Raw genomic sequence first — 72,089 nt, forward strand, 5'->3', positions numbered from 1 at the left:
GATGTGAGCAACCCATTTGTGCTTCCGTACTAACTCTAACCTGCCAACCAGTCTGTGAAATATGTTGATTATTTTGATCTCCCATATAATAATATCTTTCAGGTTTAGTTTTCTTGTTTTTAAGGAGGAACAGAGCCAACTCATCAGTATCAAGAATATTAACATTTTGTCAGGGTTTTTATGGCCAAATGAGACCCAATGCCCTACATTCTGGTGTTAGGTTACAATAGCCATCAAGCAAAAAATTGACGGAATGACCAAGGGGTTGTACCCATGCTTTCGCGCCATCTGGTGAAGCAGGCATGATCCTCTCTTCCATACTGTGTCTGTATTCACCCCTAAATGTCTCTCATTGAAATTAGCAGTTATGTTGGGTACAGGCCAACAAGAGAATAATGAAGGATATTGGGAACGGTTTCAAAAGATCAGTTTTCAGCTAAAGAGCTCTGTGCAAAATGAGACATTCCTGGGCTGTCCTAACAGCCTTTTGGTGTAGGTCAGTGGGGATAACAAGCAGCCCTTGCCATGAGTCATTTCTGATCCAGTATTCAGGACTGGATCAAGGAGCCTGATGCAGGAAGCCAAAATATAATCAAAAGGGTGTTTAGTCCTTGTGCTCTTGGCAGACGAGCAATACCTGTGTGTTGCTGATGGCTTCAATCCACAATTGAGCTGTGTATGGATTTTGTTTATTGCCACTGAAGATGGCAGAAGAGTAAATGCTGTCTTTGTATGTTGTTTGTTGTCTTAAATTGGTGGCTTTCAAGGCGATCATTCTGGCTTGCTCTGCTTATTTTGGTGGGATGAAACTGAGGGTTATGACCATAACTTTCATAAAAATGATTTTGTGTTAAAGTGTCGTAATTGAAAGGATCAGAGTATATCCAAAAGCAACATTAAACAGATTGTGCTAAATATGATGTGTTATCTTAATCAAATATGTCGTTTGAAGGGTAACCAAATACGGTCATAGCTTTATTGTCACTACATGGTCATTACTAGAAGCCACTAAACTAGGCACTGCTTGATAAAATCTGAGTGACCTTTTCAAGGCTGAGTAGAGTGCTAAGTATATTAAATGAGTCACGTTTCCTTATCTGGCATGACAGATGTTTGATTTTGTTGACATTTGCAGGAATGCACAAACAATTACGACTTGAATTGTTTATTCATCAGAGAATGTGAAGTTACCTGATGGTGCATATATACTTGGGAGTTTTGTACAATAAATCTTGCTGTTGTTGTTGGTCTCACGTAAGATTATCAGCATTTAAAAAGACATAAGCAACGATTGTTTTCTTCATGGAAAGGTCGTTTCTTTCTGACAGGTGATGCTTTAGACACTAGCAGTATCTCGGGGAAGCCTGAGACATTTAACAAATTATTTCCAGACATTACAAAGAAATCAAGCATTCGAACAAAACTACATGAAAAGGCATCTAATTTAGGTACTCTTGAATTTTATGAGGCTCACCAAATGAAGGAGTACTCTGCTCTTTTGGATGCTCTTTGAATGGATGGGTAGTATCTGCTGGATGGCTACTGGGAATTCTTCCCCTTTTCCTTGGCAGCAGTCCAGAACATCTAATTTTTTGGCAAACATTTGAGCATGTATTTCAATTTTCTTTCACTTGTAATACTTATTATAGCAACACAGCAATGTAAAAACACTGCATGTTGAGAAAATGAGGTATGGGAATGATTGCAGTCCTTTGGACTTTTATACGATACCACTTGAACTGAGCAAAGAAATTAAGTAAGAATTAGACAATATTTATTCAGATATTGCAGTGCTATGTAAGTAATCATTCTGTGCAAAGAATGCAGTTTTAGGGAAGTTAGGTTTTATGGCTAAGCGCTACAGAATAGGCGGAAAAGTAATGGGAATGCTTTATGAACGGTTTTAATTTCTTCATTCTGTACATATTCATTCCCAAGTAACAAATACTTTTTTTCAGTGTAACAGAGAGAAACTCTAATCATTCAGACACTTCTGTAAAATCTTGTTACCTGTGCACCACCATATACGTACATAAAAAAGGAAGAAAATCTATATCTAGGAAAAGATGTGTCAAATAGAGCTAAATAAAATGGTGGCACAAAAATCTGACATGATTTTTCACATAATTTTGGTTTTTTACCGCTTGTACAGAAGTTTTACAGTCCATTTGAAATCCAAAGGAATTTCATAACTAGCTGGACTTTGAATATATGCAATGTTATTTTATAGCTTCCCTGGCAAAACAAAACCTACAGCACTTTTGCCAGGACTTCTCTATTTTTTAAAAAAATATGCCCGTATTTCAAGAAATGCAAATACCTTCTCCAAGGTCTGAAAACACTCAGTAAAGAAAACCTGAACTTTCCAAAGTCGCTTAACTACTTCTGCTCTAAAAGTCTTCTTTATGTGACATTAGCAGTGTCATCCTTGCTAGCTTAAAACCACACTTGCATTATGGCATGACAATACCATAGTGCTTTGGCTTTTTTGGGTGTTTTGAATGCTTTCTAAATTTACTGCCTTTTTAAGATAAAAGTAGCTAAATGTGACAGAAGAACCTGCAGAAGAATATGATGGAGAGGGAGGGAACAGGGAATTTTTAATATCCTGCAAGAGTAACAGAGACATTATGAGGCCAGATGGTGCATTGCCTCCTAAAGTACTTCTGCATTTACAAGAAGACTGGAAAAGTTTAAGCTCTCAGCAGTTGAATGGGATTGTCAAATAGGTAGCTAATCATCAGCACCAAACGCAATGAATGTTGAAGTTTCATAGGATAGTTATTGCTAGAAATGGAGAAACTGTAGTTTTCCAGAATGGTTAGTGAGATGATACAAATTTTTGAGAAGGAAAATGGGGTTAAGGGTAAGCAACAACATATCTTTTTAAATATACAGGCTGAAATTTTTCTAAATTATTTTTAATTTTATGATTTCTAATTTTGGGGAGTATGACTTCCTGAACTCTGCGTTGATCTGGTGTTCATAAAGTGGGTTGGCAGGCATTTTCTGAAAAATTGCCCTGACTGAATCATTTGATATTGGGTATTCAGAACCAAGTACCTTGGATCACAGACATAGAAAATATGAGCCAGAATAAGGAGATCCATTGCTGCTGTTTTATTTTAAAGTCCTCCTGTAATTATAGATGGCTTAATTCAGTAACAGTTAACACAGCATCTAAACTGTAGATAGGAATCCCGATTTCTGTTTCTTTAGGAAAATAAAAAATGTTCTGTTCTTTGGCACGTAGCTACCAAAACCTGTTCATCCATTCATGTGTGTGTTCAGTGTACATTTTGGTGCTAAAATCATGAGCCTGCTCTCTGCCCTGCAGGCAGTGGCAGGCTGTAGTTTGCATCTATACTGTGCAACTCAGTACCCCCACCACCCCCCAAAACCAGATCCATCCATGCTGCCCTTGGACCTGCTGGCTGTACCAGTACAAACCAACCGATGGTTATTCACATAAAGACTGAGGCAGTGAGAAGAAATACCTGGGGAAAAATTAGGTCCCAATTTTTCTCTGGTTTTTTTTTTTCACCTGGCAGGTGGACAAACACCCTTCGATGGGCAGGTTTTCTTAAATGTGATTTGTTGCAGATGTGAGACATTTTAACCTTGACTTAGTATCTCTCATCCAGCAGTGCCCTCCACTATTTCATCTTTAGTGAGATGGTTGGAATTCTTGGGTTTTTTCTCTTTTGTCAATAGACTCACCTTGAATTGTCTTCTGTTTGGTCACTAATTTTTCACAGGTCATTGATTTCTGAAGGGATACCAAAGGTTTCATTTCATAATCTTACCTGAAAATTGCTAGGGGGGCTTAAGAAATGAATGTTTTCAGTCCTTGATGACATATTGTACTTTCCCTCTCCTATAATTTAAAAAAAAACTTTTTAAAGTATGTATCTGACAGTAATGCTGTTTTCAATAGCAGAACCTGCAGTTATTTTCTCTCCTGCATGACCTGATTTAGTGGGTGTTCGCATAGCTACTGGTATCTAAATTTAGCTGGAGAAAGAAGTAGTATGTGGTCACTTCACACCCAGGGGAGCTTTTGTGCAGAATATGAGACCCAGGTTCAGCTTCAGGTGATCTCTGGTGGCTTCCCAAGAGCGTGCTTTAATCCACACAGTTTCAGGTACACTGAGGAGAGTGTGCTCTCATTACCAGCCATCGGAGCTATTCCACTTTTCAAGTGTTGTTTAAGTATCTGTTGCATAGGCATTTTACTAGGAGAGATGAGACCTGAGTTTGTGTTCTAATAAACAAAAAATATTAATTATATATGACTGCATTTAAACACTCACTGGAGCAATTGCTGGAATTCAAGTGTTCCTTCACATAAAATCAGGTTGACTATCAGTTTATGGACTTTCTATAATGAAATGAAAACTGAACCACTAAAAACCTTAGGACATGGCCCCTACCTTGGGCATGGTTCCTCCCTTGAGACCACAAGTGAGGCACCTAATGCCCCAGAGAAATGGGAGCATCTGAGTGCTATCCTTGTGCTTGGTACTGTACTGCTGCTGATGCTCTACTTGGCTTTCTGGGGTTTGCACATCCCATTCTTAGGATCGCCTACATAGCAAACCTCAGGAAAATTACTCTGAATTAACTTCTTAAAAAATGAACTATCTAAAGTGGTATTAGTTAAGTTTTTGCTGACCTACTTAGAATTAGATTAACTGGCAATTTTTTTTACATAAATTGATTTCAGAGGTAAATTTAAATTGAACTGATACAGGACTACTTTAACTGGAAAGCAGTGTCAAACTGAGAATTAAATAAAGTTTAAGTAATTTCGGAGTCACGCATTCAGCTAGTTAATTGTCCTGCAGATAAGCTAGCTGTCAGGTGCTCGTACTCTCCTTTTGCATTATGTACTGCACAGAGGCACTTAAGTGTGCATAAGAAGTTAAATGATGCAGTATCTAAAACCTTTTGCAGAATACCTCCCCCTTTGTGCTGCTACTTCAGAATATGAAAAGGAAGACCTTATTTAGGGGTTGCCAGCCTTTCTCCTGCCCTCTCAAAAAAACCCCCAGCTCCCCCCCCGCCTCCCCCAGCTTTGTAAAGCTAGCACTAAAATACTCCCAACTGGGCTATAAAGACGCATTTATAGCTCCTGACAGTGGGTTGAGATAATAGTGAGTTAACAGCTTAACTGCTGCTGTTTGGTTGAAAACAATTTTCTGCAATATTGGATTCACAGGACAGCAGCACGTCTGGAAAAACAAACACGAAAGAGAAGTGACAGCGGTGGGGTGAGGGCGGGGGGAGCTGATGCACAGCCTCCGTGGTTTTGGAGCACAGTGATGTGCACGTTTCCAGAAAAGTTTCCAATTAGCTGTCCCTAAATCTGAAGTAGCAATGCTTCAGGCTGTCAGAAAAAAACTCCGTAAGACAAGGTCTTAAAGAGATGGATCTTCTTTAGAGAGGCACATCTTTAGCTTTCACTTTCAATTACCTGGATGGCTCATGAACACATGCAAGAAGAATTGCTCATTCATATTAATGACCTGTATATATATGTTTACTTTTTTTCCCCCAACAGCCCATCCTGCCACTGTTTCAGGCAACAGGTAATAGCTTTGGTTAACTGCAAAGCCCTATTTTGTCAAGTATCTGTCCTGACTGATGCAGCAGGCTAGTGGCTACCAGGTTTTCCCTTCCTCAAGGATGAGATCCTTCTTCTTGTCTTTACAAAACTACATTTAGTCCAGAATTATGGAGCACTTTTCTCTGCTACACTTACTCTAAAGAACCCTCAAGCAATTCTGAATTCTAACGGTGCAATCAAAATTTTAGAAAAAAAGAAACAAAACCTCAGACCACACTCTTTCCTCTCAGCTCTTTCCTTCCACCACCTGTCATAATTTTTACATGCACTGTTTTTTCACCAGCAAGGTACATTTCCAAATTTTGTTGCTAGTTCGGCTTAGTTAGGTTCTTAGCAACACTATTTATACGCTGACATTTTTCAAAGAGCTGCATGCTCTACATAGCTAATGGAAAAGGTGGCACAACCACAGGAAAGAACTTAATGTTATTCATGGAATACTGAAAGAGAAAATGGAACAGTGGATCACATTAATTCCAGCAAATACTATTATTTTAAACTCATTTAAATGCAAGTGAAACTTACTGAGCATATCATCCTAGAGAGCAACTAACATTTATCTTCTTGCTATAATCAGAGCAAACAAAAGCTGGTTAGTGAGTCAGTCAGAGGTTGGAGTTCACAGTTCACAGGAACAGGCCATTAGCACAGCTGCCTCTGATAAAACCTATGGATATGGCAGAGGAGGGGCAATTCTACCTTTATGTTTTATTCAATTGGAACAACAATTAATTGCATGCATTCCCATCTATACAGAGGGGTTTACGGTTGCTGTCTTTTCATCTGCCATAAACAAGTCAATGCTATTTCAAAGTTGTGTTTCCAGTACCATACACCCTAAACTTAGAGCATTCTTCCCATTTTTCTACCTGTGTCTTTTTGTGATAATTGAAGACATAATTACAATACCTGTAACAATAAATTAACGTGTTACTGTATTCCTCTGATACCCATTACAATTTCCAGTTAAACAATCCAGAGACTTAATCTATTTTTCTCCACCACACATAACTTCATGTGTGAAAATAATGATTACACATACTTCTTACAGCTTTTTAACGTACCCCACTGAGGTGAGAACAAGCAGGAATATTTTTGTAGCACTGGACAGAGCTGCATCCCAGCTCTGCTATGACTTAGTGGGTGTATCATCTGACCTTTCTGTAACTTTATTTTCTTGTTCATGAAATTGAGAAAAATCAATTTCTTTTACATGGAGGCAGCAAAGTTAGTGACTTCTTTCTTTCTATTCTTTTCTTTCTTTTTTTTCTTTCTTTCTTCCCCTAACAATTCTATTTAATTTTTTAAATAATACCCACTGATATCACTACACTGAGATACTGGAAATCAGCCAAGGTAATGAAATGCAATGTATATATGACCCTTAAAGCATAAAAATAATTTTCATGTGTTAGCCTGTGCAATACTGTCCAAGCTCTCATCCATTGCTTTTGTTCAACAAGAACGGCTGCTAATTTGGTTGTCATGACAACATCTCTACTTTCATATTTCTTCCTCAAGCCCAATTTGTTTATAAATCTCTAAATTGTTTCACGTTCCTATGTTAACCTCAAACAGAAATAAAAATCTCAGGCCAGCAAAAACCACAAAAAGCAAAAGAGTAGCTGACAACGTGTACTAGAAAAGATTTTGAATTTTATTCTACTATTTAATTAGTAGTAAAAAGATTGTAATGTAATTTTCATAAGTAACTCATACTCTAATTATTGTATAGGGCAACATATCACTTCAAATGGTCATCAAGAATTTAAAGCAAGAAAAAACTTAGCCCAGGTTTCTCTTGTACTAATATGCAATCTATTAGGTAAGGGTTGCCCACAATGGTTCAGAAGTGTGGTTCATCAGATCCAGTATCCTATCTCCAACGTGCATTAATACCAAATGCTTCAAGGCACAACTGAACAAAACCTGCAATTTCTGTTCTTTTGGAAAAAAAAATCTAATGCTCATTGCTTTCTGAAAACTGGATCTGAAAAGGATACATTGTTAATTAATTGCTGATCAGAAATTCCAGAAACATTTCATTTGAAAAATAATATTTTTCATCAAATCTAAGTATATACCCCATTTAATGTAATGGAACACAAGTCCTTCATTCCCCCCTCCCATTCGATACTAAATTTCATTCCTGTATGCATGTTAGAATATTACTTAGTGAAGGAGCAATTCAAAGTTGACGCTCCATTTTCCCCCCTTTAAAAACAAGCAAACTAACTAGCAAACAAACTAATCCTCTTCAGCCCCCTAACCCACTGCAGCAGTCACAACAGTGAATTCTTGTCATTGGGACTAGTAATATTTTTCAGATGTGAATGATTTTGAGAGGCTAGCTTTTTCCTCTCATTCTTTTCTAAACTAGTGTTCTAATAGTTTCTCTCTTCATGTTGAAACCTTTCCATGTCTGAAACTATTACATTTTTTTTCATGTCCTTCAGTAATCTGGGTAGAATAAGAAAATTCCATGTGGTGTTCAAGGAATGGCACACCATTTGTATGTATACAATGGCACTGTGATTTCTGCAGTTATGGTTTCCATCCCTTTCTGTAGAAGAGGTTAACATCCTCCTTGTCTTTTTGATTGCCACTGTACACTGAGCAGATGTTTTTGTTCAGCAGTCCACAATGGCATCTTCTGCTAGAGTGATCACAAATCATTCAGGATACCTCACCTCCATGAGAGTTTAAATTGCCACACTACTACCTTGCAGTCGTCAGCACTGGATTTTATCTATCATGTTGATTAAGAACTTGCTACCTCTGTACGTCTCTGAGATACATAATATAAACACATACAGGAAACACGTGAAGTGTTGCTTTGCCATCCTATTTGTGTCAAACATTCACCATTTGTTATTTCCAAAAATTTTTAACCTCTGATACACTGCCTCTTCCTCTCTCCATCAAAATACTTCATTTGATATCTTCAGAGCACTTTGTAAAGATTTTGTGAATGCCCAGCTGTGTTTATGAAATGAGAAAAAGTAATGTTCCAGACTAAGACAGAATGATCCCCAAACTGGAAACATTCCAAAAATTAAAACATAAGGACATCTAAATCATGTCTGATTAGATTTAACTGAGAAACTGCTTGAAGACTACCGATATCTAAAATAATTAAAATGCTGAAGTGTGATCCTCTCTGGAAACAAAGTGAAACTATTTTGAGTTTGAGCCAAAACAGAATTTGTGAAGGGGAAAATTATAAGAAAAAAAATGGATAAAAATCAGGGACCATAAAAGATGATCCTTAAAATTGGCATCTAGCAAGCAAAAAATATTATCATTCACACAGAAGTGTTATTTCCCAGATGTCCTTTAACCACCGTCTTGTTTCCTTCATACAATTTTTAATGATAGAGAAGCACAACTTACATATCGCTTTTTGCCTATAACTTCAAGCCTGTGTTTTGTTTTTCTACCTCTTGTTTTTTCAATTGATTTATCTTCTACCAAGTCAAGGTGCCCTAAAGGGAACCCAAAAGGCTATTTTAAAAATAAATATTTCATTGGGTACTCAGACTATTATACAGCTGTGATGGAACATACTGTCATGTTTTAACAACTTAATTCTACAACCCCTGTTTTTTAATGAATGTGATCTAATCCCACTTATTACCATTAAATATCAGTTGGCTCTTACATATGTATAGCAATACTTCCATCTCTGGAATCACTCAGGGCTGGGTATTTCCATGTTAGTATCTCTGGTGGGAATGTGTTTAGAGAAGTCATTCTCAGATGAGAACCTGGTTCCTTTGAGGACAACAAACACTTGGTATTTAATAGGGTCACAAAATCAGCTAACCTATCCCCTACCTTGTGCTGGGGGATGACAGGGTAGGGCTTGTCAGGCTGTAGAGCTGGGCTAGTCCCATTATGTGAAGTAAACAGAAGACTCAATGGCTCAGCACCTCTTGAAGTCATGCATTGATATTTCAAATTGGACAATTTTTGAAATTATTTTATCCACAGCATTGCTCCCTGAGACCAGCACAATGTTTCCCACCAGAGATCATTTGGCCTGCCCTTGCATTTTGCTGCCATGGATAGCTTTTCCACCCTGTGGAGCTAGGCATGAAAGAAAAGATTAAGACCGATATAACTTGGGGAGTAGCAGTAAAATAAATAAATAAATTTAAAAAATTGTTGAGGAGGGAAGGTGCTCTAGGCTCTGACATATGCTCTGAAAACCAAGCTTGGCTATAAGCAGTGATCTTCTCGTAACAGCAGAGAAATAAATAGAATCTGGAGTTGTGCCTCTGTGAAATTAAACATGGTCAAACATTTGATATTAATGATACGAGCCACATATCTCTCAATGACAACCAGTATTTTCCAGCCAAGCAACCAAATGAAGAATTTTAGACTTTGCTTTATTGAGTAGTGATGAGATTAGATAATCTAGTAGTAAAAAATGCTTTTGGGTACAACGCAGACTGTCCCAGCTTGCATTAATAGAAAGATAGATGAAAACACATCTGCTAATGTGTTTCTATTATGGAAGTGAAAGTTTTGAAAACCTAAGGGAACCAATTACTTATGCCAGACAGAGAACTTACGGACTTGATTACTGATGGGGCTTGAAAATTACTGTAAACTGCCCAAGAAAGTCATGCAGAGAAATAGTCCAATTCTAAAGGGACTAATTACAGCTTTGGCAGCACGTAACTCTAACACAGAGTTTGCAATGAATGGAGAATACAGCTACTCATTTTGAAACTTACAGTGTGCAAGTGTTACATTAAAAATACAAGCTAAAAACTGGAGAGCTGCACAGATCAATATCAGCAAGTGTACTTAACCTATACTCAAGAAATCTTGAAAGAACTAACTAAGCAGATTAGATTAAAAGGGCTACAAATGGTACTAAACTTTCTTTTTCAAGGAAAGATGAATTAATAATGGGACACCATGAACATGGGTTTATGGAATGATAGTTTATGACTAACAAGACACATTTAGTCAGCTAACTTATCCAAAGCAGGGCTGATGTGGTTTAATTTTTCTGTGACTTGTACTGGCACAAAAAGAGTGGGAGCATACAGTAGGTAACAGCTAGAAGACAACCATCAGCACAGTAGAGATTCAGATCATCCCCCAGAGTATGTCTTACAGTTGCAGCAATAGAAATTAAGTAAACCAGCACGAGATGAAAGGTTATGGGTGTTGTGATTCATATCAATAATTTTTATAAGTTGGTGGCAGGCTTGGAAACAGGGTCATAATTTGAAAACTTCCTATAACTAGTAGCCCCCAGAACCTCTCTGCTCCTAAATGACTATTATCCATCAGTGTAACGACACTGTGAAAAAAGATGATTACAGGTTTAGAATACATCATGAGAGAAGAAAGTCTCTAACATTTAATCTAAAAATAACTGTTTTAAGTTTAACCACCCATGCTCAAAAATATATTAGAAAAAGTACAGACAAGGGGATGATATTCACAAAGACCTTATTTTACACAGACTAAAGGAACTGGTTTGCCTAGCCCACAAGATGAACCTTCAGAGATGATGCTTGCTCTTTTCAAATACATCAAGGACTTGGGAGTAAGGGGGAAAATTAACCAACACAATAAACCAAGTTAAACTTAAGAACAAACACAGTGAGATAGGTACAAATAAATACACGGTGGAAGTTACATTTTTGATCCATAAGAGAAATGTGATTCTGTAGCAGGCTTCTATTCGGATTTGCCTTGTGCAACAGACATTTTGACTTGCTCATCTGCTACAGGAGGCAAATGAGACTTCATCACCTAAGAGCTCCCATTTTGATTTTTGCATAAGAAGGGCAGAAATTCTTTTATAGGACCCAAGATCTTCCAGGAAATCCCAAGACCTAGACCAAGAAATTGTCACCTTTTCTGGATTCCCTAGCTGTCTCAGCACATTGCTTTCGTATCACCTACAGCACACACGTGTAGTTTGTTTGCTCTGAGGCACAGGGAGACACGCTGTTTATCTCTGTGGAGAGTCATTACTCTGCAGACAGAAAGTACATTAAGAAACAAATTAGACCATATAATTATACCTCAATTATAGCCATAAAGCATTATTACAATCTGAACCCACTATACTTTGGGATCTCTCCTCTGAGTCTTCCTTTCTTCATTGCCACTTTTCTGCAGCCTTTGCTGGTCCTTTGATCAAAATCACCATGCTTCATTAAGCTTCCTTTTAGCTCTACTGAGGAAGTTGGAGCAACAGACAGTATTACTCTGTTTTGTTCCGAGCTCAGGCTCTTCAAACACTAGTCATGAGCATTTTAAAGCCACCCTAAAAAAAGAAATGTGGCACCCAAAAGCTATTCTGTTACAAACAGTATTTTATTGCTCTTATACACACTTGTGCTGATGCTGTTTGATAACTAGTATTTGTATAGATTTGAACTATACCAACAGAACCTGAACTTCTGTGAAACAACCATTCAGTTCGTTGATTGACAGATGTTGCAAGCTACCTTAAATGCACCATGCTACAGAAGGGTGTGTTTTAGGTGAAAAAAGTAAACCAGAAAACCTCACTGATGGAAAGCAACTCAATACTTGCCACCTAACAGCATTATCTGCAAGGGTGAAGAAACCATTACAGGGTTATGCCAGCACTTTTCATACCCCATGTCTTCAGCCAATGAGGTGGTCACAAGAAAACCAGACATGAAAACGACTTCCTACTCATGCTGTCAACAGGGCCACTAATTTAAACAGCAGTCATATTCAAGTTGGTAGAAGTATCCCGAGAGCATTCTTCACAGCTCCTAGACTACCTTTAATTATACGGGCCCCAACATTAGGCATGACCCTCTGCTAAAGCTACAGCTAAAAACTGAAAGCTATCAATTCTTTCCAAACAGCTACAAATTTGCAGCAATATCAGAGTTTTGATAAGTTATAGAATATTAACAATTCTTTTTCTGGTCAGAGTTGTAGTTATTGCTGCTGTACCCTTTTTCCAGGCTACCTCATCATCGGAGCCTGAAGCCTAATGAAATCTGCAGGGCAATGCCTATGTTCTCCTTAGAGCAACAATAATGTAGCACACTACAGAGACCTAGTAACAGCAGCAATTTAGCTGAGTGTGGAAGCAAAGCTAAATAAAATGTTCTCAGCTGATCACCCCAAAATACTGAAGATAATTCCGCAGCATGGATCATGGTGACAGCATACCCACTGTGATTCTCATTGGTTATAATCTATCCTAGCTCATATTCTGTGAGTAGTCTAAAGTGTTTGAGAAGACCGCATAGCTTAGTAAAGCTATTTAAACATCTATCCAGATAAAAATATTAAGCCCAACTTCAGTTTTCACATGCGATTTTTCCAACCCTCTATTTTTATACGTAAAGACAATAGTGTTTAATTTAATATCAATACACTGCAATTTGAAGGAGTTCTCAGTATATACCAGTTGTCAAAAGCATTTCAGGAGTTTCACAAAATGCGCACAGCCCAAGACCTTCAGATTTAAGATTTTATTTAGTCACATCCAGCATGGTACACAATTACAGCTATCCCTTTGCCATTGAAAGAAGATCTGTAGAAGACTTCAACTCTGCAAGGAAAAAAAAAAAAAAAAAAAGCATTAACATATTTAAGAACTCTTACCTTTGCATCTAGAAAAGCTGTAAATATATGCTTTAACTAGAGTTTTGATGGGCTTTGCTTCATCCACCACATGCTTTTGTAGCAGAGGCCCTGACTGATGTGAAACCATACAGTTCTAAATGCTCACGTTCAATACAAGTCTGCTGTTTTTTTTTCTCTTTAGTCTAGGGAGCCAAAAACATCTGACTGGCAAAGGAATTACATAAATTATTTCAATGTGTTCCAATTATGAGATTCCAGTGAGGATTGTTATTTCCTTCCAAGAACTACCTGGGTCATTCCAGCTGCTGAAAAAGATTTATTGTTTCTCATATTATAGAACTGACAATACCAGGTACTTCCAAAGTGGAAACAGATTAAGATAAACTGAAGCAGCCTTTCAACTGGAAATGGCAATGCTTGCACAGTCTGAGGCTTGCCTTGCCTGTTAAGATCATCAGCAAACATCAATTAAAATAATTTCTGCCCTTAATGACTTAATATTAAGTGGACTTTATTCTATAAATTGTCAGGAACGTTGCATGTAGAGGGTGTGATTGTTTTGACAGGGTTGAACACGCAAGAAATCTTGTTTTCCACTAAGTTTTAACTGGCACATCAGAAAGCGTTTACAGTATCACAGCTTCTCATACTCTTTTGTTCACATCACACATGCCAGTTATTCCTATAGATTACGTGAAGTGTAGCTCTATGTTTACTCAAAGAAGAAGGTAGACGTGGTTTTGGTTATAGTTATTATCCATATCAAATCAGTAGCACTCTTCTGTCAGTTAGCCCAGCTGTAGACTATCAAAAAGCTGCAGTCAGAAAGGCATGGCCTTTGGGGAGCCTAAGTTCACAAGTCAATGAGAGTGCAGCAGCCCTGTGAAGCAAACTTAAACCTATTCGTTATTTGAGTTTTGATGCAACTGCAGACCACAACTCTAAGCACCTGGACTGTGAAAGGCTGAAAATTGTAAGAATGGTTTTAGATGTGTTTAGACTCTTTAAAGCTCAGTTTTGACCAGATTCCACTATGCTATGAAACCTAACAAAATCAGTTACCCAGTTAGCACAGCTACAGCCTGTCCTCTTCATTTCTTAAGAAGCTGGTGTCTGACAATAACGAAAGGGGCGATAAATCCACTTCCAAAGAATCCACACATTAGTGCGAGTAATCGCCATTTGTTATCCACAGAAAATGGAAGGTTCTAGAAGAGAAAAATGAACTTTAGTTTTGCAATCAATACAGCAAGTACTTCCTCATCAACTTAAAAATGGTGAGAAGCTCTGAGCACTAACAGATGAAGTCAAACTGACAAAATAAATATTCAGTTGCAAAACAATTTCCCTTCCTCTCAAGGAAGGAAACACAGTAATTAGAATAATAGCTTGGACGTGAGCTCTGGAGGTAGTTTTGTCCACTCTTCCCTGCTCCCCCCAGTTCAAAGCAGGGCCAGTGTGCTGAAGGCCTCATCCAGTCAAGTATAAATGTCCCTGCAGATACAGGCCCCATAGCATCTCTAAGCAGTCTGTTCTGATATTTAACCACCTCCATCGTGAAGCTTTTCCTCACCTTCATTAGGTATGTAAAACTAGTTTTGAAATGTAGGACTTAAGAGAACATGTTAAGCACAAGGTACATCAGAAAGCGTTTACAGTATCATTGTTGCGCCTCATACTGCAATGCTCATCATCTGTACCCCTGAAGCAGAAGGTTGCAGGGAAGGACACTGAAGTCCTTCGCACCACAGTTCGCTTTGCTGAGGCTGCAATAGCGGTACCACGAGACCCCAAAGCCCACCCAACCCCAGCTAGAGCACCGGCAACAGGGCAGTCGTCACTCCGCTCGTCACAACGCCATCGAGTTCGCTGGGGCCTCAGAAGCCCTCACGGGGGCTCACCGAGCGAGGAGCTCCCCTTGAGCATGCCCGAGGCAGGGCGGGCCTGCGCCTCACCCTCGGCGCCTACGGCGAGCCAGGGCAGGCCCGCGCTGCGGCTTCAACAACACCCTCACGGTGACCCCTCTCTGCAGCCATCATCTCCCGATCTTCCCCCGGTCCCTCACCCGGGAGCCGCGGCGGGGCTCGCCGCCGAGCTAGGCCTGCCGCAGGCTGCCCGCGGGCCGGGCGACCGCTGCCAGCGCAGCGTCCTTCAGGAACACGTTTCTGCCCACAGAACCGCTGCCCTCCCCCGTGGCGAACCGTCACCCTCCCTCCCTCTCCACCCCGAGGCGGGCCCCAGCGCCATCTTCCCCCCGAGCCCGGCCGCAGGCCCCCTTCCTGCGACCTTCAGGCCACAGCCGCGGCGGGCCGGGACCTCCTCCCACACCTTACCTTTCCGGGGCCCTCCTCATAGTGGCTCCTGCGGAGGGCGGAGGTGGTAAACCTGCGGACACCGGCAGCCAGCATGGTACCGACAGGGCAGTCCGGCGACCCTCTCCCCTACGCGACCTTCCCGCGGCTCACCCGGCGCCTTCTGGCAGCGGTAAGCGGAACCGGAAGCGGGGGGAAGGGAAAGAGAGACACGGTTCCCTCCGCGGGGCATGATGGGAGTTGTAGTGCCGCGCCGTCACGTGGTCCCGAGCCGCGGCCTGCGGTTGGACGCGCTCTGCGCCTCAGAGGCGGGAGCCTCCCGCCGGTCTCCACCCCCGCCCGCCATTTTGTCGGCTGCCCGGCGTTTCCTCGGGCCTGGGGCGGGCGGGGCGGTTCAGTTCAGTCAGGTGCGGTCGGGGAAACGGCAAGGTGCTGTGTAGCAGGCGGTGGAGCAGTTTAGACGTGAGAAAAGGAAGCGACAGCAGTTACGGCAGTGGGAGTGAGAAGCAAATGACCACCCTTGTGTTACCTCGGGCTAATCTGGCGAATAGCACAGGTCAGCTTGTAAAGTAGAGGTCCTGAATCTTCGCTTCTCTGTAGGGTGGCAAAGCGGCGGAGGCGTGAGTCGAAATCCGCGCTTGATTTCTACAGTGCTACAGAAATAGAGGTCACTGCCCGACGATTTAGCTGACTGCCGTAGTTTCAAAAACTGTAAGAGTCCAGTGAATGTGGGCAAGACAAATGCTGAAGACTAATGTGGTAGTGCCAGCTGTAATGTGTATATTCTGGCGTTGTTTTCTTACAAAGTTACACTTCAAAGAAACTTTGACAATAAGGAGAAAAAAAACCCACACCACCCTTCATGTTTGGAAAAGGAATAATCAGAAACATCACGAAGTTACTGCTAAAATTATGGTATTAATTAGTTTCCTTAAGTACCATATTTTAAACAAAAGCTCTGCATTTTATTTCAGTAAGAGAGGAGTTTGATGCTGCCATGTCTGTTGCAGGAAAACAATTTTTAAGTAGCCTTTCTTCAGAATTACTTAGTATCTAAGGGAGTATTTTTTTTTTTTTTTTTTTACGCTCACCAGCTTAACACATTAATCAAGGCACGTTGAAAGAACTGCGAATTTGAGCTGTGAGACATAATTAGATTAATTTTTATTTAGAAAATCTATTTTGGAAAATAGAGTAATTAGGAACAGTAAGGAGGTTTTGTTACAGATTGTTTTGAGAGGCAAAGGCTATTCAAGCAGAAGACAAAAGCCACATGAAACATCAAAGTGTTTTTTTAATATTTAAAGTGTATCAAATAAAAGTATTCCCATAAAGTGGAATTAAGTGCAAAGATTAATTTTCATGACAAAATTCTTTTACAAATTGCAAAACTATATAAAAGAAATGAATTTGCACTAGCTGAACTTTTAAACACTTTCAGTTATGGGAGTAACCAGTAGATTTGGATTGGAGTGCTTTCCTACACCTGAGTTTTAATGTAAGTAAATTAAGCTGCTGCAGCAATAGCTTTTTATACTTCTGAGTTCAGCACTTCCTGAAGCTGGAGAGCAATCTCAATTAGTTCAGGTGTGATTTTCTGGGACATTCTCTGTGTTTCATGGAATAATGTAACGCTTGAATTGTTCTAGATTCAGAGCATAATTTAGCTCCATAATTCTAATTGAATGGCTTGTAAAAACAGGAATTCTCAGCAATTTTTTTGACCCAAAGTGTTTTTTTTCTGTGGTATTTTGTTGACTGTACAGGGACAAGCCAACTGGAATTTTGAGTCAGATAATCCTCATCCACATGTGTATTGATGTCTTCATCAGAACTTCAAGAGAATTGTAATGCTGTCCTTCTCATTATGGAAGCAAAATCAACACCCCCACTCTGGTTGTATTTATTCATATATCTGCTTGTTCTAGCATTGTTATAACATCTTCTAAAATGTCCTGCATAGATTACAGTTTCACAAACCTGTAGTTCTCCTTGGAAACTGTGGGAATAAATGGGTATCATATTTACCATGCAAGGAAATTTTAAGTGGGAGCTTAGCCTAATCTTTAGTAATTCTGCTATTCATCATAGCTTTTTCTTAGAGGTTTTATGTGAGTGTCATTTGGTCCTGGTTATTTCTTACTGCTTATTTTGACCATAGATACACCATAGCCTGTTCATACTGATCCTGTCCTGTCCCCTTCACAAAAAAAAGGCTGTGACATGCAACCTAGCTAGGTTTCTTCCAGTGAATATCAGTGCAAAGAATCCATTTAAGCATGTCTGCAGATGACCTTGTTGTTTCTGAGTATTTATTCCTTGACCATTAATAGGTAATATAGACAGGTAATATAGGACATCTGTTGCCCCTGTTTGTAGATTTAGTTGTGATTCCTTTGGCTAGTTAGTTTTCAGATTTTTTTTTTCCCTCTGTCTAGTTATATTTTTAATTTTATTTGTCAGAGGTTACAATTCTTTTTCTTTCTTCATAAAGTCTATTGGAGGATGCTTTCCTGTGTCTGTTAACTTCCCTTGCTGTTTAGGCATCCAGGCCTCCTTTTTTCCCCCCCTTTCTCAAGCTTTTCGTAGTTGGAATTATAGCGCTATGGTGCTCTACTTCCTGTATGGTAGTCTGCTTCATCATCTTTTTAACAAGTGTTCTCATTTTAATATAGCTCTTCTCTTCCTGTAGTGGATTTTATGGTGCTTGTTGCTGCTGAAGAGATGCTGAATATAGGTATAAAGATCCATGTTACACAATGGCACTTCAGTGGTGAGATTTTATACCAGGTGAAGATCTTTCATGTTATTGAGCACTAAGTAAACGGTTAATTTTCTTCTTGTGCTCTCCTAGCCAGCTGATTCACAAAGCAACCATCTATATGGTTTAAAAACTTATTCTCTGCTTAACATCTCAAGGTAATTTTTGCTCAGTCTACTCAGGCATGATTTTAGTTACTGAGTGGAATTGCAGTTCTTGTCCTAATGCTATTGTAAATTTTTCCAGCATACCACAGCTGGTGTTGCCCTCCTGGTGGGGAGAGTAGTGTCACAGTACTACATTGCTGCTACTGGACTTGGACCTGCCACCCATACAGGTCTTGTGTTACGCGGTAACGCTGTTTATTACAAAGACAGGTACTAGGCAGTGTGTAGTAGAGAATATTACCCCAACAGTGTCAGAGTTTACTCACTGTCTTTCCTATGTACATTGAATCCTGGTACTACAGTGTTTTGTTGCTTGGCTTCATTCCGGTAACCTTCTGATACACTGATACGTCATTGTTTCATTTTAGGGCTGTGTTGCATATTTCCACACAGATTAATGTTAGAAAGGACAAAAGCAGTAGATTCGATATCTTGACTTCCAGGTAATCCAGAAATCTTCTAGATTGACTCCTACAGTGATATAGTTACAGGCTTTCATTAGCAATAGTAGTTTACTCCTTGAACTGATGGTTTGCAGATGTTTTCCTTCTAGACAGAAATAGAGATCTGTAGGTAGGTAAGATACAGAGTGATAGATCTTCAGGAGAAGGAGTTACCAGTTTTACAGCTGGTGAAGAAATTTTTATGAACACTCATATCTCTTCTCCTTCAAAGTATAAACTAGGAAATGAAGTATGCCAATCCAGGTGTTTGAGAAAACCATGCAGGAAGAGTGTAGAGAAACAGGCTCCGTTGCCATTGATTGGAATTTTGGCAAAGAAATGAAAGATAACAGCTTCCAAATAATTAGAAAGATGATGTACAGTAATTATAATGAGGACAATCAGGTAGCAAGGCAAATTATTACAGGAGATGGTAAATGCTCCACTGGGTGCTTTTGTAAAAAGTCTGTCTAACTCACGTAAAAATTGTGGGGCTTACAAAAGGAATTACTGGATGACATTCTCTGGCCTGTGTTATGCAGGGGTCAGAACAGATGGTTATAATGGTACCTTCTGGCTTTTAAATCTATGAATCTTTGAATCTAGGCTTTTAATTTACATGTAGCTTTTTATATCTACAATTCTTTCTTCCTTTAAAAAACCTGTTACTATAATTGCTTGTATTTGCCACGTTATCTTCTTCATCTTCAGTAATATATTACATTTTGCTGCTTGTGAATATGATTTGGTGATGAATTCTTTCAGGTACTGCTTTCTTACTGCTACTTACTTTTCCCCACAAAGAGCATTCCCCTTCTTGAACAGGCAAAAATGTAAATAAGGAAAAACCCAGGTAACTAAAGAAAATAATGTTTAATATCTATATTTTGTGATCTTGATGAAAGAAAGAAGCATAGAAAGCTTAGTGGACATTTTAGCAAAATACACAGGGCAATACAGGGCTATGCGTTTCCAAGCTGATCATGCCAATCACTGAGCTATAATGATAGAATGAAGATACAAGTCATACTGACTTTTTCAGTCCTGTTTATGAGTGAAGGAAACAGCTGTTTTTAAATACTGAATTTATATGTGGTTAAGTTCAGATGTATGTACTTCATGAAAACTTTCCAATAGCACAAACTCCCTAAATTTTTTAGTAGTGTCATGGACAGAGGTCTCGGGAGACAAAACAACTATCATATATGACATGAAAATATTGTTTTTCTGCAGAAATTATCCTGTATATTTGTTGGCAAGACAAATTATTTTGTGGAACAGTTAAAATTAGGAGTTAACCTCTCTCTGGTCATAAGGTCAGGTATTAACCACAAGATTAAGCAGTTGTTAAATGCTAATTAATGGAGGGGAAAGGCTGAATAGAAGCTGTAAGAGGCATTATATAGTAGATATTAGTTATATATTTTTAGCAAAACTGTGGGTTAACAGAAATATCTCTAATAGAAATAATTTGTCAGTGTCTTACTCTAATTTCACAATTGTAGAAGTATGTCTTTCATAAAAGTAATTTAGCTTGCCTTGTATATGACAGGTCTAAACAGAGAACAGTATTAAAAATAACATGGGGATCATCAACCAAAAAAAGAAGTGTTAGTATGTGAAGCATCTGTATTTAACATGATGAAAGGCTGAAAACCTTGAAATGAAAGAATACAGAGAATGTTATTTTAAAAGAATTCTTACTTTAAGAAGGTACTTTCTTTGCTTCCAAAGAGCCCACATGAGTCGCTGGAAAGTAAAATAGAGTAGTAAGAGGAATTGTCCTGTGGAAATGCTGTTGTAGACTTGGATAGTATAAGGATGCTTGTGGGAGAAGGTTGTTAGGACAAGTGTTGTCTTTAGTTATTTTATTATGAATATAGTTGTTAAAACCAGCCAAGCTTCCAAATGTGCAAGCCTTCCTTAAGGTGTGAAATTGATGAAGTTACTTTCAAAGGTAAATACAAACTGAAAATAATTTTTCTAAGGCATAGTTCAAAGGACACATTTTTTTCCCCCAGGTGTTTTTTTGAGTGGATCAGTTCACAGACCCAGTTCATTATGTAGTTGCAGAAAAACTTAATGCTGGCCGACAGAAAGGTGTGGAGCAGCTGTAGCAATAAAAAGGTGGAAATAGAGGCATAGAATTAGTGGTTTTCTTGGCAGCAACATCAGTTTATGTTGGCAAAAAGAGCTTGTCCAACTACAGCTTTAGTGCTGAATACATACATGTTATTTGGGATTAGAGCATGAGAAAATTATTACATGAGACAAATCAAATTCTTTCCCAAGTCCCAGACTTCTAATGTCTAGTGCATTTATGAATTTTAGTTCCAGGATCATCCCTGATGATGTTCAAGATAAGATGTTACTGTGGTAGGTTTTACAATGCTTTGCAATTTTATAAGGAGATTTCAATTTATCATGATATGTTATGAAGTAGAGGATGAAATCATTGGAGGTTTCTTTTTGTACTGTAGTATTTTTATGTCTAAAGGTCTTCCTGACACTCCACTGTGTCTTTCTTTTTTGTCTTTTTGTCAACCACTGCACCACAAATGCAACTTACCTTTTCTTTAAAACTGTGTAATTAACATTATTAACATTTTACAGTTAACATGTTAACAAATTAACGTATTAACAATTAACTTATGCAGTTAGACTTGCTTTTCTCAACCTGAATTGAAAGACTATGATTTTTGCATCGTGTTTGAAACCTAAAAGAGGGCCTGTGTGTCCAAATTTGGCCTGTTAGCTCCGGTTATATCATTTGATTTACTATTAGAATTGTAGGGGGAAGTAATACATTACCTATGTAATTCATACTTTTAAACCATCATGACTACAAAAGTGCTATAGGAACTTCTTTGTGGCATTCCTGCTTATTAGACAAGACAGTCACTTTTAAGTACTGTAGTGTCAATTTGTTGTGAAAAACACAGGTAATATGAAAAGTTGGGTGTATAATTATAGATTGAACGTTACTCATGAAAGCAGGTTGAGCACAGCTGTAGCTGGATGTGCGCAGTGAAAAATTACAATTTTGGTAATATAGCTAGAAAAATTTATTTTCACCTTATGTAGAATATTTCACAAATTGCTCCTTCATAGAAATGATTCCTTAGGGATGTGAAGTCTCATTTGTATGTACAAAAACACGTTTCACAAGCTGAAATGAGTGTCTGACAATAATATTTTACCCTGACAGATTTTTTTTTCATTAATCTCAAAACACTTTGCAGCATTAATTAAATCTCACAAAAGTCCATATAAAGTAGGTAATAGAAGGTTTATTATATGGAATCTATTTTAGAAGCTTCACAAGAATACAGCACTTGCACGAGAATTGCATAGTGAGTAAGAGCTACTTTGCATTATTCATTTTGTCTTGACATCTTTCTCTAAAATGGAGTATGTAAAGCTCCTTATTTATTATCATAGACACCAAGACACATTTGGTTTATAATTACAGTGAGCAGCGTTATAATTACTTGCATTTTGAACTATCTCATTGTAACAGTCATTGCTTGGTTGCTAAAACTTGTGTTTGAAGGAGCTTTTTTGTGTATAGGAATGTCTAGAAGCCCTGGAATCACCATATTCACTCTAAACTTACTTGCAGGTGCAATACTCAATTTACATAGGTAAAAAAACAAAAAATGCCCTTGATTTTTCTGCCCTATTTGTGCTTATTTTTTGTATAGTTTAACAAAGTTTTTTTTTATAAAATTCCTTTTTTATTTTTTATCAGAGAGCTTTGAAGTCTTCTTATTGATTTCTCCAGCATCAGGACAGTATGTGGTTGAAAATATGCAAGGGGGCAAAAAAGACCCTCAAAATACAGTCATTCTAATGCACCTGTGACATATATGATTTGCATACTTGTCAGATCATTTTCTGCCAGTTTCCTTCTTTACAACTCTTCAGTTATGCATGAGCATTTTTAATATAATTGTATTTCTGATTTTTTTTTTAAATTAGTTTAGCTGAATTAAGCCATTATGATTGCCTTTCCCACTGTAGAAGGAACTCCTTTGTGTAAATGTATTGTGCAAATGGGAGGTTAGCCCTCTTACTGTTTCATTTTTTTCACATTTGCAAAAATTTCCATTGATACTTCATTTCTAGCTGTGTAAGTTCACAGCAATACACATTGACTGTCACCCTGACTAAGGAAAGTACTGAAAAAAAGACTCACATGTGTCTTTGTTTAAAAAAAAAAAAACAAACCCAAAAAACTGAGCATGTGTTTTTTGTCTCTTAATCTTGGAAAGAAATGCTGAGGGGTAGAACTCATTTTAATTAGATCAGTAGTATCAACAGGGAATTAGTTGCTTCCAAAGCCATGATGGGTATTGGGAACATTTTCTAGAGAAATATATTCTTTACAGAAGGCTAAATTTGTGATATATTGGACTAACCGAAGAGCCCGTTGGAGTCCATTAGTGCTACTGAGTTTTGAAGGAGCTGTTTAACCTACCTAGGAAATTTTTTTTCTATGAATAGTTAAAAGACCAAATTGCGTTCAGACTACCAAGTCACGTGGTTGATGTACAATGAATTGAAAAGGGCTTGTTTGTGTACACAATCTGTCTTACATGATACATGGTAAAGTGGTATCACATACATAGCATGAATGTAACTATTATTGACAGGAAGAGGTGCTGTACATCAATGTAGGCATTCCTGTAGAGCATGTTGAATTATGTCAACAGTCTGTTTCACTTCCCTGCTTGTATACTTGTGTGCAGGTTACAGCTTGTTCTAGTACAAATATTTTAATTTAAAAAAAACCCACACTTTTAAGCAAATTAGTGATACCCATTTGGATAGTACGTCTAAGATAAGCATTAGAAAATCTGAATAAGAGATGAGAAAGAAAAATAGGTTAAACTCCAAACATTTGGAGGTCCTAGCTTAAAAGTAGCTACTTTTGTGCTTGCTGGTGAAGTATTGTACCAGGAGGGAGCTAGTCATAAGGCTAACCTTCAAAATTTTACTCAGCTTCTTGGTTTTTTCACATTACACAGGGTTGTTCTTTGTCTTGGCTAGCAATCTAAGTGAGGCCAATGTTATTGGGCTCTCTGTGCATGTTTGTATGCCTCCTTTGATAAGATTTGAACCTTCTGATGACTTTCAAATATATTTGACAAAGGATACTAAGACACTAAGTTTCCGTGATTTCCACGAGAAGAGATGACCACGCATAGGAAAGAAAAATTCAGGAGCATTTGCCTAGTGTGATAAGTGTTGGGTTTTTTCAGTCATGGTAGCCATGTGCTCTGGGTGATTACCTGGGGACTTTATTGGGCCAATGAACATTAGCCTTTCAGGGGTGTGTGAGGAAACGCAATTGGACTTAGCAGGGTGATCCCTTTGAGCCTAGCAAGGGGGATGGATCTTGCCCAAGGCACAAGGGGGTACAAAAGCAGTAGCTGAAGCAAGTGAAATAGTTTGCAGTGAGAGTGTGTGTTGACAGACATATGAAAAGTATCATGTTAGTGTGGACTGTTTGTCCTAAGGGCTTTGGGGTTTTTGGTTTTGGTTTGGGTTTTTTTCCCCTCTCCTTTGTTTTTTCTTTTTCTATTTTCAGTTGGTCTAATAAAGATAAAGTAGGAAAAAAGGAAATGCTAAACTGTTGTAAGCTTTGAAAATGTGTGTGGTTTTCTTGTTACTCAGAATCTTGCTGGCCACTGAGTTTATTCCACAGAATGTGATGTGAATTATCAGCTGCCAAAGCAGAATACATTTGTTCACCTTATGTGAAAGTAAAGGGATTTAAAACAGCGTGAAGAAATGGAGAAGCTCATAGGTGAAGCTAGAAAGGATATTATAGTATCCACCCTCATTGTGAAAACCCTTATACTGTGAGGAGGATGTAAGCCTTATGGAAGGAGCGTGGCCTGCCGAGAAGAAATGGTCTAATCCTTTAGACGTTACACATCCTCCAGCCAATGCCAATATGCTCATGCACTTAAGAGTGGTTCTGCAGCAGGATTGCTCAAGGATAGAGGAAGCAGGTGGTCAGCATTGGAAACTCTGTTAGGCAGGTAGCTGAGAGGACTGGGACTGCCTGGAAACTTGGCTGCTACAAAGGTACCAGACTTCATGAGATGTCTAGGTTGCTTAGGTATGGAGAAGGAGCTTGGCAGTCATGCACCACGTTGGTGCTAATGACACAGGAAAGATGAATGCCTGGGAGACTAAACTTAGGCTGCTAGTCGGGAGTCTGACTGACCAGGATCTTCACGACAGTGTTTGAAACGGTGCTCGTGCTGTGTCTGGGTTCTGGGAGGCAAACAGAGCTCTGGAGTTGTAATGCATAGGTGAGATAATAGTGTAGAGAGGAGACATTAAGGCTGTTGTTTGTCATAGAGAGACTGCAGCGTAGACATAACCTAGAGGTGGGATATCTAGGGAGTGACATGGCAACTGAAGTGCCATTTGCTTAAACCTCCATTCACCTCTAAATCTAGACCGATATTACTGCATGATGTTTCAGGGAATAAGGGTAAAGAGAGCTGCAATTAATTTGAATGGGAAGTCTGAAAACATCAGTTGCTTGCAGGTGCATTGTGATTGTCACTTGCTATTGATCAGTCAGTATTTCTGTGAGAAGACTGCTTTTCAAAAGAAATACAGCAGTTAAAGGGAAATGAAGGTGGAAGGAGGGGGGGGTTGTACTTTTAATGAAAAAAATTATCTTCAGCTATTAAAGGTCAAATTGCATTTCTCTATAACTTATTGGACCAATGCAATTACACCTCTATTTACTATTGTTTTGAAGTTTCACGGTACACTTTCTAAACTGACATTTTCAGAAACTTGTAGTTATTCATAAGCAATAGCTCTCTGTATTATTAACTTTCTCTCTCTAATAACACTAGATTGTTCAGCTGTTAAGCAAGTATTGCTCTCATTTTTCTTGTTTATTTGTTGTCAGACTATAAATTCACTTGTGACAGTCCATGCACAACAGCTTTTAACTGTATCTTTTACAACAAGGATGCCTGCCAGTGGAATTACTTCTGACTTACCTTGATTAAAGAACTGTAGCTGGCTTTTCTAAAACCCATTCTGAAATACCTTAAGCAGACACACCAGTGTTGACAGGAGGTAAAATTATGTAATTTTAATTTTGACATCATTGAGGATGTAAAACCAATTTAATATCTTAGTTATTGTAGCTCAAAGCTGGAGCTTCCATCAGAGGCTACTTCTACTAACAGATGCCTTCTTGATCTGCAACATATTTTTGAGGAAGGTGGTTAGTCTATCTACTGGCAGTCTCAAGGAGAAGTAGTGAGCTGGCCTGCTCTGCTTATGGGCAAGTGAAACTTCTGAATTATTGAAATATGCTTTGGTTCTGCGGTAGGAATGATACTGGTCGGACTGTGTGCTTATGGTTACCCTCTGTACTGAGGGGCCTTAAGGGCACATCTGTTACTTGATGAAGGCCTTATATTTAAATATTTACATATAGAGCAATATAGAAAATATACATATTTGTATGCATATATATAGCTTAAAGAGAAGCAGTCTTTACAGTTATACTGCACCCTTTAATATGATGGAAGTCCCAAGAGCCTCCTTTTTGTTTTCCAGGGGTAGTATTTCTCCCCCCTGTAAATATATCACCTTAAACTATGCACATTTCTTATCACATTTTGAGTCATTAATAACATCCCAGTTCAGTTAAGCTATTTTATTTACTAGTGAGCCTTTCAGTCTCTCCATTGACCTGTTCACTGATCTCTCCTCTAAACTTAGTTTTTCAAGAATGTTTTTGTAATGTGCTGGTTAAATTGAATGTGCCATCTACCAATGATCATTATCATGAAATATTAACTGTTCAAAATATTGAACATGAAATATGCTGGTGGCCTCTAATTTCTATTCATTGTGCATCAACATTATCACCTTTGTTTATGAGGTCAACAAAATGCTAACATCTGCCAAAGCACAGATATTTTTTGTTTAAGAACTGTCTGTGTTTTGTCAGCAGTCAGGCATGCTGAAGGGACAGTGAGTTTAGTCTTGGACTTGCTTATGAATTTGCTATGTAATTCAGCAGTACTGACTCATTAACTTTAAATATGAACTTAAAGTGAGAATGACGATTCACATCATCTTCCTCACAAGCACTAACAAGATCATTGTGCTAGAAAGTCTGGAGTGAGACTTACCAGTCAAATGAATAAGATGGGTAGGAGGAAGTATTTCAGTGATATACTTTTCATAGTGAGATAAGCAGAAGGTGCTGCACTTTATTTAGTAGAATGCTATTTTCAAAATGTTTTCACCTATTGCCTAACCATAGGTTCCTAAGTTTCCACAACAAAGTTTGCGTGAAGCTGCAAACTGCAAATGTAGCCCAAGAGCTAAATAACTGATTTTTTTTCCTGTTGGGAATCTGAAGCTAGTCATTTGTCACACCTTTTGGCAGTGAATCTGTTTCTGTGACATATTCAAACCTTTTCCTGGAATGTAAGCTAGATTTTGATACTGTGCAGGTTCCTACTCTGGAATGTACTGTGCATATTCTCCTGCCCCTAAAAACAAGATGTCTTTTTACTAGATGCCACTGTTTGCTTTCTTCACTCGAAGGCACAATAGGAAAATTGCATGCTGTGTTAGGTTTATGTGGCAGGGTTTATGTGTTTATTTTGGTAGTGGGGGCTGCAGGACAAGGTGCTGAAATAGCCAACTTGTGCTATGAAAATTAAATTCGCCCTCCTTACCTCGGAATACTTGAACTTGACTCTGTGCACTCTGGCCCTTCTTGAGTCACCTGACAGAAGGTCCAGGAATGTTCTCCAGAAGAGAAAAAATTGTTTGCACTCCTGAGACTGTGGGTTTAGTAACAGAATGCTACATCTGGGAGAGATGGGGCAGCTTGACAGTGAGACGGGGTGCAAGTCCAGTAGGAAAAGGCAATGAGGGTGCAAAGTATGTTTTGGTTTCCTTTGACGAATCTGGCCTGGCTGCAGGTAGGAGCAGGATTATGGTTCTAGCCAGCAAGTCTCTCTCCCCTTTACCTTCCCTGAATTGGAAGTCCATCAGTTCTCCCAGTCAAGCCTGTGAACCAGCACACAGACAAAGTATGAATTTCAGTGCAAGTAGAAACTGAAGCCTGAGCTTTCATGACTGTGTATAAATACTGATGTTGGAGTATCAGGCACTAAGGATGCATCCAACACTTTGCATGCAGTCTGTGTAGAAGCTGGAACTCCAAAATCCTTATTCAGAGGTGTGCTTGAGCAGTTTTTAAAATCTTGTTTATCAGCTTAATATTTGTTCCTGAGATTAAAAAAATCTTCTTAAATGTCTGAAGAAATACACTCTGGAATTCATCTTGGTGGGCTTATTGTAATTTTTAATCCTCTGTGGCTGCAAACTTTATCAAATGCTTGATTTATTTATCAAATGCCATGAACAATTTCTATTGCTCAAAAGGTATCTTTTTTTTTTCATTTCTCATCTTTGTCTTATTCTGTGTCTTGAAGAGATGTGTGTAAAGCTTCTCTGAAGAATTTGATAGCTTCAGGAGCTTGTCACTGGGGCCCAGCTCTCTCCTTTAAAATAGTTCATTTTGTAAATGGCGATTCGGTACATTTTATATAAGGAAATCATTACCAACTAGACATGGGGATAGCAGTGGATTTTTTTTTTTTTCTACTGCACATACTCAATTGCTTCATGGAATTTCATTTCACAGCTGGAAACTTGACTCCTGACTAGAGTTGTATGATACTGCCAATTTTTGCTTTGACTATTCAAGTGTAAAAATGGCTACCTTTGCAAGAATACAGCATATTTAATCCAGCTCAAGGGTGTCACGTTACTGTGGAGCAAGTGATTCTTGTCTGTGAAAATAACCAGACTGAAATACTGGAAACCTGAAACAGAAAAACCTCATTGTCCTATAGGTACTGAGGTTGAATCAAAGATTATGTATTGCCTGTCTTGATCAGAATGTGAGGTTCTCAATGTTTCGTTCTTACTTAAAATTACAAAAACTGGAGCAGATTGATGGTCCATTATACTCAACTGTTTCCTACTATTCTGGTAGCACGTAGCACAGTTACATCTAGCTAAATGGGTTCTCTTGTGGTTCCTCAGAGTGGGGTGCAGGGCCTGGATAGATGAGGCATGAATTTTTGCAGCAGATGTTTTGCTAGCTTTTGCTTTGGCAGGGCAAGCACATGGCTGGGTAGCTATTACTGAATCTTGCTTGAATACTGTTAAGCTTTTCAGGTAAATATGATGCATGGGTGGAAATGTACTTCAAGCTGCAATTCTGTGGGTGAGAATTCAAGGCCGGTATGTCTGCATGTAGAAGTATGGGGCAGAGATACAAAGTTTCTGTAAGAAGTTCAGTTTCCCACAGTTTTTATGTACGAGCCTAACATCATACATCAACTTAACTTCTCATACAAAACATTTCTATCACCAATAGCACTTTCTCCTAGATTATGCCTAAAGTGTGAGAATTCTGCATGTAGAACGAGAATGTAGAAACTTCTTGTCTCTTGAGATTGAGGGTGCGTGCCACAGCTTCATCCCAGTTCTTGTGTCTGCTCTGCATTTCTGGGATTTCTTAACTTTGGAAACTACTTGCAAGTCATATGAACAGAGTCAAAAGATGTTCTGGAGTTTATTCTTTTTCCCCAAATCCAAAGCCTCTTTCTAATCCTGTCCTGGCAGACCGCTCAGGGCCATTTCATCTTTTGGTGTTTTCCAGGAGTGACTTAAACTGCAGTACTCCATTTCCTGTCTTTAGTACTTGATCCATGGACAGTGATTTTTGGGAGAAAGCAGGAAGGAAGCAGAGAGCTAGAGCTGGAGGCAAATACATCAAGGAAAGATATTTGGAAAAAGATGAGAAAGGGACTAGTGAAAGAAATTACAGGGATTGGATGGTGCGTATCCATGAGGTCAAAAGCATTGGCTTGTGTTCTGTGCAACCATTCAAACTTGGATTATGCAAGGCTCTTTGGGGTACAAATGCATGGTACTCAAATATATGCTGAAGGGCTTCCCAAACTGTGATTGGCCTTATGAGTGAGCCCATGTTTGCATCAGATGCTTCTGATCTGGTGTCTAAAAGGAAGGTAGTAATACATTGTTCTGTCATCATAGTCTCCGAAGGGCATGTGAATGTTATAAGGAAATATCTATTAAATCTCCTGGAATTACAAGTGACAATATAATAAACACTTCCAGTTTGTATTTACTGTGCTTTGTGTGGTGTTTATTCTTTTGCCTCCTACTGATACTAATATACTTGTTGAGAGTATAAATATTTTTTCACATCTGTCACTCTCTTCTTTTAGTAAAGCATTTAAACAGTAAGCTGATGTCCTGGATGTTGTGCGGAGGCATACTTGTGTTGGTGATACATGTGATTATGATAATGTATACTTATGATGGTTTGTAGTTCTTAAATTTTTTTTAACAGAATATTTTTGTGTAAGTCTTTATTCTCTTGAAATCTTGGTCTACTAACTGTTCTTAACATTTCTACCATTCTCTGCAATTCTACCTTCCTCATTTTTCATGGCTTTAGTTTGTGGACAGTCTCATAGCATTTTCTGACAATTCAGCATTTTCTTTCAGATGCTTGAGCTAAGATTACACAACTGTACTCTCAGAACTAGGCCTGGATTAAAGTCAGCTGGTCACCAAAGAAGATTACATAGTCCTGTACTTTAAAGGAAATTTTAAGTCCCTTTCTTAGGAGTCCCATAGTGGCCGCAGCCTTATGGGGCTTTCCTTGAGAGGCATCCTCATTCCACATAAAGCACAAATATGGGGCAGTTTTCAGTTTATGTTTGAATTTATGGCAAGCAAAGAAAGATGAATTCATAAGACACAGTCTGGATCTGAATTTAGTCTGTGATTTAGATTTGAAGGGGTCAGCAGCGGCTGCTGTCTATATGAATTTATACTCTTTGATCAACCAGACAAATGAGCTTGTTTTTCTTAGTCTTATGCCTGTAACTGTATGATCTTTGGAGTGGGTCTTGTGAAGTCTCAGACTGAGTGGCGCAGATATTTTTGGGGACTTGGCCACAAGACTGCTACAGAAAACACAGGTGCAGAGAATGTTCTGCTGATGTTCTGTGCCTTTCTGTGTCCTTCCTACTATCTATTATTCCTTTGCCTGAGTAAAAACTGCCCTCAGCAATGTATTCTAATGATTCTCTTTTTTCAAATTGTAAATAAATAAATTAAAAAAAATAAATAATCCCATGACAGTTTTTCTAAGCAATATCTAACGGCTTCTGACTAGAATTCAGTTTGCCTACAGACATTTTACAACCTTAAATTAACTGAGGAGACTTAAATGATAGTATATCAGAAGATAATGAATTGTTCTTGCTTCTAGTCACAAGATCTCATTCTAGAGGAGCACAAAAAGTCAATCCTTTGTCTGTGTGCATGTAAACAAACAGTGAACCCATATGTGCTATTTGGTATGGTGCAAGGGCTCTATTAACATGCTTTTGATGATCGTGGTACTCTGATAGCAAAGCTACATCCTGGTTATTTAGTGTATGCACCTTACCATCAGGACTTCCAAAGGTACAGGTAATTTATGAGGAAGGCCATGCGTGATAGTGGTTGACGTGAGACTGTAGTTACCATGAGTTCTGCTGTGTAGGGCTTGGGTTCACACTGTCATGGCACACAAAATGAATGAAGCAATATGTAACAAATAAATTGCTTTTTTCTTAACACAGAATAACACAGAATATTTTGTTTTTATAGTCGTCTTGTCTCAGAACTTTGTGCTACAGTAAAATGTGTTGAGTACTGGGAAGTAAAGTCTTTATGCAATGCTGTATAGAGAGTTAGAGCTCACAGAACTAATCTAAAACTTAAAAATATCACAAACAATTTTGCATTGATTTCAGTAGGACCAAGATTGTTCTGAAATTTGTCTTGTCAGTCAGTTCGGGACTCTAGGTTTTCCTTGGTAGTTAGATTACATTCTCCAAGACTCTACTTTCAGTTTCAGCCCTGGAACTGACCATCCTTTATATTTAGAGACTAATACATTGGAGTAAGCCTGGCCAGATGAGGAGTAACCTGTAAACTTTTTTTCCAAACTCACAGCATGTGAGGAAGCTTTACCAGCTGGTCACTGCTCGATGTAATGCTTGGCTGTAACTACAGTTTTCAGTTTGTTATTGCTCTTTCTGTGAGTTTGCTCCAAGTGCTTTTCTTTTTGCATAGGTCAGTAATCTCTGTGCCCGCTACAGAGTGCATTCTTCTCTCACCCTGTAGCAAAACGAATGGTTTCATTTCCTGCTTCCCTGATACTGGTGTCGAGCCTATCTCATTTGGCTTGAGCCTCAGTTTTGGGCTAGTAGGGTGGTTGTCCACATCTGTCTGGAATGGTTAGGGGTGTGGGAATGTTACAAATAAATCCAAAAGATAGATCAAGCAGTATGAGGAGACAGAAAGAACATCTTATGTGTGGGGGAATGATAAATGAAGTATACTGGTGGATGTGTATATAAATCTGTATATATACTGTATGATTGCATATGGCTGTAAAAAACATAACCAGCCAGGAAATCAACTTGAATATTTCCTGTCAGAATCTTTCTTTGTAAGAAAGTATTCCTTTGCTGAAACTGGAGCTAGAGAAATTTCCTGGGAAAATATTTGAAATATCTCACTAATACTTTCCTACTGGTAAGTTTTTTTTATTGTTTGAGATGAAATTGTTCATCAATATTTTAGATAGCAGAGAATCTCAAAATGAAGACTTTGTGCCCTCTCTTTACCTTTCTAGGGAAGAAATGAAAAATGAATGTTACATGACAGGAACTCCTTTAGTTTGGCTTAGTTCCATTTTAATTCAAGATGACTTATTTTTAAGGTCTGTAAAAATGCCTCTGCTTTACAGCCATGTCAGCCAGAAGAGAAAAGACTTCCACCAGGACCTAAAGTGCCTACAGGGATGTGTGTAGAAAGATCCTTGTGGTTATAACCTCAGAGCTACACTGAGAGTAGCAGCTTATGGCAGAGCACTTTGACAGCTGTACTTCCCTGTGAAGTAGTGCTAAGTGTCTTTCAACTTTAAGAGTCACAGGGTTTGGTTTGTTGTTTTTTTTTCTTTTAAATCAAACACCAAAATTTTAAGGATGGTGCAAAGGGTTTAAAGAGAAACGTCTTATACAATGGGTAACAGATTTAAATTTAAGCCTGAAAGGGTAAAAGTAAATAACTGTAAAATTGCAGTTCTGGGGCTAAACTGTATACATTATTGTTTCTGTTTAAAAAGCGGGGCAGAATGCTGTCTACTTACATTTCTGGAAAAATGAGAATTCCTAGGTAGCAGGAAGAGTAAGACAGTGTATTTTCCTCCTATTCCTGTGGATGTTAGATAAAAGTGGATGAAATCTAATATTTAGAAAAGATGTTAATTAAAAGTTGGGGAAAAAAAAGTTACTCTGGGCCTCAACTGAATAAAATAATTGTTTGAAGAAAGATAAAAATACAGAACCGTAATACAGAATAGGAGGAAAAATAGTGTAAAGCATTGACCTATGAAAATTCATAGAATACTTGATAGCAAACTCAGAGAGAGATTCTAGAGCTTTTAAGATGAGAAGCCTGTCTGTTGCCTTGTATCTTACTTTGACAGTTTTACCCAAGGAAAGCAGATACAAAAACCTGACCTACACTCACTGCAGGTAGATAAAAATGACTAGGAAATGTGAGAAGCAGTGCATGTTTATTTGAAAGTTCCCATACCAATGACTTAATATTAAGATGGAAGAGAAATTCAGAAGGAATTTTCAGAGCCTTCCAATATTTCCATTTTCATCTTAATATTTGACTGGGAGTTAAGATAATCAGAAAGAGATACAGGCATATGTTGTCTCTTAAAAAAAAAAAAAGTATTTTCTTCCTTTCTCCCACAAAAGATGGGCAATGTGGTGATTGTTTTTTCTCTGCGAAGTGCTTATATCTTATCTTCTTACCACTGAAGAAATCTGAGGAGTTCATTTCATCTGTCTCTGGGGAGATGAGTTTGAAACACTACCCATACTAAAAATGAACAGTTGTTACTGGACTTATCTTTAGTCAGCATTGTTTTCTGTGGGTTTTGCTCCTAAACCAGCTGCAAATAAGAACAGGGTAAGAGCCACAGATTAATACGTATTGTGTTAATGATTTTATTTGCACCAAGCCAAATTCTGTTAAGTCTCTTCGCTTTCATAGGCTATATATTTATTTGGTAAACAAACAGGAGATGTCACGTCTGTATGTGCAGCTCTTTTCTCAAGTCACTTTCTCATAGAAAAGGAAAAAAAGTTAATCTTTATGTAGCAATGTCTATTAATATATGAAGGAATTGGTATATGGTCTCTTCTACAGAGAAACCTGTCAGAATCCCCTGTGTTAGGCTGAATTACTTAGGGGAGGAGTTTATAATAGATACCAAGTGTGATGGGATAGCTCATGTTCAGAGCTGCTTCCACTTGCATATTCCCAGTGTTCACTCAGCCTGAGAAGCTGTTGCATTGCTGTGGTGCTGAGCCAGAGCTGATGCTGCAGTACAGGCAGAAAGCCTTGACACTTGTGACCATCAGCTGGAGCAGAGAACACAAATGAGTTTAAAGAGAGGCAAAGTGGGAGGTGAGGAATGAGCAAGGTGAATGTTAAAAATTTATGTAAGAGATGTCAGCTAACTCAGTTGGACTGGAAGAAGTTAGGAGATGCTGACACAAAAGGGATGCTAGAAAGTAGGTGATCATAATGAGAAAATGGGGGAGGTAATCTCTCCAGCTGCTACAGCAGCAGCCAGAAAAAAACCCATACTGAAGGACCTCTGAAGGTCACTAATCCATCAAGAGCTAACTAGTTTATAAATGGTGCTAACATTTCTATTGTATGTGCAGATGTCGAAAATGTCAACTACTACAATGAGCAGTGCAATTTACTTGTGCAAACTGATAAAACACAATAGGGAATATCCAGTTAATATAATGATTTCATTCAGCAATCTAATGAAAAGAAATTTTTCCGCACAAGATTAGGAGTTGGATTAGATGCTTTCTTATACAGCAACAAAACAATAATACTAAGTGCTATAAGAATGGCTTTCTTAGGTGAAGTGTAATTTGAATTGTAGTAGTTGTAGGTTTCCTTTAAATATTTTAGTACCTAATAAATATTCCAACAACAACGTAGATGAATTTTAACAGAGTGTCTTGCTGGTACTACTCATGCTAATTTACAAGATTTACAGCAATTACCATTCCTGAAAGCTAAAAAATAGTGAGTTATTTCATGAACACATAAAACAAGGCCTTTGAAAAGATTTAACAGGACTCTTAAAATGAAATATTTGGCTTAGATATAATTTGAGCTGGATACAAAATTAAAGTGCACTGTCATTCCTGACATTCATAAAAATAAATTATTGTGTATTGTTTCCTTCGCTTTATTTCTGAATACAGATCAGTTTGAAAGAAACTAGATACTTCCATTCCCTTGTTTCTGAGGGTGTTGGGAGGTTGTTGTGTCCACATCCAAATAACCAATTAACCCTGGAACAAAAGAAGCCTGTCTCATAAGTTTATGTATGGTAAAATAGAAAGATTAGCCTTTTAAGTAAATGGAACTTTTTGTAACAAACATATTCATAAATCTGATTCAATTTTTAATGGTATTTCCACGTGTTCCTTAGGACATCTAATCTGCCGCCATTTCAGCAAGTATCATATATGTAGGGATTTTTTCTTTTAAAAGGGCGGCATAGAGATGGCACATGAGAAGCAGTTCACAGTATTTCAGTTCAGAGGTGAAAACTTGATTGTAGTGAAATCAATGAGAAAAAAATCTATTGATAGTGAGGCAGGGTTTATTTATCACTGACAGTTGCCTAGAAGTTCCCTTTGAAGGTTTAAACAAAAGAATTTGTGTGTGCTCTTCCCTCCCACTGATGTTTATTCTCCTGTTAAGTTTTCATGTATGTACATATATATGTATGTACATCATACACTTGTACCAAGGAGGTACTTGGTAAATATTACTTGGTTTTTCATCTCATTTAGGGATCCTGTACCGACCACTGTAAGACTTGAATTCATAATAATTTTTTATAATCAGCAGGAAGAAGAGCACTGTAAGTCTATGTTTTGTAATTTTGTATCAAGTCTCTGATAAATATTCCATACTAGAATAAAAATTGTTCTCAAAATGGTGTGCTTTTACATAATGCCATATATAAATGGCATAATACCATATATAAACTGTTTGAAGTTCAATGGGGAAAAAACTTTCTTGATAGTGGTTTATAAGCTGGCAGTTTATAATTAAATGAATTGGGATCTTCAGAAGATACAGAAGAGATGTGTAAAGTACTCCCAGTATAAATCTATACAAGTTAAATTCTCTATCAATGTCATAGTCTTTGCCGAAATTAGGTAGTTCAAAAAAACAACCACCAGCACATCATGTGGTTTCCCCACACACATCCAAAATGTTCTTTGATTATTTTAAGCTCAGAGAGAGAATTAAAAGTATAAAAAGTAGTAAGCTAGTTCACCTTGATTCCAAGAGAGGAAACAAGTGAAAGATGACTGTGGATTAAGCCAACCAGGCATACATGATAAAGCATGTAATATGTAGCTGTAATTATGCAAGTGTAAGCATGAAAGTGATAAAATTTCTCTCAGCCTCTGACTGCAGCCATGGGAATAATTTAGTTGTATACTTTAGCCATTCTTTTCCTCCAGTGTTCAAAAAGCATAGAATCATAGAATCGTTAAAGTTGGAAAAGACCTTCAAGATCATCGAATCCAACCATCAACCATGCCCACTAAACCATGTCCTGAAGTGCCTTGTCTACGCATTTTTTGAATACCTCCAGGGATGGTGACACCACCACTTCCCTGGGCAGCCTGTTCCAATGTCTGACAACCCTTTCAATAAAGAAATTTTTCCTAATATCCAATCTAAACCTCCCCTGGCGCAACTTTAGACCATTTTCTCTCATCCTATCACTAGTTACTTGATAGAAGAGACCAGTACCCACCTCACTGCAGCCTCCTTTCAAGTAGTTGTAGAGAGCGATAAGGTCTTCCCGCAGCCTCCTTTTCTCCAGACTAAACAGCCCCAGTTCCCTCAGCCGCTCCTCATCAGACTGGTGCTCCAGACCTTCACCAGCTTGGTTGCCCTTCTCTGGACACACTCCAACACCTCATTGTTTTTCCTGTAGTGGGGGGCCCAAAACTGAACACAGTACTCAAGGTGCGGCATGCTCTGTGCTGCAGAGCAACTATTCCACACTATGTTAGAATATAAACTGGACGTTTTTCTTACAAATAATGTCTTTTTAATAGGAATATACTGATAAATGTGTGCAAATTCTCTTAATATACACCCAAGTAAAGATTCTTAACTTGATGGTATTCTTCAGAGTTATGCTTTCACAACTAGGTGATAGTATATTTCCACTGAAATGTAATTGATAGTAACATGGTAGCAATTGGGCACTTCTTCAGTTTCATTTGAAAATAAAGGTTTATTTTTCTAAGAAAGAATAGAAGCCTGGAGACTATTTCAATTTGTATTCTTCAGCCGCTCTGCTTGCAAACCATCTTGCATGTAAGGTGCTTTGAATGTAGCCTCATGAGCATGTACCACCGTAATCACAAGGAACTCCTAAATATATGCTGCATGTGCCACACTGGGATTTCGAAGTGGCTTTTGTACAGTTTAATTTGACTGTTCTTTTCCTTCTCATTTTGATACCTACATATATACCACTGTTGTGTCTACAGCTTTTCTTCCCATTGTTTGCAAATGACACAGAATAAGCGACCCACAAGCACATTTACATTGCGGGATCAAAGAGAGAATATTACTATTAACTTTTCAAGTGGTAGAGAGACAACTGATTGGCAGGCTGTCTGTAAGCCATGTTCATGACTGCTTCTGGTCTAAACATGAGTGTCTTCAGCTCATGCTTGACTGACCCATGCAACTGCAAGATTTCCTAGTCATATCAACAACTTAGTCCAATTACACCAGTTGCCTGGTATTCACTTGCTTCAACCATTAGCAGGAGCCTCCTTTTTGAAAGTGGCACGAGTAGACTTGAGATCAGAAGGTTGTTTCTGCCATGGAGTGCTGAAAGAGCAGACAGCTTCAGGGTAAGAAGCAGCATTCTTGCTTTTCCGGGGTGATGAGAAGAACTTGCTGCTTAATGGTCTGTTTACCTAGAATCCCAGGTGTACAGGAGAGAGGAAACAGGGGATGTGTAGTACCTTCATTTGCAAAAACTTTCTGAAAAGATTCACCAAGTGTAGCTTACTGCCATGCTGTCATGGAGATTTGCTCAGGCAATATGCAATCAGCTGTAGTATTTAAGGTTGTATTCAGCCTAAATCTGTAAGTCCGAGTAAGTCTGCATCTTTAGCATGGTTGTCAAAATAAGGAAGAACAACCTGAAATTATGCCTAGTTGTGGAAGGTGATTCTTTGTCAAAACTCATTGCTGGGAAGCTCAATATGCGTGGATGCTCTTTTATGTACAAAGCAAGATGTGCCTCAGTCAGCATGAGATGCATTTTGCCATCTGGATGGACATCAGTTGTTATTTTCTTTAATCACTCTGAACATGCAGAGAAAGCAGCACTGTAAATAAAGTTGAGTTGAATTTTGTATTTTAGTACAGATTTATTCACATCATATGTGAGTTATACAGAATAATTTAATCCAAGTCCTTTCTTCCTTGACTACTGACTTATTTTTAGACGTTTTGAAGTAAATCTGATAAGTCATTCATAGGTTATAAGTATTTCTGAAAATGTTTTTTTAAAATATTTGTCACTTTGTGCAAAATAATGGAGGGCAGAGTAAGGAAATAAAAGTATGTTTTTAAAGTCAGCTTGAAATAATGTGAGACTTCCCCCAATGCTAAAACAATACACGTGTACATATCTTCAGTACAAGAGAGATGTGGACATGCTGGAGAGAGTCCAGCAAAGGATGTGCTGGTTTTGGCTGGAATAGAGTTAATTTTCTTTGTAGTAGCAAGTATGGGGCTATGTTCAGGATTTGTGCTGCAAATAGCGTTGATAATGCAGATTTTTTTGTTAATGCTGAGCAGTGCTTGCACAGAGCCAAGGCGTTTTCTGTTTCTCACCCTACCCCACCAGCGAGCAGGCTGGGGGGCACAAGATGTTGGGAGGGGACACAGCCGGGACAGCTGACCCCCACTGACCCAAGGGATATCCCATGCCATAGGACGTCATGCTCAGCATAGAAAGCTGGGGAAGAAGGAGGAAGGGGGGAAGTTTGGAGTGATGGTGTTTGTCTTCCCAAGTCACCATTGGGCATGATGGAGCTCTGTTTTCCTGAAGATGGCTGAGCACCTGCATGCCGATGGGAAGTGCTGAATGAGTTCTTGTTTTGCTTTGCTTGCGTGTGTGGCTTTTGCTGTTACTACTAAACTGTCTTTTTCTCAGCCCACGAGTTTTCTCCCTTTTACGCTTTGATTCTCTTCCCCCATCCTGACATGGCAAGAGTGAGCAAGGGGCTGTGGGGGGCTTAGTTGCCAACTGGGGTTAAACCATGACAGGGCCATGATGATGATGATGAAGGGACTGGAGCATCTGTCCTATGAGGAAAGGCTGAGAGAGCTGGGATTGCTTAGACTGGAGATGAGAAGGCTCATGGGGGAAACTCATGAATGTGTACAAATACCTGAAGGGAAGGTGCAAAGAGTGCAGAGCCAGGCTTTTTTCAGTGGTGCCCAGTGACAGGACAGAATAAATTATATGAATTTAATTAATTGTAAAAGTATTCCATGGCATTATTATAAAATTATGAACGTATGTTACTTAGATACCTTAATGATTTTTTTGTTACATGTCTACATGTTTGTCCTTCTCTAGTTTCATTTGAGATCAGAATACCATGGGTTTACAATTAATATTTTTGACCTTGAATTAACAGGTGCTCTCAGTGTTTTGGTGGGATTAATGAAGGTTTAAAAACAGATATGAGTTTCTGTAAGACTGGGAAACAGATCAGATTGACTAAGTGAGGAATGTACAGAAATAGACATGTTGGGGAAAAAATATTCATGGTTCTGAATGTTGCCCAACCAGGTACAAAATAGTAAAATTTTGTTTGAAGAAATTAGTTCTTGGTCATTTCAACCTATTTTAATGTTGTTGTGGATCTCAGCTTTTATGTTGGGAGGGAGGGGGAGGCAAAGAATTGTCAATATATATACTATATATTGTATATACATATACAATATATATATAACTCAAATAAAATTCTTATAATGGAGAGGAAATTAATGTTAAAGCCAACAGAGAAGATATTATCACCAACTGCCCTTAAATGCCCAAATCCTTCTTTGTAGCTTGATTTTTTTAAATGTTTGTTTTGCATTTACATTTCACAGTTCTCAACAAAATTAAGTGTGACTGAATTGGTATTTCCAGCCTGTTTTCCTTAGCCAGAGGAAATTCAATTAACAGCAAGGACAGAGGAAAAAGATAACAAATAATTATTACCCTTCTTTTTACCTTTTTTTTTCATGTAGGTTTAGCTTCAGCAAAACTAGATTTCAAAGAAAGATGTTGGACACTTAAGGAGCTTGTAAATAACATTTCCAGCTGGTTTTACTGATTTTGTGTTAAACAAATTGTGCTTTCCAATTTTATAACTGTAATGGGTCCTTTTTGCTAATTTATTGGAATGATGCTCCATTTTTGCTTTACACATTTTTAAAGCTGTTATTTATGGTTTAAATATTTTCAGCATCAGGGCTATGTTTAAGTCGTTATTTTTATAGACTAGCTTTGGTGTTGTAGCATGACATCAATAATATGCATTCCACTGACTTTTTGCTTCTGGAAATGAAGTTTGAATGACTTAAAAAATAAACAAAAGAATAGAAAATGAGATTCAGCACAGCATGAAAAAGGAGGAAGCTTTTCTTGAAGAAGGCAAGATGCAGAAAAATGAGAAAATAACAAAAGCCAGATTCCTTGGGCTAAAGGGAAGACATCAAAACCATTTGTACGTAAATGTAATTGCCCCATCACACAAATAATCTGTTTTTAAAGATGTGACAAAAATTACTGGCATGAGGAAGTATTCCCATGTTTCATCATATCCTTTTGGATGTTTTCTTTCTCAAGAGTGTGTGCTACTGACATTCTTGTATGTGGCATTAAGTATGAAATTGTTCATTGTCATAAACACCTTAAAATTATGCTTGTTCATAAACTGGACTAAAGTCGTGGAAGATCTATGGGGTCATTAAGGATTTCGCTGGTTGGTTTACAAAAGTAAAGACTGCAACCATATTCTTGTCAGTTTGCATGCTGGGAAGCAATATGACTACCATTTTGATTACAGTGGCTGTGGTGTGAGACTTAAATGCTATAGATCAGTGCACTAACAGTCGAGCAGTCTGCTTTATGCTAGCTGAGACTCTTGCTCACAGTCTTTATGCTGTGTTTTAAACTCACGTACAATATTTCTTAATATAGCTCTCTCCATTTTCTCAAGAAATGGCTACAAAGGAGCAATGGACAAAGTGGTTGCTGTGATTAATAAATGAGTCTGTATTGTACACACTATAGGACAAAGGAGAGAGAAAATAACATGTCAGGCAGGAATAAAGGGATCACCCGAAGTCTGCAATTTTGGTCCTACTGAAAACAGTGACTTCTTATAGCAATAGCTACTAGTGCTTTTTGAAGCTTGCTCATATGACAGAACCTGACCTGTTAACGTGTTGGGAGGATAATACTGTGTATGTATCTCTTCTCTTTCTCCCTTTTGTCCATGCCCTTGTTTCTGCAGGAAGAGAGTCTGAGTGCATGGGCTGGAAGTGAGATCTGGTATACTCTGGTATAGACTGCCAGGTCTTCAGTCTGAATGAGCCTTTTGGAGGGTATCGGCTCCACAAAGTTTTTGTTTGGGTTTTTGGTTTTTATTTTTGAAGTAAGGAAAGAAATCCTATCAAGTTGTCTGCAGAATGTTTGCAGACATTTGGGAGTTAATTGGTAACTCATCCAAGATATGTAGGGTAAAATTCTGGGGATTCCTTAGTTCAAGAATCTGAACCTCCAAAAGAATTTACTAAGACCAAGGGAATTTTGCCAGATTAAGGGATGAAGATTGATTGCATGTGACTGCCTTGTAAAGTAATATTAGCAGCAAGTGTAGGAGAAAACCAGACTGGAAAAAAATACAAGTCCTGGAACCTTTTGAATTGATGAGAATTTTGACAGTACTGGCAAGATCTTATCCCAAACATTCAATTTCTGAGATGATTGCCAGCTAATAAAAGGAATACACTCCTCTTAGATCAACTTCTGTTTGCAGAATAGTGATAGTTTATTTTCAAGATACACATTTTCATGGTAGGCATAATGTAGGCATACATCCACTTCTTTTTCTTTCTGTTGTGGTTTAAGCCCAACTGGCAGCAAAGCACCACAAAGTTTCTCGCTCACTCCTCCCCCACGCAGTGGGATGGTGAGGACAAAACAGAAACACTCGTGGGTTGAGACAAGGACAGGGAGGGATCACTCACCAGTTACAGTCACGGGCAAAAACCAGACTCGGGGAAAAAACCAAAATCAGTTTAATTCACTACCGATCAAATCAAAACAAGGATAATAAGAAGTGAAATCAAACCTTAAAACACCCTCCCCCCCGCCCCTCCCTCCTTCCCAGGCTTAACTTTAGTCCCCATTTTCTCCACCTCCTCCCACCCAGCAGTGCAGGGGGACAGGGAATGGGGATCGGGGTCCGTTCATCACAGGTTGTCTCTGCCGCTCCTTCCTCCTTGGGGAGGACTCCTCACTCGTCTCCTGCTCCAGCGTGGGGTCCCTCCCACGGGAGACAGTCCTCCACGACCTGCTCCAGCGTGGGTCCTTTCTGCGGGCTGCAGTCCTTCAGTCACAGACTGCTCCAGCGCGGGTTTTCCCATGGAGTCATGGCCATCTTCGGGGGCGTCCACTCCACAGGCCGCAGGTGGGCATCTGCTGCCCCGCTGCCCTCCGTGGGCTGGGGGGGGACAGCCTGCCGCCTCACCACGGGCTGCGGGGGCATCCCCTCCTCCCCTGCTCCTCCTCCCCTCCTTCTTCACTGACCTTGCTGCCTGCACAGGGGTTTCTCTCACTTTCCAATCCCACTACTCACTGCCCGTTCACTTCTTAAATACATTCTCCCAGAGGCGTGACCACTGTCACTGATGGGCTCAGCTTTTGCCAGCAGTGGGTCCGGCTTGGAGCCGGGGAAACTTCTAGCAGCTTCTCACAGGAGCCACCCCTGCAGCCTGTCCCCCACTACCAAAATCCCACCACACAAACCCAAAACACTTTAAAGGGCTGTTACAGTTTAGAATTTATGCCACATAAGGTCTACAAGTATCAAGTTGTGTAGGACCTCATTCTAGAGATAATTCCTTGGAATTCCAATATTAATTGCAGATTGTCTGAATAGTATATTTTTTGTCTTTATTTCTATCAGTGAATTCCAGTGGGCAAGCATAATGTAATGATATTGGCATACTGCTAGTTGCCAAAGAAATTAGGAATTGTAAACTAACCTTAAAAATGTATTTCATATATTACAGAGGGTAAAGCTTTGAGGTGAAATCCTTGTTCCACTGTCAGTGGGACAGGTAGGCAGTGAGTCAGTAGGGTTTTTCATCAGTTTAATTTCTGATCCTTTTAAAGGTCTATTTTTAATGCACGCTTGTTTACCTAGATGCCTGAGGAAGTGATAGTGATACTAAATAGCTTAGGCAGTATCTTGGAAATGTGTTTCTCTAGTGTGGCTGGTGGTATTTGCCTGAGCAACATTACTTCGGTAGGATTAGCTATGTGCATGACATCTGCATTATATTTTGTTTCGTGATGTGAGCAGGTTGGCTTTTTGATTTTATTTAGCATTTTATTGAGTGAGACACAGCAAGGAATGATTATTTTGTTAGCCGCACTGGGAGAAAAGGAAAGAGGAAGAAAAAGCAATGGATTTAGAAAACAGTCTAAATATTTTATCCGTCCCCCACCAAAGGAAGAAATGCATGCACATTTTATGGAGCCTAAATGTGTTTGCTGGGAAGTAAGTGAATGTTGTTTTACAGAGAGCACTTCCTAGGCATAAATGTAAGTAAGTCATGCACTGAGTCATAGAAACTTGTCACTGTTATGGCAGTGATTCTCAGAGAGAGGGAATATCAGAAGTAGGACAATTGCAATTATGTGGAGAGATTACCCCCCCTTCCCGCAGCTTTAGTTTCTTTTCAAATAGGTGTTCTGTGTTTGCCTGAAACAATGACAGCTTATCCTTGTCCTAAATGTAATAATCTAGTTTCCCTCTTCTTCACTCATATGGTCAAAGCACCTACATCTATACGGATTCATTTCTCTGTAGGCATTTTTTTCTTCCTCCTTTCTTTCTGCTGAAGATAGACATGCCTAGGACTAAAGCTGAGATTGATTCTATTCCATGCTGCCATGGTATTGAGGATGATCTTGGAGTGGCACTGGATGAAGGAAGGTGAACATGACAAATTTCTGGTTTGCAGGAATGGCAGCTGGAGAATCTGAGTATTAAAAACAGACAGATTTTGCATCACAGATGAGACCACAGCTAAAACAACGTAGAGCTCCATGTATAGTTGTTGTAAAGAGACAGAGAGTTTGGTTTGGAGTATTTAAGCACGGAACTAACATTTTCATTCACTATATAGATTTAGATTCTTAAACCACCCAATCAATAATTAAACATAATGATTAAACAAACAGAATTATTAACCAATAATTAATAATTAAATCAATAATTAATCAATAATAAATAAACAAACTGAATACTTTTCAGTTCCTTGCAGCACTGATTGCCATAGTTTAACTAATATTGTCCCTAGACGTCCTAAGTCAGGGCCTCCCAAAGAACAAATGTAAGAGAAAAATCAAAGCTGTGTAGTATTTAAAAAAATAAAACCAAGAAACTTGTGCTGGCATCATTCCTTTGCAGTGATTTTTTTCTGCAACCTGTCTTTCATAATCTTTTTTTTGCTCACTGTTTTGGAATTAACAAGATCTATGAAGAGAGATCATCCAGGGTGCCATCTAATTGCAGGCCTCCAGTCATGACAAGTGTAGAAGATTTTAAGAACAGGTTAAATAAGTTTTGTATGAGAATGCATGTAATTGTCCCTGCTCTTGGGCGAGGAGATGCCTTAGGTGACCTGTGAAACTCCTTCCATCTGTCATCCATGATTCTGTGATTTATGGAGTTGTGACTCATTTCTTTGTCCCTCCTGACTGGATACAAAGCTCCTGATGCTTTTCAGTTTGCTGTGATTACTACAGCAAATATGACTTTACCTCACCTCTTGCAGGTCTATGTTCCCTCAAGAGTAGTGGTAGAGCTGACCGTGTAGCTCTAAGCTTTTGCAGAGCACAGTATTTATTTGAGAGAAAAGCAAATGGAAGAAAAACATAAACAATTTAAATACAACTAGCTTACTGGAAGTTACCCATTGGCTACTTGAGATGTTCACTAGTAAAGACAAATTTTCATGAGTTTTCAGTTCTGTAGTGGAGCATTTTCAGCTGTTCTTGAGTGAGCCTCAACCAAGTTGTTGTGTCGACATGGCACCAAGCAGAGCTGTGTGGAGATACTAATTTGGTCTGAGAATCATCTGTTAGCCTGGTGTAGCACTTGAGCTAATAAATCTTCCTCTCATTTGGAGTTAGCTTTTTTATTTCTGCATGGTGACAGATTTATACATGACTGTGCTGTCCAACTTAAGATGCCTTCACATTTTTGGCTTGTAGGCTTATTGATTCTAAATAACAATATATATCATTTTACAGTGGTGCAGAAGAAAACTTCCAGATTTATTTATTTGCCCTGTGATGTATGTCAGTTACGTTGCGGTGTTTCCAGGCTCCCAAAGACTATGATGATTCATTATGTTTAGGCAACAGATCTATTTCAAAAGACCACAACATCAGACATACTAATATTTAAAGGTCCATGCTTCCAAGAGCTTGTATTTGTCCCTATGATGTAAATGATTTTCAATCAAAAGTTGTTTTGATGAGAACATAAGTTAACTTTGGGAATAAAATCAATGTATTTTTTGGAAGACACAACCCAGAGTTTAATTAGTTTTTTAAGAAAAGGACAAGTGTTGGTCTGGAACTATTTGTGTTTCACACTTAGAGCAGATAAATATTTTTATGGTTTAAGCAGATCAACACATGAAAGTCTGATAGAATTTTATTTCTAAATGAGCAATTTTTGTTTTGTTTTTCTCTGTAATAAACCTCCTGCAACACATTGGACTATTTTTTTTTTAAAAAAAGAACATCATTAGTCACTATGGAGCTAAATTACCAGTTTGGAATAATTGCCAATTACTCTTTCTATAAGGAAACTAGACCCAAATGATTAGGAAATACTATCTCCATAATTCTGAGCAGTGTTTCTAATTCCTAAACTCTGTATATAGCACAATCAGTCCATTTTCAGAGGAAATGACCTTGTACCACTGGAAAAACAGATTTGCATCTAAAAGATTACATTACAGGACTAGAATTTTAACAGTCCTCATGCAAAAAGAATGGGTCTCTACAGGTTGTATTGATGACTGTCTTGATGGTTTTTGAGATTTGTAATTGACTATTAACAGCAGACCATAGCAATGATCTTTCTGCCAAAATGAATATCTGCTGACATGTGAGTTGCATGAAAACCAGTTCTGTGAAACTCTCTGTATATGAGAACTCTAGTTTCATTGCTGTTTTAATTCAGTCCTTGCCTTGCACCCAGTGTTCAATGAAGATAAGTTTATACTTCAGTCCACACAAACTTTATTCACATCTTTGACTGCATATTGCTACGTTGGGTATATCTCTGGTAACAGAAGCAATCCTTCCCCTTTCTGCCCTATGGCTGCCAAAACTTACCCAAGAATTTGTAAACGCTCGGGCAGTTGGCCCAACTGCAGTTCCTTGTGTCAGCACTTCTCTGCCAGCTGTACCAAATTTAAGTAGTTTAAAAATATCTTGGAAATGTCTGTACCAGCTGTAGGCATACCTTCAGATACATTGTAGGCATGCATAGCTTTCCTAATTTTGTTTTCTGGTTATGACTGTAAGATAGTGGAGACTCAAACTGTTGGTAATTTTGTTAGGGAGCAAGGACAACTTCTTATGTAAGCAGGGATCTTGTCAAGGCTGGAAATGTACACTGATGAATCTAAACCCGTTCCTTTAAAAGCTGGTTATGTTAATTTAAGGTCTATCGTGGATGCTCACAAATTTGGAGGTCCATTTTTACTACACCACCAGTCAGTGGCTGTGGCCCAGCTACATGCAGTCTGCTTTTGGTGAGCTAACGCATTGGCTATTTTTACTGATGATGTCAGAAATGCTAAATAGACCTTAGAGCTCTACTTATTTTGGCTGTAGAGTACCTTCAAAAGCAGCAGTCTATAATTCTGCTTCTTTGCACATTGCTGTCTAGCCTTTCTGCTTTTGGGTTTCTGAGATGGCAAATGTGCAGAAATCCCAGAAAAAGGCCCCTACTCATGCTCTGAGTAGCTCAGCTCTTTATGTGATGTACAGGTGGTCTGCTTGTGCATGATCAATTATTTGCAGCCATTTTATGAAGGCAAATGATCATGTCTGTAATTTGAGGTAAGCCTTGTACTCTTAAACCTTCCAATGTTGAGAGATTTGCATGTAAAGTAAGTAGAACTTGCATTTAACAGTAATCCTAACTAATTTGTATGCTGCCTAACTTTTGTACCAGACATGGCTGTTACTTACACTGTTCCTGTCAAAAGTGTCCCTTTTGGTGTCCTGCATCCCTTTCAAAACAGAGCATGGTTCTGATCTATGTTGTAATAATATGGAATGTCCCTGCCCATCAGTGGCAGCATCTCCTAATTTTAAGACCCATTATTACGACTGGGTGTAAGATAGGCTGTGAAGGTGAAGGAGGTTGAAGAAGCCTACCAGCACTTACAGACTTACATAGTTGTGCTAATATATCCATATAGGTAACAACCTCTGGCAGAGGTGCAGGGCTTTGTAGCTAGATGTGAAGTTGCAGCGCTAAACTAGGTACTACAACAGATTTGCACGTTTTGCCGCTGCCTCAGAAACATTTCAGGACAGGAGCAAGATGGAATTGAGCTCTAACACTGCTATTTTGCACTGACACGGGCCAAAAATTTGATTTATGTTTACCTTTATATTGTGTTGGGAGGAGTGCCAGACCACAGTATTAGACGGCCATAAGCATCTCTTTTAATCCCATCCTGCCAACCTTCAGCCTCCCCTATTATTTTTTTTCTCAGTGAAGGAATGAATGAACCTTCTGAGGAGGCAAATTTTCAACCATTGACTTTCTTTCTCTCTCCCTACAGACAAACCTGGGCTAGCTGACCCATTTACGAAATGCTGTCTTTGTTCTATGTGTGTGCCAGGAGGAATTTCCTGATGCAATTGTTAACAAGTTTTCACATTTTATATAGTTTCCTTCCTGAACAAAAGTCTTGCTCTTCACTTAATCTTTCCCTGTGTTCACATTCCTTATTTTTGAGAACACACAGGTGTGTGTTGGGTTGTTTGTTTTTTTTTTTTTTTCTTAAAGGAAGCATTGTCAGTTCTTTGTACACTAGCAAAGCTAGTTCTGATACTGCCAGTAGGAAACAGGAAGGTGAATTGAAAGGTATCTGTTGAGTTTGGGTGATCACTATGAGTTGATTTGCTAGTTGAAATTTCCCAATGATACTTCATGTTAAAGATTTTTCTTCAGGTGTGTGATATGGTCAGAATTCTGCAGGCAGCATTTGTTAAGAGCTGCTGTTAACCTGTGCTGCTTCTGTCGAGTTTGCAGAAAGCATACAGGGTCAAAAGTTTCACTGCAGGATTTTCATGTCATTTAAAACAACATTAACGCTCCCTAGTCTATCACAAGTACTTCCCTCTTACCTTCTAAGTGCTTCCACCCTTGCTGTTAGTGCAGTAGATATCTGAAGTTTGCTGTGTAGTGCTTTCAAAACACAGTATCGTTGGTCAATTGGTGGCTACTTAAAAAAGTGGTATTTTTAACACTGCTTCTGGCTTTTCTTAGACTCATTCTCAGAGACACCTGATATGCACACCCTAGTCTCAAGGAATAGCATAAATAGACACTATAGAGTCTTCGTTGTGATACAGATTTTGAAAGGAAAATATAATCAAAAGGGAAAATACAAAGAAAGATTAAATAAAAAGTATTTTTTTCATAAAGTGTGTATGTGTGTACATATCCTCCTCTCCAATCAATGAGGAAAAGTTGTTGTCATTCCTGGTCACAGGTATGTAGTTATGTTGGTATGGGAATGCGTCGAATATTTGTGTGCACTTGTAATATAGGAAGAAACCTGCTTTTCATTTCAGTGCTAGAAAAACAGTTATTGATTACAGAATGAGTGAGACTTTAGATGATAACAGAAATCTATAATACTGAATGATAAAGATAGGCCAAAAAGATATTTCTGAGATAAAAATGAGAATAGGCTTTCAAAAAAGCATCTAATTTTATTTTCCTGCTAATTTCAAACACTATCTAGATATGTCTGATAATCCTCTTTGGCACACATTTGAATCATTCATGCACCTAACCACTTTGAAAATCTGGTCTGAAGCTAAAATCAAATAGGTTTGTTAAAAACACAAGAGTTTTGTAATTCTACTTAGCAATGATGAAATATCTACTACTAAGGCAGTTTGCAAACAGTGAAAACTTTTAATAGGTCCTTGCCTTCCCTGTCCTGGTAATTTTAGCAAGACTGGCTTTAGGAATGAGTGAAGAAGACATTGGTGCGAAGTTCCAGTCTGAGAGGGCTGGCAAACTCATGACAAGGGGTGAGAGTGAGAAGAGAGTGAGTGGGAAGTAGCTGTGGATTCCTTCTGGTCCGCGGGGCAGCTTCTGCGACAGCCTGCTGATGCACAGGGCACGGAGACCTCCCTGCTAGCCCTAGCCTTGCTGCTTGTGTTGTCTGTTCTGTTCTCCACCAGGCTCCTCCTGTGCTGTTCAGGAAGAAAGCTCTGCAGCTGTTAGGCAATCCCAGCAGTTGGAGAGGTGAGGTGGGAAGTAATGATGAAGATTGGTCATGTCAACTCATACGGAAGAAGTGACAGAGAAGCAAATATGGAGGCAAATGCAGGATGCAGTCAGATACGCTGGTGATAATGCTGTGGAGACGGATGCTTCCTTAGTCGCAACAGTGAGAGAACAAGACTGCTGTAAAATTAGATTTGCAGCCTCAAGAATGAGGGCAAATAATTTTCCTAGTACAAGGACTGTGGATTTCTGTAGAGTGGAGTGGATTTCTATAGGAGAGTGACTACAGATTGTGACCTAGGCTTGTGTTGGCTCCCTAAATGGCATCTCCTTTTGCTGCTCTTGAAGACAGAAGAAATGGGTGCTGTTATCCATTGGTCTGACCCTGTCAGTCATTTCCTATGGTCTTATGTAGCCCTGTACATTGCCAAGTAAATATAAGCAATGTCTTCTATGCATTTAGTTTCAGTGAAAAACAGGAAACTGAGCTACAGATAAGCTATTGTTTGAAATGCAAACTAGATCAACTTTATTGATCTAGGTACAACATGATGATTAAGAACACAATTCACTTAGCCTTCTTTCAAGTTCTCAGTGAATGACTTGAAGCGGTTCTGACTTTATTGCTGGTTTCTAAAATGTTATTAGGGACAGAATAATGGCAAAAAAGCTTTTCTCATGTGTTCTGTTTTTTTTAAATGAATTACAGAATTCTGAAGCTTCAGACTTATGTGTGGTTTCAGGGTCATAAAGTTGTTTGGAAAGTTTTTCTGGAAATGTGTTTATTGAGTATTTTTACTGGTGGGTTATGTTGTGATGGACCACAAAGACAAAAAGGTACTATTGTTTCCAATTTTTTTTTACATTTTCATAGTAGGTTTTTTTTTTCCTTTTTGCAAAGCTGTTTGTATCATGCAAAAGCCCATCCAAACTTTATAGCCTACAAGTACCCAAATACCTAGAAGGCTTGTTTTAGGGTGTAGAGAGGTATGTGCAGGGGAATGCAAATGTAGATAATGTCTTTTTACAGTTTAAAATGATAACTCTAGATCCATAGGTTAGATGTGCTTTATTTTCTGAACCAGTTAACTTTCTTCTGTCATGGAAATCACAAATGGATATTCAGTTGAACCATTAAAGAATAACATTTTCTTTTTTACCATCTTGTGTCAACACTTTGTCGGCTCTCTTGGAATAATATCCTAATTGATCTTTTTCCTTGTCCTACCCATATTTTACATACAAAAAATGGTGGGAGTGAGAGTAGAGAGAGAAATGTGTTTAGTGAGTAGTCAGAACTGTAGAACAAGTCATTGGAAAGAAGAGGGGGAGAGAAGGAAATAAATGAACTAGACAGAGATGCAGTTCTAAAATGTATTAAATACAGATGCAGCTGTGATGAAACCAAAAGAAAAAGTATTTCTCTCACATGAGGGTTATCTTAACATTAATTAACTACTTGCTTGTTGCCTAATATTCCTGACAGATGGAAAAAAATGTGCCTGCAGTGCATCTTAATGAAGTAAGCATATAAAAGAAAGCTGCCAAACAGATGCCATATTGAAAAAAGAGAGGCATGAAAGTCTAAAAGGGTTAAAGGTTCACAGTCTGCTTGTGTTTTCATTGTTTGCACTGACTGTAACTGAACTTTTTGTGCATCTGACTACAAGTGGAAAAGGTTGAAGAATGGTCACCAGTTCCCTTCATTGGCATTCACAGTTAAACTGCCTCAGTAGGCTATGCGACAGCTCATTTTTGATCGTAGATACTACAAATAATACTGTATCTGCAATTCTGGAACCTGCCAATGCATCTGTGCATTGTTTCCCCTAGGGTCTGAATAACTTTTTGACTTGAGAGCATTGTGCCACATGGATACGTGAGGTCAGTCAGCTTGGGTTTGCTGTGTTCATACAGTGTTGCACAAAAGCTAAAAGCCTCACCAGAGCGGTAAGATACCTGAAGGGCTTCCTGTAGCTGCATCCTACAGGACTGGACTATGAGCTTGTGCTGCTGAATCTCAGCTGGCTTGTCTGAGCTTGTGTGAGCAATCTGTACCGAGCAATCTGTACTGAGCTCCTGAGGTACCTGAGCTTGTAATTTCCTTAAGGAAATTAGTAACATTTCCAGTTAGCACAATGCAAAATACCTCTGTATTGCTTCTAGGTCCAAGCCAACTTTTTAAGATAAGTAGTTGAATTAAGAAGAATCTGCTTTAGGATGAGGACAGCTGGACAGCTTTAATGTTGCTGGACCTTCGTCTGCGAATCAGAGAAGCCATCCAAGGCCAGTGAAAATGTGATTCCATTTTTTGGAAGGAAAGTGCAAGAACTCTCCAAAGTTTGCCGGTAGAGGTTATAACTTCTTATAATGGACTGTAATGAGCTGATTTGAAGCCTTTATTCTCCCATTTGCAACTTTAAGCATAAAAGGATGAATATTGTCCTTTCTAAAGCCTGGTGCAGTTTAGTGTACTGCTTCTGTAATTCCTGCACCTCTGAAATAGGATCTGATATAGCTAAAGCCCATTGACTTTTGTGCCAAGCACAATGATGTGTCTATCTGGATAGCTTAGTGCAGAAGGAGATGTTGGGGAATTAGATCTGCATGAGAGGGAGTGTTTTGTTGGATTTTGTGTTCTGCTGGCTCTTGGAGATAAGCTGCTGTGCAATTTTATTTTTGCTCTAATGATTTGTTTCAAGGTTGCTCAGAATCTTAGGTAGAAGTTCCTTCTTACTATGACATTCTTCTAGATAATAGCTGAATTTTCTCCATCTCTGAAAGTAGAGAGATGAAAAATGAATGATGAAATTATGATAATTGATACAACATATTCCCATTTTCTAAAAAAAACCTAAATTGAAGCTCAGAGAAGTAAAATGGTTTTTCCTTCTGTTGGGAAAAAAGGTTTTACCTAGTGTTTACTCTCATGCTGCCTTGTGTTGAAAGACTGACTGTATCTTAAATCAAGATTCAATTCTCAAGTGATGGGAGTGAGAAAACCAAGGACTGAATTAAGAGTCTCCTGACATCCAAACCTCTGTTTGGACTGTTTGGATTTTCAGTGCTGCCTTTTTATCCTGGTGTACCTGGAAACTCTCAAATCACAGGTGTGAGATTTTGCTTGCAAAGTGTATATTTTTACCCAGTGTTAGTCATGCATAATTGCATACTAGCTAGGCAATATCATGAAAGATGTGCTGACTTTTAAAAAAAATATTTTATATATATAAGATTTTATCTTGATTAACCAGTTGTTACAAGTTTATTGAAGTCTTGCTTTTAAGGTATATGATTGTTTAGTAGGCCTACGAGGTATGAAGTGAATGAAAATCATGAGCGACTTGTTCTCTTTGCAGTGCAATCTTTCCACAAAAAACGGGCATGTTTCTCAAATCCATATATGAATGAGCAGAAATGTTAAGTTTGTAAAGAACTGTATGTTTTCTTCATAGTGTACCTGCATCTAAACTGTGTGTCAAATCAAAAGATTACAGCAAAATATTTATTGTTGCTATATGAATGAAATGCTGCATCACATCTTGCTTTTATGAGAAAAGCATTTTCTAAAGTAAAAATAAAGGTTATCTTTGTCAGTATTTTTGGTGGGAAATCATCAGGCAAAGTTCTCTAAACACAGTATATGAAATCGATGTCTGCCTGACTGAAGAGGGCAGTGGTGCCTAATGTGACAGAATCTCCTCATTTTCAATCAAATGCATTTTATTTCTCACTAGATTTCCTTTGATGGATAACCTGAAAGTCTTCTATTACTCTTTTTGAAATGCTTTATGCAATTACACTTTAGAAAATGGTACTTCTGTACATTAGCGTGTAGGAAATATCAGAGTTTGAACCACTGATGCATCAGTGTTCCTGAGATTGACTGCAAAGTCTGAAATAACTTTAAAACCTTGCTGATTTTTTTTTTCTATATTAGTTTTAGACTTCTGCTTTTATTTCTTTAGAACTTTTCTCAAAATTTCAAACTGCTTTCTGTAGATCATTAGTCATTTAGGAGTAAGTCAAATCAATTTAAGTAATTTTAGACAGACAGTATGAAAACTGATGATTTTGTGCCTTTACGTTTCTTGAATACCAAAACATAATTGTCTTATCTTGTTCCCTTAATGTCTTTCAAAGTAGACACTTAAAAAATGTAGCCATTCAGAATCATGAGGCAATTCTGAAAATCATAACCAGAAAGAATGGAATATGGAAGGAAAGTGGGTTTTTTCTCCCTAGAAGACTACTTAAAATGAGCAGCTCACCTATTGTTAGAAAAAAAATAATGAATGAATCAGTAAGAGCAAAGAAAGAAATTTCTTGTAGAATTACTCTCTTGCCAACATTTTGCTACTTACCACCTTTGTGTATCAGACAATTTGCTAGAACTCTTGAGATATTCATTACATTAATTAAAATGTTTTTCTTTGGGGTTTTGTGGAAATCTTTCAATAAATTTGCTTCTTTTGACCCAAGTGATGCATTTTAACTATAGTACTAATGAGGCAATGGCATAGTATTCTAATTCAATTTGGAAAAGGTTTTTGTCATATGAGCCAAGTTGGCAACTTGTTTGAAGTTCCTATAATTAAAGCATATATCTTAGCTGAAATTCTGTTTAGCCAGTTGATTATATTTTCAAACAGCTAGCCAAATTGGCAAAAAAAAACCCTCTCAAAGAGATCAGGCTAAAACTATTGATGTCTTCATGAAACATTTCTAATTAGCTGACCTCATAATGAACTGAGGTTGGTAAGTGCATAGATTTTGACAGTTACTGGTCTTTGACTTTTAATTTTACCTTGCATTGTTTTATTTTTTCCTGGTGTAAGTGAAATAACCTAAGTTGAGCGAGTGAAGTAATGCATTTCATTGTAGTATTGCATGCTGTTCCTCCTGTAGGTTTGCCTGATGATGGCAGGAGAGATCAAACTTAGGTTGTTCTTATGGAAGGTGAGAACAGAGATGTTTCCTGTAGCTGTCATATGGTAGTTTTTAATCTGAAGCTCTGAAGCTTGTGAAAGGTAATTTCCTAGCCATTCTGCAGTTTTCTTGGGGGGTGTATGGTTAAATTCCCATTTTTTTGACAGAACAGATGTCTTTCCGTGCAGCAAAAGGAATTGGAAAGGGACTGTTAAAATACATGCATTTGGAGGTTTTCTTGTACACAAAATCAGAAACCTAAAATACCATTCCAAAGTCCTGAGGTCAAATCTTCTGAGTACCATGGGGTAATTTTCATGATTTCCTTTGAATCACCAATTCAGATGATTAGTGCTTTAACAAGTCATGATTTGAATGAAGTATAGCACTTAATCTATCAGAAAATAATTTTAGTTATGTTTGGTGAATGTGTGGAGTTTGGTGGGGGGTATGTGTGTGATGGACAGTGTATGTGTTCAGTGTACAAAGGGATGGTTATTAAAAAGTAGGATCAGCAAGAAAAATGGATGTACATAATTCAGAAACATCACATTCAGATCTCCTGTGATGAGTATGCCTTTGAACTGTGTTCTTTTTTGGTTTGTTTTTTGAAAAAGTGAAAATGAATGACTCAATGTTTAGAGCAAAGAGTACATAGCACTTTAAGTCTCTCCTCTGATAAATATACCCCCAATTAAGCACCATGCTTTTCAAGAAAGTTTTTGTGTTACTGAAGTAGGATTTCACTTCACTATTTAGTAAGGGAGGCCACAGTAGTGACAGCAACTTTATCACAATGGTGGCAGCTAATAACTTGGGATTGAAAAATGAAAATGTTCAGTTCTTTATTAAAACTAAAAAATCCTTTCCTTGAGCAAGGGAGCACAAAATTCTTAGGGGAAAAAGAGGCAGCTTGACTTCATCATCAGACAAACTTTTTTTTCTCAGATGTGTTTCATATGTTACTTCCAGCCCCCCACTACTCTTGTTTGTGTAATCATTTTTGGAACAGGAGATTGTTATTTGTATTCTTCCAGAGTCCATGCTATTTGACTGTACTTTCTCCTTATGCTGTGAGACTGTCAAATTTTTGTTCAGATTTTGTAGCTTCTGTAGGGGTAACTGTGTGTTTAGGGCTTATCTTCATCCTCTCCCTTGCTAGAACCATGTTGTGTCTGTTTAAGCTGTCATAAGATGCTGAAGCCCAAGTTTAACCCGATAATGTTTCACGGATTGATACAAAAACCACTTAAAGTGCTTGGTGAGCACTTTGCTATTGCACTTGATCCTGAGGAGGCCTGAGCCAAGTAGAGAGAAGGCATGCAGATGGGTTTTACTTGTTTCAGTTCTGACCTGTGTAGCTGCTCTTGCATGGGAACTCATTCAGGTTCAGATTTCTCAAGGTTTGGAACAGGATGAGATTATTTCCTCAGTTTCTGAAGAAATCATACTGGCAGATCCAGTGTTGATAGCACCAGCCATGCATATTTAGTAACAAATATATCCTTGAATTCAAATTGTAGCACCTCCAGTGTTTTGTTTTTCAGAATTTGAGCCAAGATAAATCTATATGAGAGTCACTAAGAATGAGTACTGAAAGGGTTTTTTTGAGGTTTTTTGTTTGTTTCTTTCTTTTTTAACCTTCCTCTATACAGACTTTCCCAGCAATGTTATTCTTGGTCACTGACTGCTGCTTCATGGGCTTTTGAAACGACTCATAGTGCCTCTTACTCATATAATAACTTTTCTTTATACTTTGACCTTTTTCTATCATCTGTGAAATGCTTTTTGATAACCCATTGGTGGCACTAGGAAACACTCACCAAAGTCACTGCCTCCAAAATGATCTATATCTTTGCAAGTGGACCTACAGTTGAATACTTTATTGATTTGTAGGAAACCAAGTCTATCAATAAAGCAGACAATCCCTTTTGAGGTGTGAAAGCTTTGAAAGACATGAAGCTTGGTAGCAAATTTTGGAGGGAATTACAGCTTCCTCTTGCAAGGTGCTGAGTGTCATTAATGCCCATGGAAAGCACTGGGAGATCAGGTTCTGCACTTCAGAGAACATCTCATCGTTCTGGAGGACTGAGCCTTCCCTTAAAGTGTAAGAGCATCATTTTTCATTGCACAAAATTTCCATAGCTCCATGCTGTACTTCTAATGAGAGGATTATATCAAATTGCTTCTGTGACAGATAGGAAATATATGCCACTAATCCACTCCAGGGGCTAAACATTTGTCTACTGAGTATTTCTTAATCTCTGGAACTAAGCTAATCTATTCAAGGACAGCCAATAACTTAAAAATACTGACAGAAGAGATGTGATCAAGATCAGTTCAGAAGAGGGCTTCTGCCTTTTTTGCCATTCCAGGAAAACTTCCTAATAGATATCTATTGAATGCATAGCTGGCTGATTGGTGCATCTAATTCTACAATGAGTTTGATGTGTGTAAAAGCAGGTGATAGTTGAGATATTAAGTAGTATCCCATCATAACCTTCTTTTAATCTCTGCTACTTCTTAAGTGAGGAAGCAAATATCAAACTGTATCTTCATGGAGTTCATTGATTCTCATTCAGCATCTTAGTCTTCTTCTGAAACCTTCCTGAGCCTCTGTAAGATATTTTTCCTCAGAAACTGAAACTTGGGGTGTCCAAGGAGAAAATACGAAGATTTGAATGCATTTTCAGGGAAAGGCCTGTAGTTGTGTATTATATTTTACTTCTAACCCATATAAGGAGATGATGGGTTCCTGGACATCTTTTTCGATGCTGAAGCTTTGTCTAATGGATAATCTCTAAATCTGAGCTGATTTTTTTTGAGACTATCAATAAATCATGCATTATGTTTTATCACTCAGTTATATGAATCAAAAGTCTGCTGCTAATTTTAGAGTGAATATTGCATTTTCCATAGTGTTACCACATTTAAGAGAGCTTTAGTAAGATTTAATGGAAACCCAGGCCCATATAGTAATCATGTTCAATATCAAGTAACAGGTGGAAAGGAGGATGTGTGAGAGGGTGCCTTCCTTTCTTTATTCTTCATATAAATTTTCAGAGCAACTATAATGGTTCTTGGCTTTTTTTTCTTTACTACAGTAAAAAGAAGAATGTCAGAGAAAAGTCAAGCAATAATACAAAGTTTGCTGGCTCGTTTTGTATTCAGGTGGCCTTGGTCTGTGGGTGAGGACAGAGAGTGATCTCCCAGGACTTGTTCCTATCCATGCACATGGTGTATGTGTATACACTGTGATTAGCAAATTTTAGTAGTTATGAAATCTGGTTCTTAGGGAATGCCAAATTTTGCTATTGTATATGAAATGCAAATTCCCTCTAAACTCAAATTCTCTGTAATTAGTTCTGCAACTGCATTTTAGATATAAAATATAGAAGCAAAATGTATGGGTTTTTTAGGCTGGAAACAAGAAAAAAAACTTTGAATGAGATAGGATTTCCTTTTTTTGTAAATGTATGCACACCTCAAGTAAATCCATATACATCTTAAAGCTACGAGAAATCTATAATGTTATGACTTCTGTTTTTCACACATCTGAGCAGAAATTTTTCCTTCACTGAAACATAGACATATTATGTATGGTTTTATATATATATTTATTATTACGATGTGTACATACTTATAAACACTCATATAAATATCATACCTTGTTAATATTTGAATAAATCTAACTTATCTTTCCTAGGGATGAGAGGGAGATATATTAAATTTATTGTTCATTATTGCCAGAATCTAACCCATCTAGATTTTTCCCTGACTGTTTTCTGTTGCTGGATGTTTTCCCTAGATTCCTTTCTTTCAGAGATAAGATTTTTTGCCAGTGCTAGTGCCCCATAAACAAAATTTAACAATTGAAGAAAGGCAGCAGTGCTTAGTTTATTTTTAGCAATGTCAGAATTTAACAAAAAGGAGGTGACTGCTTAGATGGGAATTCAGTCTCATGCTATTAATTTTATCTAACTCACCTGTCTGTCATTTGCTGATATTCAACTTTATATTTCATTTAAACAGTCTTTTTTTTTCCTTTTTTTTTTCTTTTTCTTTCTGGGTTTCAGAAGGTTATTGCTCAAATATTCTTCCTGAACTCTGTTAGCAAATTGTCTTTGGCTTAGATTAGTTTCTTCCTGTCATACCAAAGTCAGGAAACTTACAGGAGTGGAGCATCTTCTGTGGTATCTGATCTCCTAAGGAGCAAGATATTACCACTACATAGGGCACTACAATAAGGTACCAAAGAGACAGGCCTTTAATTAGTCTTACAGTGAATGTTATACTCACTTTTGGGCACTAGGATTCTCTTCTTATCCACAGCTCTTTAAATCTTCATCTTGGTTAATGTATATTATTTCTGCGTTATGAATTCTTGGAAGATTCTCTGTGGGGCTTTGTAACATTCTGCCTAGTGCCTTTGACAATTTACAGGATTTATTAAATTATTCCCTAAGAAATGTCCAGGGTCTCTCAATTGCTGTAACATCCTTTCTACTAGTTAACCTTGACACTGGATTTGAGCTTTTGTATTTGTCTTTTATTCCCTAGCATATAGCTATCGAATCTCTAACATTTATTTAAATATCCTTTTTTCCCTCATATTTTTGTTTGCCAGGATCAGACTAAACATGCTGGTGTTCCATCAAAAGAATCTATCAGAAAGAGCATAAATGCAGTCTCTTTTTTTTAAAAAAAAAAAAAGGCTAGAAATGCTGAGTATTTCACTGGTGTTTAGCCCTATCCAACTTTTATAATCATAAGGTCATCATCATTTTAATTTGTTTTCCTGGGCAGTCAGAAGTTCATACATTTTCTAAGAGAGTAGAGAAACAATGTGTAAATGTTCTGTCATTTTCTCCTTGAGTTATAGTCTTCTTGAAAAAGGAGGTAAAAGGAGAGTTTTGAAAGGAAGGTTGAAAAGGAAGATGAATGATGAAAGATGGAAGATGAGCCATTCAATGAATAAATGAGTGGAGGAGATGGTTAGAAGGAAAACTAAGATGAAAATGACAAATGAGGAAAATAGGGTAAACTAGAATGAAAGAATACCTCTGCTATTGAAAGCCTTCACTTAGAGGCTTAAAATATTTACCTGCTGGATGTTTTTAAGCGGTGGCACCTGCTCAATTACAAAAGCTTGGTTTTGAACTGGCAGCAGTGATGACTAAATCCACAAAAGCACATAGGGTGGGTGTCACATAGCTGCTATGGCAGAATTCATGGCTTAGATTTAGCTGATGGAGCTGTCTGTGAAATGCATGGAACAACTTGGTTCCTAAGCACTAGATTCCCAGCAGCTGAGGCTGATGAAGCAGCTGCCCCAACTGCCCACTGGACAACTGCCTCCTAGGTCTCACTCTTCTGATAGAGCCATATTTTAACTTTTTCCAGCATCTCAGGGCTAGAATGTGCTGGGCTGATGGCTGGGGCTACTGGGAGATGGGAGTACATATTTGTAAATTGCTTGAGGCGGAAGAGAACTTGCATCTTCTGGAAGTGGCCTAGGGACTAAACTACTGAATTAAAAGGGGAACGTCTATCTCCTTTGGCTGTTTTCTGCATGCTTTAAGTATTTTTCAAGATTACTCAACTGACTGGAGCCCTCAGATGATGTATGTGGATGAAGACAGGCTTGTGTAAAACAGTTATTGAGAAGCTTGTGCTTGAACTGTAGACTTTCTGAGCACAACCAGAAGCAGAACTTTAAACTTGGGAAATATATTTGGAAAATGTAGACACCTTCAGATGCTTCCAGTTAGGTGATGGATAAGTATATTAAAAAAAGACATATAAGACTGAAGTGCCTACATTGGGAATTTGGTGTGACTTAGGCACTAAATGCAGTAGTGGTTTGAGCTTTAAGTCCATCATTGTCTCTGAATTTCTGTTCATTCTGAGCTTATCCAAAACTCATCTGGAAAATTTGGGTATCTTAGGGGTATACAACAAGGAGAATGATTTCATCACTTATTAAAATCTTTTCAAAATGCACATTAATCACTTTTAATGTTTGTAACATAGAAGTTCCCATAAGCATTCATTAACTCTCATACCAGTGCTATGTGCTGAGCAGGTACCTAATCAAAGATACTTCTACTTTTAAGAATATAACTTATTATCTACTTTCAGCCTTTTACTTATCTAAAAGCTTATTCAAAGCTTTTATTTTTTTTCCAAGTTGTTACTTTGAAGCTGCTTCTACTGCAGCGGTATGCAGTTTGTCTTAATTTGCTGAGGTTATATGTTAGTGAACAGTAAGGCTAAATGGAAATAATACTTTGACAGTGCAGAAGGCTATTATTTTTTTACCCAATTAGAATATTTTTTCTCTTTTACAGCCATAAGCCCAAGCACCTACTGCTCTACAAGCCCCTATTAACCACTGAGAAAAAAATCAACATCATAGCAATATTATTAATCAATAGGGTTTTTTAAAACCAAATAGCTACCAATTTTGATAAATATGTTTTACTCACCTTCTGCTGTATTGGAAAAATAACGTTTTAAGTAATGGAAATGTAGTGTTCTTAGTAGTGATTTTTGAAGAGGAAGGAGTTGCAATTCTGAAGCTGGATTTTCAGAAAATCCTGAGCAGTCACACTCATACAGCAAGGCTTTTAAAAAGGATTATCTCATCAGACACATCCTGAAATTGAAACATCCAGAATGAATTCTGAATTGTGAAGTATTTCCCATGAATCCTAGTGTTAGTAAGTTGCACTGTATAATAAATATATACAGTTATAAGAAGTAAGAACTTGTTTATGGCAAAACTTCTTAAGTGTTTAAAAAATGCCTTTTCTCTGAGGCAGGCTTTTTGTATGGAACCTGACACTCTCTTTTTTTCTTTTTTCCTTTTTTTTTTTTAATTTTTCCTTTAGCTTGTTTCTTTTTGCTTTTTGCTTTTTTTCCTTTTTTTCTCTATGACAGACAGCATGTCAATTTGTGTGGGTATGAATGGATTATAATGAATTATCACGATAATAATGATTACTTTGGTAAATCTGGCACAGAACTTCTAGTTGTATAGTACATTAGTAGGTTTTTATATCCAAGCAGAGACTTATATGATCAAGTGACTTCAGAAATGAATAGTAACTATTTTCTTCAGAAGTTTGTTGGACTCTTTTATCTGGCTTGGGTGAAGCACTGGACAAGGCACCTGTGTATTGGCAAGGTAGGCAAGAATTGTCTCTTGTATTGTGTCTTGCTGATAGACAACCACTTGTTAAACTGTCTTATCTGTCCTCCAAGGCTGAACCCTAAATAGGAAGATGTGCCTGCATGCCACTAGCTGATTTTTATTGGAGCTCTGTGACTGAATGCCATAAAATAAGTCCTCCCTCTCAGCCCTCAGTTTAGGAGTATGCCGTATGTTGTTTGAAAATATTGGAGGATGGGGGCACGACACACCAATAATAGAGAACTAACTATGAGCCTTCATTGTACGTTAAAGAGAATCTATCTGGAGGCTTTACTGGAAATTTGGTACTTTTGTGTAAAAGTGTGAGTTATACGACCTTGTCAAGAGAACATCTGTTATTTGGGGTTTTTTAGAACAGAAGTCCTATACAGTTCAGGCCAAAAACCATAGACCTGTCTGAAGCTTTAACATGAAGGTTCTTAAACAAGGACACAAGCACGTATTTCATTTAAGCAACTGTCAGGGCATTTACTAATATATAATGGTTTGTATAAAATGTGTACATAAAAAAGAGATGCCCAAGCTTTAGATGTATTCCTAAGTGTACTTTTTTTCTGGAGTAGAATAGGATTTCTTCTGCATTATGTTCTTCAATCAAGTACTACGTGAATTCTGTGTGTGCTAGTGCATGGTGAAGAGACTGAGAATGTAAAATCTGGATAAAGGCTGTCCCTTCCTTCAGTCCTTTCTCAGGTCTACTGTGAAACAGTGAAGGGAAAAACAGCTCCTGAAGTTGGTGTGCACTTTACTATGGGCTTTATAGACCTTACCACAGCTTTGGTGTGATGCAGTGTATAATACGTCCCCAAAGTATTAGTTAAATGGTTTGGTACTACAGTATCTATTGTTTTGCAGTGATTGCAATGGAAATAATGAAAAAATGAAAAATAAACATAAATCGTTAGGAGCTTTCTATTCCACATAACTATTTCTAGTTAAAATTTATGTAATAGGACTGTGCACGGCTCACAAAGTTTAGGTAGGCATTTGCAAACCTTCTTTTCCCTAATTTGCCATTCTTCCAAACAGCAGTTTTAGACCATTAGTAAAATTGATCCAGATGATGTCCAGATACATATTTGGATACATTCCCCTTGTACCCACTTGGCAAAAGGTAGGCAGTAATCAACATTTCTTGTTTTGGTTTGTATATGAGGAAGGGATGGAGGGTGAGTGCAAAAAGATCTGTCTGCAAAAGGATTGTAAATAAAGCATTGTCTGTGCAAGCATATAAATAAATATACATGCACACATGGAGTCACTTGTTTCTTCCATTAGCCCTTCTGTTACACCATATCCATTTCCCTGATGTTGTTATTTGAGTGCGCCATAAGGCAGGCCACTCTGGGCTCCTCCTTACCAAGGAGTGTTTCTGAGGCTACTTCTGGATCACTGATTGAGAGACTTGAGAATCAGAGAGCTATGGCACAATCTGTAAACCTTCTGTCTGGAAAACTCTCAGACTATAATCTATTTGTATGTTGAATCCAAGTACTGCAATATTCAGCTATTTTTATATGCGTTATGAAAGCTGTGGATTTTTTTCTTTGATCTTTATAAAGAATACCTGGTTTATTTATTACTGAAATGTTAAATATAATATCAGATGCATCAAAAGAAAGTGGAAAATAAAAAGTCTTGAGTCACTCTCACAGGGGTGTGTTGTCCTGTCCACGCTAGGAATAACATGGTGTGTTATGGCACAATGTGTGTTTCTCTGTCCAAACAACTAGCATATGAAGGTAAAGCTTAAGATTTTTACTGAGGACAGCACAGCCTGGTATCTGAACAATTCTGTGCCAGATATTTCCTGAATGTTTAGTAGTAAACAGTTCTTACCTATAAAAATTGGAAGTATATATATCTGTCAAGTGTGATCTCATAGCTGTAATCATTCTTCGAAACAAATCCCTGGGTATACATAAGCTGTTTTTAAATACCACAAAATATTCATCCAATCAGAGCCATTTAAAAATACAGTAAAAAATTTAACATCAGCAGACTGCTGGTATACAGTAGATACATTGAAGCAGATGTTTGTAATATTTTGCCTAAAGCTAGAGAGTAGCCCATCTACAGAAATATGATTCAGTATAATTTTTAACTGATTTATACTTCATTAAAAGCAAGTCTATCGCCCAAGAGATGTATACTTCACACTACTTTCAGAAACAAACATCTTTAAAAGATTATTTCTTTCAAAACTCTCTACTTTCATGCCTAAGAAGGACATATTTAAACATAACTACATTGAAATCACCACATTGAGATGCATTTGTACTGCCTGGATATGTTTTTCAAAATTTAGCATCTCAACATATTCCTTCATCCTGGGACAAGTGGCATTTACTTGTTAAAGGGCATGCCCTTTTAATCAGGCTGATCTGGAGTGCACCTGGGTGGGAACACAGCAGGACTGTTCCCTTGGTTTCAAGTTATCAAGATATTTTGCAGATGCAGCATTACTGGTGTAGTTATGCAAGTGGGAGGGATGCTCTGGCCATTTCAGGGAGGAGGTAAAATATGTAGTCAGGACATTTGTCACTATGCTACATACCACAGTGTCTTTGAGTTTCACAGAAAATCAAGAAATCCAAAAAGGGATGTAATAGCTACTTTCTGTACAGGTAATACTTTATTAGGTGATAGTATGATAGGATTTATGGAAAGACATAACTGTAGCTTTAATTCCAGGATGTAGTTATTAGTGGAGTATTACATTAGCCTTGCAATGAAGTTCCATGGAGATGGAACATAAATACCTGCAAACTGCTGGTACCAGGAAATGGAAAGAAGATGAAGTGCCACAAGAGATGGCTCTTTATTTTTTCAGTTTTTTTTTTTTTTTAACATACCAATATATAAGTACTTTACAAGGTAAGGACTGGAAAACAGATTCTGTGCCTGATCATTGTTTTATCTCCCAAAGAATTATGCCAGTTTATGCTTTCTCTGTTAGCATAGGTGATTTCCAGAGAAAACTGTCTACTATCACCTGTTGTAGAGACACAAGAAACACACATGGGTGTAAATTTATTCAAAATAGCAGGGTTTTTTTCCCTGAAGATGGTAGTTTAGGGCTGGAGAGACAGTTTTCCTGTGGTTTTGCTGAAGCTTGCAGAATATGATCTGGTTTCCCCAGATCACCAGGATTTGTAAAATGAAGGTTTGCCATACCTTCTGCCATCCCAACCTGCAAGTCAAGCATATGGTTTTTGTGTTTTATTAAATATATGATTTTTGTTTATAAAAAGTCAGAGGAAAACTATATATTGGTTAATGTCAGGTAGGTATTGTTGCATTATTTGAAGGCTAATCAGGAAGGCTTCTTTTCTCTGGAAAATTCTGGCTATCAGAAACAAAAACATGAGCACTGAAGTATTTTTTTTCTCAATTCAACCATCTAGAATTTAAAGTTTTGCATATTTGTCGGCTGCAAAATAGCCTGGGACTATTAATTACTTAAGTTGTTTTCCTTAGGGAACTGTGTATTTCATTCTTGATGATATGAGGCGTGTTCTGTGCAAAAATTTCACTTTGGCAAAACTTATATTTTAATTAGAGGAAAGTATCACCCCCTTGCCCCCCCCCCAGCACTAATTGAAGTTAGAATTAGGAAATTATTTAGAAATTGGAGAGTAATTAGAAGAATATAGTAAGTTACTGTATGTCAAGTTCACTTGCTTGAATTTTTCAAATTATATATATTCTACTTGTTTAAAAATAGAAAAGGGATAAAAACAATAAGCCTCAATTAAGGAAATACACATAAAAACTGTTAGAAGTTTTTCATTTTGTAGCAGTTATTTTTCTGTAATGCAGATAAAATAACAGCCTTAGTCATACCTAATAAGATTTTACAGTGACCAGAAGAGGATGGTACTGAAAGGACCTAAATAAAGTTTTAAGAGTGAGATGGTGAAAGAATACTTCAGGTATAATACATAGTACACAAAGACCTGAAGACTAGGATCGAAATTTATTCTTTCCCAGAGCATTGAAGGATGTACAGATAAGATTTATGTGGTTTCTGAAGGAGGTTATTTACTCCATGAATGAGCACACCTTTCAGACCAGCCAAGTCCAATGAAACTACTAGAAAATACACTTGCTGTGTTTTGATGCTTCTTTTTCCTTTCCTTTTTTCTTTTCTACCCCCCCCCCCCTTTTTTTTTTTTTTGAAGAGGTGAAGATTAATCTCTGTATCTGGTTTAGATTGGTTTCTTCTATACCCAAGCTTAGGATGGCTATCCCCACCCTACCCTCCCCAGGGGTATGCATTCCATACAAAAATAAGTGACATCATCCATTCTTGTTAGATATCCGTTATCCATATCCATTAAAAGTGTGTTGTTCCTGCTGGATAATACTTAATTACTCTGTTTAATAAAGACTGACTCTTTGGTGCAAACTGAAGGCTGTGATGCTAAAAACGTGAAACTAATAATTTAAGTGTTTTGAGATGCTGCAGGAATTCCTCCCAGATTATACTGAATCCTCTCAAGCTTTGTATAAAAAACTAGGATAATTTGATTAATAGCATCGCTGGTAACTTTTACGGTAGAGAATTCTGCTACTGTTTGAAGATGAAGTACTTCTGGTATGCAGCTGGGCTGAGGGATCAGCTGAGCAGAATTAAGCATGGCTGTGTGCCAGGTTTTCTACACTGATGTGCCAACTTCCATTCATACTGCCTCTGTTGATGTCATCATTGAGACATCTCACCTCAGAGAATTGTCAGAATAGGGAAAAATGAAACTGGGAATGTGCTGCAGTCAAGCACTAGTAGATACTCATCCTGCAAAAGTTTGGTGAGGTCTTTGTCTGGATACAGACTGAAGGAGAATCATGATGATTTTTCTTATGCGTGCCTGCTGAGTTTTGGAGTAATTATTATTGAACTATTGAACTAAAATCTGCCAGTAACAGGTGAATATCACTAGTGTTAAGTGTATTTCTGACAATGTCAATGTAATCCAAGTTAAATGAAGGAGACAGCAAAACAACAAAGTTTAGCCTAGTTTGCACAAAGGGAAAGATATAAAGGCTTCAGTATCCAGCCCTCACTGGCACCACTAAAGGGTTTAGGGGGAAAGAATTATGTTCAGAACAGAGATTTGTTCACAACCCTCTTCTTTCCTTTCAGCCTGAAACAAATTGTTTATTTTCTTTTCAGAAATCTTTCATGAAAGCAAAGCAGCTGAAACGAACTCTGAGAAGGGTTTGCAAAATGAGAAGGCTATAGCATCAGTCAGTGCTTTTTAATTCATTATTGTAATGACTGACACTCAGATAGGAGGATTTGTTCAATACCCTATTCTTTTTGGGGTGATTTGAACCCTGGTGCCCATTTTCCTGTAGAACTTTCAGGTTAGAAGATATTTTAATGTATAATTTTATCATTTAAAGCCAATTCACTTTGAATGAAACACTTAGAAGTTACTACAGTAAGATCCTAGCTGTCTCCCTTCAAATAAGCACTGTAATCACCCATCTCCAGCACCAATCCACATTTTTCTTCATTTGATCTTTCTGATTGGAAATATAACTATTTTATACTGTGTGGAATCTCTCTGAGAGGAGGGATCGGGAGAGACTCCAAACTATAATTCTTTATAGCACATTTAGCTGTGAACTTCTCCGGTAAATACAGGAGCGATGATACCCAAGCTCCAGATTGGACTGAGCATAAACTTAAACTGGCATCCACTGTATCATGGGAGAGTGTCCTTATTCGGCTCTGCTAGCCAGCGGTAAGAGAGGATGCTGGTTTCTTGTTGCTGTATTTGAATTACATCGCTGCTTCTCCCTCCTCCCACTGAATACACTGCAAAATTTTTCTGGATTCTGTAGAAATATGGTGCTTTTTTACCCTGAACTTTTCACTGATTAAAACCAATGAAAACCTCGTGCAGCAACAGGTTTTTTTAGGAACTTGATTGAAAAGGGGTGGAAGATAGCACTGGGTGAAGGAAATTATTCTTTGCACAGGTACCAACATAAAAAAGTCATGAAGTGGAAGAAATATATGAAAAAGACCTAGAATATTAGTTGGAATTGCAACTTATGCCAAGAAATGGTGAATGATTGGGAAGGAGGTTTGAGTTACAGGCTGGGACTGAAGACAGGACAAGATTGAACTAGGTACTACAGGGAAGCCAGTCGAATAAATGGAACAGATCTAAAATAGCATTTCCCTGTATACATACACATACATACATCTGTACATGTATGCATCTCACTCCATGTTTAAAAAGCAAGAAGCACCAAGAGTATTCACAGTTCTGGTAAGAGTATCTTTCATAAAGTATGGGATTTTTTAATTAAATTAATCATCAATTAAGAAGTAATCTCTAGAAGGACAGGGTAACTCTATCTCCATACGTCTCGAATTGGAGTGTATTAAACAACAGTGGTTCCTCTACTCACATAATTTGATAATATGATAAAACCCATAGAAAACTGAACCTGCTGAAATGATCCTCAAATTAGACTTCCTAAAGGTAACTATCCCCCCTTCCCCCAAGAAAAAAGGATGAAAAACCTCCATGCCTTAAGGTAGAAAACAATCTATCTGTCTTAATCTACCAGCAGCAACTGGTTTTAACCTTACAAGACCAGCCAAAAGCATAAAGAGCTGCTGGAGAAGAAACTGAAAAATGAGAAAATAATGTATTTGTGTGTCAAAGGTTTTTCTGACTGAGGTCCCAAAGAAATTGGTGAAATTCATAGTGGTGAAAAATTACCTGTCAAGCATCTATTTTGTATTGGTTTACCCAGTGATTATGAAGACTTCCAGTTTGTCTGTGAATGAGTCAGTGCTTTCAGGGAGATTTCTTGACAGCTGAAGACTTGACTATTTTAGTTGTCAGAAGACAGAATCCTTATTCAACTCGCTCGATAGACACACAACACTTTTAAATGTGAGACAATCCCCAGTGGTGTTCCTTACTTCTGCTCTAACAGTTTCATGAGACTTAGAAACTGGCTAATATGTTGAGTGCCTAAATAAGTACTCTATCTTGATATGTCTTTATAATGTGTGGTCTCATTTGCACTTCTGCAGACAGCACTGGTCCTAGTCAAGTGTAATTTGCTGTAGTTTACCAAAGTCAGTGGAATTACAGAAAAGTACATCTGCTCAGATCGCTGTGTTGATGTCAGTAGGGTTACCCAAGTGGTCAGTTCGGTTTTAACCTTTCGTCATGTTAATAATTAAAAATATTCACAATGCTGTAAACAATCACATTATACCTTGTGGACCAATGCCCAGTGAAGCTTCACAGTATAGGTAGAAATTTCACAAATTCCCACTCCAGAACGCAATATGGGAGAAACCAGTGCTGCTCTAAAGATAAGTTAAAATCAGAATTACTGCATAACACCTACTCAATATTGACTTACGATACAAAAAGACATTCAATATTATTATAGAAGCATCATCATTATTATTATTGTTGTTACTACTATTATTAGTAGTATTAGTATTACTATTATTGAAAAGATATTACGATATCGTTTCTTCAAGAAGCCTTTCTATCCAAATAATTTATGCTTTCACCTTTTTGTTCTTGAATGGGTCAGTGGCCACTTGTTTTTTACAATGATGAAATATTTCTAGTGGCAAAATTTCAGGTGATTGAATATGTTTAGACATACTAACCTTATTTAAACATTAAATTCTGCAGCATTGGAGGATAATAGAGTTTTGCTCCCATATAATCTTCACTGGTAGACAATTTAAACTGCCCAGGAGCTATTTTTATTTTCATGGTATACAAGATAAATTACTACAATCAGACTAGCAGGAAACCAATTACATTATGCATATGTATAAAAGCAGTTGAAAATATCCAAATAAATGTTTAAACCTTTTTTTGGGGGGGGGTAGTTAAGATTCTGGAACTGGCAGAAGCTTTTTACTGTTTATCGTACAAGTAAAATGAGTTTCAGTGTTCTTCCTTTTTAAATAATTATTAACTTTTATTCTCTCTTTATGTAATTTTACTTGTTTAAAATAGTCAACAACTTTATATAGTTTCTGCAATAGAAAAATAGCTTCAAAATTTCTGAGACTCTAAATTGCATAATCCCGAAAATGCTGATGTGAATGAGAAAGGAAAATTTGCAACTCAGTCCAATACAAAAGTTTAAATACCTGAAGAAGAGTCATAAATACACTGGCCTGTTCAGTAGCATGGTAGGTGTTCATCCCTTTCTAATGACTGTCTGAGTAGAGGATAGCATCTCTAAGAGGAAAAAGATGAGCAGTTTTTGAACCAGTGTTTTAAAATCAGTTCTCAGCACCTGTTTCCATCCCCAAAAATTGTATTTTTGCTATGCTACTTCAATTTTGTCTGTTTTCTGTATGCTTGTGTCACCCTGTTTTCTGCCACTCATCATGTATATATATATATATCTGATGTGTATATATATATGTACACAAACACAATGTCTGTATCTGAAGAAATCTTGTGATATTCTACTATTGGAGTGCATAAAGAAACTGAATGAGGAAATGTAAGGCACTGAATGAGTCCTGGCTTTGTCTCCCATGATAAAAGTTCCCAGCAATTCCAAAGAAATTAGGGTTGTATCTCTGGAGACATTATATGATGAACTTTGATTTTTTAAATCTTTTTTTTTTGAACGGTTGCTAACCACAAATTCAAAAAAACTATTTTAGATAGACTATGAGTAAAAGATTATGCTTAAAGGAATGATGACTATTGAAGCCCGATATGTTTGCTATGAAACTCTTCAAAATTATAGGAAAAAAAATTGTGAAAAAATAACACAATTTTCACACACTAGAATTTTTTATGCCTTATTCTTTTTGAAATCCTAAAAATCCTGGGCTCCATATATTACAACAGCAAGCTTGACATGATAATTTTGTGCTATATTGAGAGAATAATATATTCTATTCTTTTTAAATGTAGTATCTTCTAACTTTATCCAAAGCCTTGTTATGCTGTTAGCATTTATTAATTTGGGTATAGAATTATTAAAGAACTGAGGAATATTAAAACTGAACACCCTTTTTAAGGTGTTTTAAGAAACATTACAGTATCACGCTGGAACTAATTTCTACTTTATAATTTCAATTAAAAATATAGAGAGGTCTGGCATCCATTCTGAGTAGGTGAGGCTGCTCATCAGGTGCCAGTGTTCTTAAGCTTCTAGTTTTCTTGGGTCTTTTTTTTTTTTTTTTTTTTTTTTTTTTTTTAGCTTTTAAAGAATTTAAAAAATGAGACAGTTTATGTATTTGCCAAAAAGTTTTTTTAAAAAAACATGTCCTAAAGATCAGCCCATCAGGAATTATGGCAGAAAATGAAATACCTACATCCCCAGGAAAGAGAAATTTAAAATAAAATATTGACCTCACTAAAGTCTGTAACAAACTTATCTTTTTTTTTTTTTCCCCAGTTAAATCTACATTCCTTCCCCAAGGGTTAAAAAAAAGGTTTTTGGTATGGATAATAGTAAAACCACCCCTGTCCAAGCCCTTCCTCTCTGAGATCCTTCCCTGCAAAGGCCTTTTTACATCTTGCTGATGTAATTAATTCTGGGTCAGAATTAGTTGCATGCCTTGACTGCTAGTCCTAGACCTCTTCCAGTCATGGTTTTCAGCTTCAGGACTGAGGAGATGGTTCCTCTGACAACCACTGAACTCCTTTGTGACCTTGTGTTGTCTGTGAAAAAGGGATATTAATTTGTCCCTTCTCATAGGAGTTGCTTTGCTAGCTGGCTAACTTAAAAGGTGCATTTGTAATATGACCTAGCATCTCCAGATATTAAAGAATGTAGTCTGTTCAGCTCTTTTTTTTTTTTTCATCTTTTTTCTCCCCCCCCTCGCCCCCATTTCTTAGTCTG

At 37.8% G+C, this 72,089-nt stretch overlaps 1 protein-coding gene and 2 non-coding genes across 3 annotated transcripts; all 3 read right to left on the minus strand.

Annotated features, from left to right (window-relative positions):
- Window positions 1-13,110: 13,110 nt before the first annotated feature.
- On the minus strand, window positions 13,111-15,805 carry LOC115337386 (cytochrome c oxidase subunit 7C, mitochondrial). The gene is made up of 3 exons (XM_030005645.2): window positions 15,574-15,805; window positions 14,303-14,448; window positions 13,111-13,205 (listed from the first exon to the last, which is right to left on the minus strand). Exons 1-2 carry the CDS (start codon window positions 15,646-15,648, stop codon window positions 14,332-14,334), a joined length of 192 nt encoding a protein of 63 aa, XP_029861505.1. The 5' UTR covers window positions 15,649-15,805; the 3' UTR covers window positions 13,111-13,205; window positions 14,303-14,331.
- Window positions 13,852-13,913, minus strand: LOC115337525. The gene has a single exon (XR_003922177.1). It is a non-coding gene; the product is annotated as a small nucleolar RNA Z39 (small nucleolar RNA).
- LOC115337526 lies at window positions 14,878-14,940 on the minus strand. Its single transcript, XR_003922178.1, has one exon. It is a non-coding gene; the product is annotated as a small nucleolar RNA Z39 (small nucleolar RNA).
- Window positions 15,806-72,089: the final 56,284 nt, after the last annotated feature.

Source organism: Aquila chrysaetos, chromosome Z (genome assembly GCF_900496995.4).
Source record: "Aquila chrysaetos chrysaetos chromosome Z, bAquChr1.4, whole genome shotgun sequence".
NCBI lineage: Eukaryota > Metazoa > Chordata > Aves > Accipitriformes > Accipitridae > Aquila > Aquila chrysaetos.

What these genes read in the sequence shown, in the direction of transcription:
- LOC115337386 (XM_030005645.2), bottom strand. Translation starts at nt 15,648, where the DNA reads ATGCTGGCTGCCGGTGTCCGCAGGTTTACCACCTCCGCCCTCCGCAGG. An exon ending in ATGAGGAGGGCCCCGGAAAG is followed by an intron (nt 14,449 to 15,573) that starts GTAAGGTGTGGG and finishes TTTCTCTTCTAG; the next exon opens with AACCTTCCATTTTCTGTGGA.